The following is a 71,725-nucleotide window of genomic DNA, read 5'->3' as shown; positions in this document are numbered from 1 at the left end:
TTCTTCTGCTGTCGGGAGCTTTACTTGACATACTGGCCAGTAAGTGGTCCACCTGCTTACAGGCCCTGATCATTGTAATATGAGCATTTCTCAATCTAACATATTTATCCACACAATACCTCTGTGAAGTAGGGAAGTAATATCTCTGTTTTACAAATGAGGACTGAGACACAGAGTGACTAAGTGACTTGCTTAAGTTCACACAAAGAATCTGTAGCAGAGAAGGGACTTGAATTCAGATCTTCCAAGATGCAGGCTAGTGCCCTAACCGCTAAGACCATCTTCCTCCCAAATTCCATCAATCTTACCAATTTTAACCTTGAATTCAATTCTGTTACAATGTAAAGCTATTCCAATAGAGCTGTTTCTCTCTCTCAAAAACTGCAGCCCTCATTTCTCTGTTCTCCTTTTCATAGGTGCAACACTATCAAAAAGGGATAATTCAGCATAACTTCTCCCTCCCAAGTAATAGCCGCAAGGGAATACTGCTGACCCTTGTAACATTTGTTCCCCAAATGCACCAATAACAATTGTGTAGCAACTTTCCACTAAATGATTTATAAACTTGTAAAACTACTATTTTTCAGGTGAATTAACCCCCTTTTTTTGTATGTGATCATATGCAAATCTGTTGTGTGGGTCACAATTTTTTTTTTCTTTGCTTAGTGAACAGTTTGTGCGAGGTTTAGCACATGGTCGCTCTGTGAACCACTGACTATTGATTATTCACTCCAGGAAACTGGTTACCTAAGTCACATGGTATCTCAGGTCCTGATTGGATGACTGAGGCTTTATAACAACAGGAGAAGTTCCCTTTTTTCCTACATAAAATTAGCCATGAATATTTTTAACTGTTCAAATAACCACAAGCACTTCTGGCATGAATCTTCTTGTTCACCGAAATGTTTGCAGGTGCCAGTGAAACAAATCAGCTGGTTTGTTTGCAAATGCTTTTGAGAGCTATTTACCTAGCTCTAGAATAACCTAGAATGGGGAGTTTTATGTTGAAAGTTAATGGGTTTTTAGACTGGATGGGAAAGTACAGATATAAGAGCTGCAGAGGTTGCATTTAAAGAAAGCAATAATTTGGGGTACAGATGTAGCTACATCTTATAATGACCTGATTTATCCACACTGCTGCTTGTCTAAACAGAAAACATATCTTCATCTAGAACAACTTGGGCCAAGATTTTATTCCCAACCTGTTTTCTCAAAGCTGAAAGACTATTATACCCGTTTTGTGCATGAAAACTGGTGATGAACTACCAGTTCATCCATGAACACATTAAGGCTTGGGATATGCGCAAGATGGTACATGCTCACATTTGCAAGCACACTCAGTTATCTGCAAACAGAGTCAGACTTTAGGCCCCGTGAAGACTTATCCAACAACCCTAAAAACTAAGGAATTTTAAGGGCTTTGCTACTGAACTGCAAGTACCGTGTAATTTAGAAGACATTTTAAATACATCTATGGATTCAACATGTTTAGAAGGACTAAGGGCCCAATTTTGTCAAGTGCTGAGCACCTACAACTCCCAAAGCCTCCATCTCTCAGGGTCAAATCCTAACTGCTATTTTGTAATGGAAAGGAAGCCTCTCTTAGGGACTGATCCTGCCAACAGTCTCTAGCAGGTATAGCTCCAACATTGATTAAAACAGCACAGCAATATGTGCAGGATCAGGACAGTCAACCTTTAAACCAAATTCTTTATTCAGTTTGAGGAAGCAGCCTGAGACTTTGGTTTATATATTAACTTTTTTTTTTTTTTAAAGGGTACTTACTGCATGTCCCAATACAGCATGAGCTATTTCATGTCCCAAAATGAAATAGAGCTGGTGAATATCTGACACCACATTTAGCAAACCAGTGAAAACAAATACTTGTCCATTCTGTGAACAAAAAGAAAAAACACATATCATAAGATAGCATAGGAACTGTGTAAACAAGTTGCATTCTTCAATATTGCTTACTTTTGCTTTTGGATTTTACTTACTGGAAGTACAAAAGCATTTATGCCTGGTTCTTCCACCACATGGATAGCCCACTTGAACTCCGAGACCTGCGGGATGTCCTGGTTGCTTTCAGATAAATGACCAATAACTTTTTTCACTACCTGATAGCGAGGGTCTGTCTCGGCTAACATCTGATTTTTAAACTGTTCCATCCACTGAAAGAGACAAATTGTTGATGTCTATACAGAATAAATAATGCAGTCTGGAGGCTAGCTGTTACACTTATATGCCATATCAGTGTACCACAGTAAAAGTTTTGTTCCAGACAATGTATTTACAATCCAGTTCTCATATGCTCTTTTCTCTTATATACCTACTCAATCATCCACGGAAAGCAGTAGAGCTCCGTTTTTCACAACTCTGTGCTAATTGTTTTGTACTAGATGTAATAAAATTGAACATTTATATATGCTGCGAAGTAATTTACACCAAATGATTGGATATTAATTAGGCTATATTAGTACAAAAAATCATTGGCCAATGTGAAGAGAGAGCAGAAGGAAGCTGGCTGCAGGACACGGACACTGCCTCACGGACAATTCAGAGAAGCTGTATGCAAGAGTAGGATCATGCATGCCCTAGAGCAGTGGTTCTCAACCAGGGGTCCGGGGCCCCCTGGGGGACCGCAAGCAGGTTTCAGGGCGCCACCAAGCTGGCCAGTATTAGACTCGCTAGGGCCCAGGGCAGAAAGCCGAAGCCGCACTGCATGGGGCTGAAGCCCAGGGCCCTGAGCCCTGCCATCTGGGGCCGAAGCCTGATCAATATAGCTTCGCGGAGGCCCCTGGGGCATGGGGCCATGGGCAATTCCCCAGCTTGCTACCCCCTAATGCCGGCCCTGGCTGTTATATGCGGAAAAAGAGTTGTTGTGACAGGGGTAGTCCATGGAGTTTTTATAGCATGTTGGGGGTGGGGGGCCTCAGAAAAAAGAAGGTTGAGAACCCCTGCCCTAGAGTACTCTGACCAAATCCCCCAAAAGGCTCAAGAGTGGTGAGGAAACTTAGGCAGGGAACAGCACATAGGCATTTTATTTTATTATTACTTAGATTTTTCTCTCTCGTGTGCTATGTTAGAAATCGTTGTAAAGACTGTTTGATATGTTTAAACTATCATGTGATCCTGGAAAAGTAAACTATAAATCAAAGCGCCCAGAAGGTTGAAACTTTGGGAAAGGGTGTGTTTAAACTAGAGGGTGTCTTGGGGGATCTGCACTGACCTGGGGGCTTAGGACAGCCAAAGAATGAGGTCCCACTTCCATGAAGAGGTAACAGACCAAGTCTGTGCCCAGGAAATGTGCCAGTGTAGCTAAAGAAAGAGACAGTGCTGGATCCTACCCAGACAAAGGGAAGTTTAAGAGCAGATGGGCCCAATATGTCAGTACCCAAACAGAAGGCTACTGAGTGGCCAGAAGGGGGAGCCCGACCAGGGTTGTGACACACATCAATGAGCAGAAACATGATTTTTTTTGTGTGTGAAATGAGGAGGGCTTGTTTTCTTTCGGACAACTCACCATATCATACTCCATCTGTGACAATATCCTAAAATGTTCCTTCCCAAATACCAACAGTCGAGCACGCCCAGTGATTGGTGTTTCCTCCAAGTGAGTAAAATAAAATATAATAAATAAAACCGCCAAGCTACACAGACCCACAACTATCTTCCATTTGTTTTTTCTCGCACTTTCTTTAAAAAGTTCCCGCTTGTTAGGAGGCAGTGCCCTCCACCATTTTCTGATGCTCCTGCAAGACACAAACATTGTACATTGTAAAGTGGGTATAGTGCCTCACACAAGTGAGAAGGGGCTGTATACATTAACATTTGTAAAGTGCTAGGATATCCTTGGATGAAAGAGTCAAGAGAATCATTAAGTAGTATGTATTCTGCCAGTTCAGCACAATATTTTCTTCAAGGAACAGGAATGTCTCACAAGGTAGATGCTTCCTTTTTTAATAGGAACCATTCCAACCTTTATCTTTTTGATCTGGTTAAAAATAGCATGTTGGGATTTTTTTTGTTTGAGAACATCTGAATGAAGGATTTTTCACCCTGCTACTCCTTGAATGGATTTGCAAGACACAATCAGCAAGGGCTGATCAAAAATAAGTAGATACAAAAGGATGCACATATTGAATCTTATTACGCATACAGGAGAGAATGAATTTCTATTTCTATGCAGGAGCTGCACAATCAGAATCCAACTTAATCCATGTGGTACATTTGTAAATTCAGCTTAGGCTGCAGCCAGGGAATCTGAGCACCCCCACTTTACCTCCAGCCTGAAGTCAACATGTCAGAATTGTGTCAGCAACAGTAGCTACTCTCACAATCAATAGTGATTGATTGTAACGGTCTGAAACAGGTGCATTTTCTAAAACAAAACCACAGGAGAGAGGTCCTCCCAGTTTATAACCATTTTAGTCTGATTAGTATATGGACCCTGTTGCGGTTTGAAAATTGTGATAAAACAATAAAAACAAAGAAAAATTCCAACCCTAACCCCAAATCCTGCAAAGCTTTACAAAACAAACGTTCAATTTTACACACACTGAGTAGTCCCATTAACATTAATGAGATTACTCACTGTGCGTAACATTACACACATACGTAAGTCTTTGAAGGATAGGGTCTTACTCTGTAAGAGAAAATAAAACAGCATTTTACCTTCCAAGAATGATAGCAAATAACTTCTGAGCCGGTTTAAGAATAATCCACAATAGAGGCACTGGAGCAGCCTGAAATGATGATGATGTGTGAAAAAGCCTGATGATCTGAACATCCCAAGCAGGAATGCGATCTGGGGACTGCACTGGAGCAAGACTTCGGAATAATGCAAACTCTTCCACTAACGGCTGAGAGGCCAGGAAACAAGGACTTCTACGGCTACTGTGTATGTTTGTGCACACTTTTATATTCTTGGCATTCAAAAAACATCTTTGGCTTTTATTAATAAATTTTCTGTAGAAGTTAGAGCTTCCAATCATAAAATAATAGCTGGTGTTGCTGCTTGTATTTAGTCGCTGGCATTTATCCACTATATGATTTATTTGAATCTGGCGATGTCCATTCAAAGCTTCAACTGAAGACTTATAAAGATTATTGCACTTTGCCTGACTGGCCAAAGAAGTTAAGCGAAATAAAATGCAGTTCCTACCAGCTATCTTTAAGCTGCAAATGGCATTCATTTCTCTTTTGTTTATTCACCCTGAAACAAAAGAGGCATTATTGTAGAGATCTGAACAATATAACAAGTAAAGCAATTCCTGAGTTATGAATTCACTTTAGCTGAACAGAAATATCCTACTTCTTGTTTGCCAACAGTCTCAGAATTACAACTGTCTTCTATTATGTACTTATTATAACACTGTTTTAAACTGCACAAAAAGATATTAAACTTTGCAACTGAAAGTGTAGGAAAGAGATTCCTCGTGGTCTCTTTTTCTTAAAGACAAGACATTAAAATGATTGTTTCAAAGGATACCTGCTTGCTGGTGTCCTTTATTCAGAAGGTGTAAAAAACTGGTAACAATATGGCTATGTGGATTTTGCTCTTTATTTTAAATATTTGTATCCTTTACTGTCAGGAGGAGGAATACTTTTATCATCTAATTTTGAATTTATAAAATGCACCTATCATGCTTTTTAGGTGCATGTACTTTCGTGCACAAAACAAAGTTGATGTAATATCAACTGCCAGATACAGAACCTCCCTCAAAGACGTTAATTGCCACTAAACCACCTCTCCACAAGGAAAAACCTTACTGAACAATTAAGCTGTTTGTATATCAATAATCTGGGTGTTATCAGACCTGGTAGAGAAGCCAGGGCTCTTCACTGTTCATTCAAAAAGACGGCAAAAGATCCAATATACTTCATAGACTACTAACTTTTTACACTTCAGTCAAGGAGGCAACTATCACTTCCTCTGTACGTTACCCTTCTGCAAGCTATCCTAATTAACACGGTTCATAACTACAGCTCCATTTGATGTGGACCTTAAAAAGGAAGTTTTCTGCAGTCGTGCAGTCAAAGTGCAAGAATGAGCAAAGACTTCAAAACTACTGAAAACCTGAATCTGCAACATTATAAAGGACGTTTATTTTGCACAAGAAAGGAGCCTGTCCCATCAAGCTTCATTGTTCATATTAAAGCAGTGTAGCACCTAGACACTAGGGCAATAGGCATTTTAGGAATCCTTAGGAGATTCACTTATAAATAGATACTTTGACAAGGCCACCTGACTCTAGGGTGACCAGATGTCCCGATTTTATAGGAACAGACCTGATTTTTGGAGCTTTTTCTTACATAGGGACCTATTAGCCCCCACCCCATCCCGATTTTTCACACTTGCTATCTGGTCACCCTACACCTGAGTAACATAGTACTAGGCTTGGGAGGATTTGATTTTTCCATCAGTAAATGTTGATTTCACCAGACACACATGAACCAACCAAAAACATATTTCCATTGATTAAACACACACACACACACAAACAAATTTACAGAGAAGCAACGTAAGACAACTGCTGCTTGAGAACTTAGTAGCGTTTGATTGACGGCTCTTTACTTTGTTCGTGTGACAAGCCACGGGGACAGTTTGTGTTTCAAAGCGTTCCCTTTTTTGAATCCCAACTGCCACTGCCATGACATAATTCTCGCCTCACACCCCCGCGCCCCAGGAAAATGTAACCGCCCAAATAAAACGCTGACAGAGACACGTCATCCGCCAGTGATGCAGCCTGGAGCCCGGCCTGGCCGGCAGCCCGGCGCAGACACAGGCTCGGATCCCCACCAGGCGCGGGGGCCCCCACCCCAAGGCCCAGCCCCGCGGACACGTCACGGTCTGGCCGGGACGGAGCGGCGGGCACAGGCCGGAGGGTGGAGATCCGGCCCCGCTCCCCGCTGAGGGGGCGGCTCGCTCGGGCCCGGCTGGGCGCCGCAGCCGGGGGCAGCGGAGGAGCGCCCCGTACTCACCGCCTCAGGAAGTGGAGCTGGGGCCTTCGTGGAGACCCCGCCCCACATCCCCCTGGCTCCGCCTTCGACTGGGAAGGCGCCACTACAACGAAGCCGGCTGCTCGCGTAGCCCCGCCTTATCGGCTGTCGTTTTGCTGTTAGCCCCGCCCACTCCGCTGTAGCCCCGCCCCTGGCCTGAAAGCTCCGCCCCACCCCTTGTTCCTCCTGGGGGAGGTTCCATTCGTGTGTCTGCCCCCCCCCATTTTCTACCTAGGTCAAGCGATTCAGAGGGACCCCCCCTCCCCTACAGTCGGGGAGCACCTGCTGCCCTGCCCCCACTGTATTGGAGGGAGGGGCTGGGCAAAGGGAGGGCACACCAGGGGAGTCCAGAGCAGAGAGCTGTGATACCCTCCAACCCCACACCTCCTTCCCTGCAGCCAGGCTCTGTGTCTGCCTGGGCCGTGCACCTGCTCATCCCCAGGGCTGCCATCCACTGGGCCTCCTCATCTCCCTCATTGCAACTCCAGGGGGGGCCTGTGCACTCTGCCCCCGGGCCTAGCCCCTCACCCCCACACCTGGCTACTGCACCCCCAGGCTCTCCCCTGGTGCCTCCTTCATCGTCACTCTCCCTGACTGCACACACACACACCCCCAACGCCCCAAGCAGAGGGATTTGGTGAGCCGGGGAGGGTTTATGGGGAGGGTTGCCAGTTTTGGTTGGACATATTCCTAGAGGTTTCTTCACATGACATAATCTTTAATTAAAGATTAATCTTTAATTCCTGGAGACTCCAGGCCAATCATAGAGGGTTGGCAACCCTATTTGTGGGGGAAGGGGATGGAGGAGAGGAGGGACATGGTGGATGGGAGGGGTCTCATGGGAGCAGGGGGATGAAGGAGAGGAGGGATGTGGCGGGAGAGGGTGGAAGAAGGATGTGGTGGGGGTGTCTCACAGGGGATGGTGGTTAGGAGGGATGCGGCAGATGGGGGTCTCGCAGGGGAGGGGTGTGGAGGAGAGGAGGGATGCGGAGCAGGGGGGGCCTCATGGGGGAGGGGGATTGTGGCAAGAGGGAGGGTGGAGTGGAGGAGAGGAGGGACTCCCCAGGCAGTCGCGGACAGTGGGGACCTTGGGGAAGGGGCAGAGCAGGGACAGGAAGAGGTGGAGCGCAGGCGGGGCCACCACAGCCAAGCATCTCGTGGCAGGTCGGCAGAGGCTGCACGGGGGAGGCTTAGCCTCTCCTGGACTATTATACACGCCGCCCATGCCCAAAGTGCAGTTTCCTGCCACCTAGGAAGCACGTTTTAACATGTAGATACCAACAACACCCAAACCTCCTCTGCCTAAGGAACTGGGGATGTGACCTGAAAGGCAGGTCCTGCAGGTGCCTTGCCATCTAAATGGGTGCAAGTGGAAGGTATGTCATAATGACAGGGTCAGTGCCTACTGCATGGCAGCTCATGTGGACAGACATGAGGCCTTTGTGTGGAAACAAAGGGCTTGTCCCTGGGAAAGGTGTGAAAGCCCTGCTCTTGGTCCCACTACCTCCCTGACAGAGCTGCAAGTACTTTGCAATCACCCTGCTCACTACATGCCATAAATTTCATTTTAGGATGTTTTTTTTTCTTCAAGCATCTACTGAGACTTTTTTGATTCCCTGAGCTGCCCCCTCATCCCTGACCCTCCCCTCTTCACTACCAACCTCAAGGCCATGTTGCTGTGACAATTCTCCCTCCCAGCAAGACCAGAAGCATGTAGCTTCTGGGGGGTTGCTGTAGTCAGCAGTCTCCTCATGTCTGTCCAGGCCAGGACTTCCTGTAGTGACACTAGTCAGCCTGGTTGCTAGAAAGCCAGGAAGAATGAAATGGTCTTCTCTGTGTCCAACAGATTCAATAAAGAATTTCCTTTATAATCAATACTATCAAATTCTGTCTACTCTACCACAGGGGACACAAGGGTATGAAATTGCCACTCATCAGGCAGGGCTTGGTTGTTGGGCTGTTTTGTTTTGTTTTTTGTTTTTTGATTGTCAGCTCCATTCCTGAAACCAACCTGGGGAATTGTTGCCGATTGACACAAGTCTTTACCTGCACCCAAAGGCTGAGCATGCCCCAGTTAGTCAAGGAGCAAAAAAACTGAGCCTCAAACTTGCATATCAGTGTGCAATATCTTCTGGAACTATTTATCTGCTTTATATTTCCTAGACTCATTCTATTTCCCTGCCTTTCTTGCTCTCCTCATCTAGCTCAGGCCTCCTCTCTGTCCCGCAACACACATAAAAGAGTTTTTTACTTTACATCACCTAGCCTCTCAAACAAATTTTCTCCATCTTTTCATGTCACTGACTTTCCACCTTATTTCAAATCTCAACTGATATCATATATTTTCTCCTTTCCATATTTCTTACCCTCTCCTCTGCTATTTGTCTCTCTGACTGTATCATTGAACTGTGTCTGGCATATGGGGTGTAGGAATGGCACAAATAAGGGTCTGATCCTGCATGTTTGGCTCATCTAAAGCTGTTAAAGTAGGTGTTTGGAGTGTACAAAAAATACTAGATTGGGCCTTAAAGTCCTATTATGCTCTCTGCGTTTCTAAAAATGTCCATGAATGGCATTCCTACTCATTAAAATTCCAAAGCAGACAAGCAGCGAATATAGCACAGATAATTACAGGATATCTCTATCATATACCAATACTAAATGTCTCCTTATGTGAAAATCTGGCATATATAGTTGCACAATTGGATATGTATTAAGTGCTGGTTTTCTCTAAATAGACAGCTAGATCAACAGCCATTATAGTCATTTATACAGTAGTTGCTCTTGAATTTTAATGAACATACATGCAACTTTTATCTGAGGACCTCAAAGAGTTTTAAAAGGTTGGGTAAATATTATCCCCATTTTACAGGTGGAGGAACTGAGGTTAAGACCCAAATTCTGGCCCCAGCACGTACAATTCACCCCTGTGAAGAAGGACAGCATGAAGGCTACGCACCAGATGACTCCCAATTAAGCCCTGTTTTTTTGTAATAACTGGCATATAGGCTTTATGCTGGCTCTCTGCACAGGAGTGAAATTCACCTAGCCTAGGAAGCTGGGTTGTATGTCAGGAGTGCCCCAGCTCATGGAGCTGCTCCCCATCTGTTGTTTTTTCAGGGATGGAATCTTTTCTGAAGCACCTATTATCCCTGTACATGGTGGAGTGGAAATTCCCAACCGATCCTCATAAAAAGCAGTTCCCATACCCTTTTCTTGTCCCCAAATCCTTTTTGCAGGTCAGTGCGGAGGAGGGGGTGGAGGGAGGTCTTGGAGCAAAACTTCATGATTTACACAGGATATCCACTTCCCACTGCTTATGATCTCCAAATCCTGCCCCTATGCACCAGAATCACAGGCTCCATTCTAAGCAGGATAGGGCAAGTGACTTGTCCTCAGGCAAAATTGGGACTAGACCTGATTCCAATTCATTAGCTCAAACCACTAGAAACCTGCCTCCCTTGTGCGATTTACTGTGTTACCCTGTTGCCAGGCAGTAGCTGAATAGGGTCATTGCAGATCAGTTTCCTGTTTGAAGCAGAAATTGGCAATGTGGAGTCAGGTATTTTTCTAGTATGATTTATTTACAAAATGTACACACATTCTATTTTCTTGAACAGAAGTGGTAACAGACCACAAAAATCCCTTTTGCAGAAACCTCACACAAGGCACCACTTCCCTGTCCCTAAAAATGTTTTGGACCTCTGTCTCTCTGGGCTCTCACAAAACAAACATTCTCACTTCCTGACCCAAACCCTGAGTTTTACACCTGGGAAACATAACTCAAAGCTTCTCCTCTGTGGCCACAGGCTTTCAAAGGTGAGCCTGAGGTTCTACACAAAGGAATCTCACAGCATTAAAAGCCAGACAAAAGAGAATGCTTTAATTAACCCACACAATCATCTTAATATGGATTCAGGTGCTTGGCAAGCCATTAGCACCTTTTGATATAAATATTAAAATCTGAAAACAGATTTGTGGGTTCCAGGCCTGCAAACACTTAGGACTTGTCTATATAGATTATACTGGAATAACTTTCCTAAGGTGTGTGAATTTAAACCACTATACCAATATAACTCCACATGTGGACTCTCTTATTCCAGAATAAGAGCACCTTTTTTCAGTTTAATTTATGCTGCTTTGGAAGGGGTTTATTGGTTTCATTATACCAGTATAGTCATACCGGTAGAACTGGTTACATTTTCCATTGTAGACAAGCCCTTATTTACATGAGTAACTTTGTTCATGTGAGTAGTCACATTGAATTCAATGGCACTGCTCACGTGCATAAAATGACTCATATCATATTTGCAAATTGGGGCTCCTTTGATGCACTGAGTCTCTGTTTCATCACGTCTTGTTGTCTTTTTGCATGGAAGGAAAATTGGGTGGGAGAATGAGGAACAGCATTACAACATTTGCACTTATTTTTCTTACCAATCCCTTCATTGTGTGCAATTTATTTTATTTTCTATCCTATCTATAAAATATCAAATGCAATAAAAAAACAACCTACCTGAAAACAGACTTTAAAAAACAGATAATTTTCTGCATTTCCAGCAGGAGGGATTCTCTAACGTTTATATCAAAACTTTTCCCTTCCCCATATTTTTCACCTTCACAAGTCAAGGGGTGTCATTTATAATGTACAATGATCAGGTTCATATAAATTACTTAACTGTAGAAATTTTTTCTGTTTTTATCATAATCAGTAAAATACTTAGCATTTATAAAGAAATTTTCATTTCTCACAGGACATCATAAAAATAAGTAACATATTAGTCAGAGGGGATGGTTTAGTGATCCAAGTATTGGAGTGATCCACTCCCCATTCCCTGGCACCAGGGTTCAAATTCTAGCAGGTTCAGTGAAGCCCTACATCCTTCTGAAAGTGAGTTTCATACCACTTAGGGTATGTCTTCACTGCACAGCTAACCCAGGTGTTTCGCGCCCAGGTCTGAACACATGGGTTAGCCTAGCCTAGGTGAGAGCATCCCCATAGCAAAGCCCTGCCTGGGTTACTGCGTCATCATTGTTTCTGCACTAACTCCTGTGTGTCTGGAGGCATATCTCATGGTTCTTTGTGCTGAAACACTCTAAGATTATTTCCCAGTCAGTTGTGTCAACTGCAGAAGAACTTGCCTTTTCTTTGGAGGAAATTTGTGGGAAGGGTAGCTGAGGATTATAAATGCTTAAGTGATTTTGTCTGCATCCTCATTGCTGCAAAGTGGATGGGTTCCAGCATGAGTTAAAATGGAGCCTGGTCTGTAACCTGTGCCCCCATGCCAAGTAAACTAGTCCAAGCTTAAAGCACTTCCCAACCCAGGTCAGAGGGTTTTTCTGTGTGGCTAGTAGGTGGGGTTGGGCTAAAACTCGAGTAATAACCCGGTTTTACTGTGCAGTGAAGACATAACCTTCCAGTCATTTGGTCAAGACTTTAGAAATGGAAGTCCTGTGTATTTCTTGTGGACATTAAAGCTCCCATGGCACTTTTCATAGGTGTAAAGATTTCCCAACATATCCTCTCCTGACACACTTGTGCAATTTATTGTACACCAGCTGCCATCCTGGCTGTTATCCTCTAATGAAGAGATGGGTGTATTTCAGTGGTGTTGTTAGATATTTAGTTGGTTTATTATTTATTATTCTATATTAGTTATTAATAATTCATTATTAGCTGAGTCTTCTATTTGGGAAAGAAGAAAGTAAAATCAAAATCCCTGGAGTTAATATAAAGATGAATTTTGTTACAGAGCTCCATCCACCCAAAATAGCTGGATTCCAAAAAGTATTCCTTGTAAAAGGTGTCATATAATTTAATATCATACTTTTGTTTCCATCATATCTGTAGGGAGATACTTTGAGAGATCCATGACTTATGGGTAAGGCTACAATTTAGTCATGGAATCCGTGCATTCCAGTGACCTCCGTGACTTCAGCCTGCAGTGATCGGGAACTGCAGGGTCCCCTGCCACCTGCAGGGGTACGGAGCTGCGGGCTACCTCCGCCACCTCTGGTGGCCCCCAGAGCTCCAAACCGCCGTGGGCGGCAGGGTACCCCGCAGCTCCCGGACGCTGTGGGCGGTGGGGGAACCCCTGAGCTGCCAGTGGTGGGGGAACCACACAGCTCCCGGCCACTGCGGGGGAACCCCTGAGCTCCCAGTGGCCATGGGCCCCCGGAGCTGCGGGTGTCATGGGTACCCCACAGCTCATGCCCCCGGGGGGTGGCAAGGACACTCCCCGCCACCATGGCCACAGGAGAATCCCTGAGCTCCTGGCTGCCTTGGGCCCCTGGAACTGCGAGCTGGGTGTACCCCACAGCTCCCCGCTGACACGGGAGGCGGGGGCACCCCACAGCTTCTGGCCCCCATGGGTAGTGGGGGACCCCCAAGCTGCAGGTGTGGGGACCTGCAGATCCTCATTTTGTCACGGATAGTTTTAGTAAAAGTCACGGACAGGTCACGAGCAAAAGCTCATGATCTGTCCGTGACTTTTACTAAAACTATCCGTGACAAAATCTTAGCCTTATATATGAAGTGAGGTGAGGTAAAGTAAGTATGATGAAGTCCAGCATTGAATGTTGCTTACAGGCAACTTAGCACAAATCATCAGACAGCTGAATATCCAGATCTGATGATCACTGTATATTAAGAGCCAAATCCTCAGATGGTGTAAATCGATGTATCTCTAATGACATCAAAATGGTGTTATGCCAATTTATACCAGCTGAAGATCTGGAATGTTTTTATTCTCCAGTTTCTGATTCTTGCTTGTAGTGTATAGATCGTTTTCAAAATAACTGAGTTGGTTATTAAGAATTTTTCAGTGGAACTAGTAACCATCTTAACATCCCTTATACACTAAGGTCCATAAAATGCATAATATATTTGCAAGCATTGAAAGGAAGGAGAGATGGGTAATTTCAAATCCCGGGTGCACTGGAGTCTTCATTCAAATAAGTCTTCTATCAGAACTGATCCAATTACCTTCCAGTAGTTCTACATCGCTCCTCTGGGGGCAACTAGATCAGCAAAAATGTGGAGATTTCTCATTTCAAGTCTTGTGGGGACAGACATTTATTTCAAATAAAATGTGTCTAAGAAATAATGGGTGCAAATGTCACCAGTTCTGTAGGGTCCCTATATAAAATGTCTGTGGTAGATTACAAATTCATTCTTGTTCAATCTTTCATTTAGATAATAGCGATACATCTCTCCACAATTGTTTCTGTGGTACTGAAGTGTGCTGGAGTAAGACTGCATGATTGCTAGCTCCCCAGGGAGAGAGAGGACCTTCATGAAAATGAGATGTGGATCTTGTCAAACTATTCAGCGTGTGCAAAATTTTATCTAGATAAACCATGGTATGAGAAATTCTGCTTGGGCTGGCAAATAATAACTGTAAAAATTGGGGAAGTTGAGTTTTCCTGCTCTGATAGGCATTTGTAATGACTCAAGATTAATTTTTGCATAAAAAAAAGGTAATTGCAATAGTTAAAGATTTATAAAAACCCTGAGGCAGATCAGTGGGAATGCTTTGAAAAGGATAATTATACCTGCATGAGGATTATCAGTTTAATAGCATTAACCAGGAGACAAGGAGTAAGGGCCAATTTTGTTAGTTTTTTACTTATCCTATGAAGAAGTGGTTTAAATACCTAAGTGATGTAAATTATTTTGTTTTAATCAGTATAAATTCCTGAGTATTAAATACTTTATGGAGGGCACATACCTCTTTATTTACTACTATTATAAAATACATCGAGGTGTATTAGTGCTATATCTCACATGTAATGAGATAAGGGGGAAGATTCTCAAAGGGTGTCCTGTCTGTATATTGCATCACATTGTAGGCTTAATTTGGCCATAAACCCAGTTTAAATAGCTCAGAGGAGATCACCTCAGGGCCAGTCTTCAGTGCCTCACAGTTTAGACTACAGAGGTGTGAATAGCCGCTCACAACAAAGTGCTGCGCTGTAACGCCCCCGTGTAAATAGGGTGACCAGACGCTGTCCTGATATTTGCTTCTTTGTCCCGCGTCGCGACTAGGGTGACCAGACAGCACATGTGAAAAATCAGGACGGGGGTGGGGGGTAATAGGAGCCTATATAAGAAAAAGACCCAAAAATGGGGACTGTCCCTATAAAATTGGGACATCTGGTCACCCTAGTCGCAACCAATGTTTGGTCGGGACACTGGACAAACAAGAAATTTTGCCCTCCCGGAGGGACTCTCGCCCCATCCCCGCCCCGGCTCCACCTTCTCCTTCCCCCATTGGCTCCCTCCCCAAATCCCCACCCTGGCCCCGCTTCTTGCCCAACCACACCACAGGTGCATGGCAGTGCAAGCCTGGGTGGGGGTGGCGGCGCCTGGGTCCTGGATCCAGTGAGTCAGCTCTGGCACCCCGGCACCGGGCGGCGCGTCGCGCCAGGAAGGAGCCGCAGCCCCGAGGGAGAGGCGCGGGGCTCCCAGGCAGCAGCGGGGATTTGGCCCATGCCCACGCGCCGCCCACCCGGCCCCTGCCCGCTCCGCGCTGCCCCGGCCCGGACCCACCGCTTGCCGCATGGGCCGGGGGCGGGAGGCTCCGCGGGAAGGGCAGCGCCCCCGGCCGGGGCCTGCTAATGCCCCCGGCCCCTTTGAAACTTTTTTTTTTTTTTTGGTAACAATTAGGCAAGTTTAATATTGCTATGTTACTTTAGTATATGCACAAATAGTACATAAAATGAAACTTTTTTGTATGGTTACTAAGGTAATGACAACCTTGTGACACTGCTTGTCTGGTCTTTTTGCACAATTCTTCTGAGCCATTATCAGATAAGCTTTTGTGCCTTATGTCAGGTCAGACTAACCAGGACAAAGTTATCACAAACATTACAGCACCAGAAACTTCCTTAAAATAAGGATCATCAACAATTTTCCTTATGAACTAAATATTTTGTTTTAAAATGATCCTTTTTAAAAAAAAGCCCTGTTTTGAAAGTTATTTTCAAAAGGTATAAATGGCTTGGGTGGAACGATCAGAGTGGGAATATGCCAACGATACCTTCAGTTCAGAATAAAAAGTCAACAGCATCAGAAAAAAAATGTTTGAGTAACTTGATAAAAAGTTGATAACTCAACAAAATTCACCCCAGCAGTGCCCACCAGTTAATAATTCTTCTTCTATAAAAGCTGCATGTTCCCCTGAGAGCTTCTTTCACCTTCATCATGAGGAGAATCATACTGGCACTGGTGTTCACTTTTGTGGGTAAGTTCCTTTCTTCCAATAATACTTGGCTGGGATGTTCAGAGGGGGCCTGAAGAGATTAGGCACCCAAATCTCGTTGACTTTCACGTGAGATGGAGCTGAACTCCCCTAGGCAATTTTTAAAGCACTAGTCACAAGCTTTACTGGAGTTTTATGGATACATCAGTATATTAAATGTGAAGCCAAAATAGTTGTTTTCAGTGTCTCACATATCCATTTGATTTTTTTCCCCACAGGGAGTCAGAAATATGACATTGGTAAGTCTACTGCTCATTTTTAATTAATGAACCTAACTCTGCCATCATATATACTGGTACATCTCCCACTGATGTCTCCTGTTTTTCTGGTGGCAGAATCAGGCATGTGACTTTTTGTTGTGATGATGATGATGAACTATAATGTCACAAAAATGTTAGCACAAGTAGATATTTCAACTACTTTTTTTTTATTAGAACCTAGTTTTAGCAACAGCTTGTACAGCTATGAAGGCTTCATTCTGCATGGTCTGCAAGACAGAGAATTGGCAAGAGCTGGGCTGAGGCTGACAAGCAAAGTAGAGATCAGTGGATTGTCACACAACTATCACAATGCTGCAGGTAAATGAAGGAAAGCAAGCAAGCAAAGGAAGATGCATTAAATAGTAATGGAAGTTATAGTAATACATCCAGGCCTATGTAATGAACTGGCAGCAGAGAACAACTAGAATCCTAGGACCCTGTTCTTGGCTCTGATATGACCACATACAAAGGGCCTGTAAAGCTGGTGTAACCAGTCAGTTAAGGATTCTCCCCCCCGGCCCCACTGCATGGAGGAATCCCCAGGTAGTGCAGAGTCAGTGTGTTCAGCTGTATACTCCCCCCCTCCCAGTTCCAAGTGCAGGTGCTCAGCTAAGGAGGTGGCTGGGGAAAGAGGGCATGACTGAGTGTTGTAGTGCTGCTGCTGTCTTTGGCTGCCACAATGCAGAGCTATTGCAGACTGTTTCAAATTAGAGCAGCACTAAGGCCTGGTCTACACTATGAGTTTAATTCGAATTTAGCAGCGTTAAATCGAATTAACCCTGCACCCGTCCACACAACGAAGCCATTTATTTCGAAATAAAGAGCTCTTAAAATCGATTTCTGTACTCCTTCCCGACGAGCGGAGCAGCGCCAAAATCAATATTGTCATTTCGAATTAGGGTTAGTGTGGCCGCAATTCGATGGTATTGGCCTCCGGGAGCTATCCCACAGTGCACCATTGTGACCGCTCTGGACAGCAATCTGAACTCGGATGCACTGGCCGGGTAGACAGGAAAAGCCCCGCGAACATTTGAATTTTATTTCCTGTTTGCCCAGTGTGGAGAGCACAGGTGACCACAGAGAGCTCATCAGCACAGGTAACCATGCAGGCCAATAATCGAAAAAGAGCACCAGCATGGACCGTACGGGAGGTACTGGATCTGATTGCTATATGGGGAGAGGATTCAGTGCTAGCAGAACTTCGTTCGAAAAGACGAAATGCCAAAACTTTTGAAAAAATCTCCAAGGGCATGATGGAGAGAGGCCACAATAGGGACTCAGATCAGTGCCGCGTGAAAGTCAAGGAGCTCAGACAAGCCTATCAAAAAACAAAGGAGGCAAACGGTCGCTCCGGGTCAGAGCCGCAGACATGCCACTTCTACGCCGAGCTGCATGCAATTCTAGGGGGGGCCGCCACCACTAACCCACCTCTGACCGTGGATTCCGAGGCGGGGGTAATCTCATCAGCCACACCTGAGGATTCTGCGGACGGGGAAGAGGAGGAGGAGGAGGACGAGCTTGCGGAGAGCACATAGCACTCCGTTCTCCCCAACAGCCAGGAGCTTTTTCTCAGCCTGACTGAAGTGCCCTCCCAAGCCAGTTAGGGTGACCAGATGTCCCGATTTTGACGGGACAGTCCCGATTTTAGGGGACTTGTCCCACGTCCCGACCTTACATTGGTCGGGACGCACTTTGTCCCGATATCCGGGGGACCGCGGCAAGCCGGCGCCACCGGCGCCACTCACTTGTTCTTCCGGGGCCCCTGGGGCAGCGCTGCACAGCTGAGCTCCCAGCTGGCGTCCGCCTGCCAGCCAGCAGGAACCTACCGAATGCAGCAGCAGCCCGAGGCACACACAGAGTGAGGCAGGCAGTGAGGAATTCTCCGCAGGTCGGCTGCATGCTGGGGGGGCGTGGCTTGTAGACGCCGGCAGTGGGCAGAGAGACTGAGTCCCCCCTGCCCCCTGCCCCCCTCGACGTGACCTGACCCACCAGCGATGCGACCCCCCTAGGCTAGGAGCCAGAGCGGGACCTGCCTGCTGGATGCTTCCTGGGAGCCGCTCCAGGTAAGCACTGCTGGGCTCACCTGGCCCCCTGGCAGGTCCCTCTGCGGGGGGCTCCCCTCAGACCCACTGCCCTCAGCCCCCACCCTGACCCTGTTCCCTCAGCCTCCCCCGCAGTCCCCTCTGTGCCCCCCACCCTCAATCCACTGCCCTCAGCCCCCACCCTGACCCTGTTCCCTCTGCCTCCCCCACAGTCCCTCCCCTCCCCCCATCATCTTACCCGACCCACTGCCCTCAGGCCCCACCCTGACCCTGTTCCCTCAGCCTCTCCCGCAGTCCCCCCTGTGCCTCCCACCCTCAATCCACTGCCCTCAGCCCCCCGACCCTGTTCCCTCTGCCTCCCCCACAGCCCCTCCCCTCCCCCCGATCATCTCACCCGACCCACTGCCCTCAGCCTGAATAAGCCTAGTTTTGCCTGAATAAGCCTAGTAACATCCTCAGGATTTGACCCAGTATTTGTTAATACAGTCCTATATATTAAGCAACATTTTTTTTCTCTAGCTTGTGGGATGGAAGGAACTGCCTCCTGAAAACCCACTCATATCAGCCTATGTAAACGTATTTGGCCATGAGCTCGCCTTTGCTGACGTCAACAAGGAGCTCATTCAACAGACAGTGAAGGCATTGATTGCTCCTATTTTTCTGTTTTGTCTGAGGGGCTTCACAGTTTCCTCCCTGCCCCTCTGCTCCCTCCACTTAACCTTCTGGATCTTTGTCCCTTTGTAGGCTCTGACTGAAACATCAGATAAGGCACATGTTAGTGAAGAATGTGATCAATCAAATCCAAAGAGGCATTGCAGGACAATGGACACAGGCAATATTGGCAGGAGAAGTTTGGCACATTGTCCCTACCTGTGTTGGCCTGCCACTAGAACTCAGTTTATATAGTACTGGTCTGATACATGCTGCAGTCAACGGTGAGTTTAATGGTTTCACCTCAACACATAGGAATTTCAGAGTTCTAATCCCTGGTCTAACATTAAATCCTGCTGTAGTCTTGGCACGTCACCTACCTTCTTTGTCTCAGGTTCCTGATTTCTAATATGGAGGTAGTAATACATCATTACGTCATATGTGGTGTGAGAATTAATTAGCTGGGATATAAATGCTGCCCTTAGGCCTTGGCTACATTTTGGGGGTTACAGCGCTGTAAAGCCTCCCCCAGCACTGTAACTCACTCCCCGTCCACACTGGCAAGGCATTTGCAGCGCTGTATCTCCGTGGTTGCAGTGCTGCATGTACTCCACCTCTCTGAGAGGAATAGAGAGTATTGCGCTGCCGCTGCAGCGCTGCGGCGCCAGTGTGGCTGCCCAATGCGCTGTGAATGGCCTCCAGAATTATTCGGCAGTATCCCACAATGCCTGTTCTAGCCACTCTGGTCATCAGTTCAAACTCTACTGCCCTGGCCTCAGGTAACCAACCATGTGACCCACCCTTTACATTCCCCGGGAATTTTAAAAATCTCCTTCCTGTTTGCTCAGCCCAGCGTGGTGTGGAGTGCTATCAGCGAATCTTTCCAGGTGACCATGCCTCCACGCGCCAAGCGAGCCCCAGCATGGAGCAATGGCGAGTTGCTGGACCTCATCAGTGTTTGGGGGGAGGAAGCTGTACAGTCCCAGCTGCGCTCCAGCCGTAGGAATTACAATACCTTTGGGAAGGTATCAAAGGACATGATGGAAAGGGGCCATGACCGGGACGCCCTGCAGTGCAGGATTAAAGTGAAGGAGCTGCGGAGTGCCTAGCGCAAAGCCCGTGACGCAAACGGCCACTAGGGTGCTCCCCCCGCGACCTGCCGATTCTACAAAGAGCTGGATGCAATACTTGGGGTTAACCCCACCTCCACTCTGAGCACCACCATGGACACTTCAGAGCCGGTGGGCGGGGGGAGGAGGAGGAGGAGGAGGAAAACGGGAGTAATAGTGGTGGGCCAGATGGAGACACCCCGTAATCCCTGGAGCCATGCAGCCAGGAGCTCTTCTCGAGCCAGGAGGAAGGTAGCCAGTCGCAGCGGCCGGTACTTGGTGGAGGACAAACAGAAGAGCAGGTTCCCGGTAAGGGTTTTCTTTTTTCGGGAAGGAATTTTTTCGGTGCGGGCTCTTTGGAAGAGGAGAGTTAGGCATGCATGCCTAGATGCGGAATAGTGCATTGATGTGGTTTATCACATCGCGGTAATCGGCCTCGGTAATCTCCTCGAATGTCTCATCCAGAACGTGTGCAATGCGCTTGCGCAGGTTTATCGGGAGAGCCACCGTGGTCCTTGTCCCAGCCAGGCTAACGTGTCCGTGCCACTGTGCTGCGAGGGGCGGGGGGACCATTGCTGCACACAGGCAAATTGCATATGGGCCAGGGCGGAAGCCGCATTGCAGTAGAAGACCCTCCCTTGCTTCCCAGGTCACCCTCAGCAGCAAGATATCATCCAGGACGAACTCCTGTGGAAAATGTTTGGACAGTGTTCAGTGTAGGTGCCCCCTGAAGCTGTTGGCTCTCCACAAGGCACAGAAACCCAGAGGACAGTGCAGCCCTGAAACAATCAGTCCCCCTTACTCACCATTTTGAGGCTCCCGTGGGATATGTGTGCTCTGTTTCGGACGGGAAAATTATGCTATTGTGTAGACCCTGTGTGTTTTCTACTCCTTAAGTGCGGGGGGAATCATTACTCTGTCTGGTATAAACAATGCTGCCTCTGTTAAATGTTGCATTTTGCCTATACAGCTGCATCAACCTTGAGACCTCAGCCGTCCCTCTTATCACCTGCTCAGAGACTGCAAAGACTCAGGAAGAGACCGCGAAAAAGCAAAGAAGACATGCTGCAAGAAGTGATGCGGCAATCTATTAAAGAGAATGAGAAAGCACAGAACTGGAGGGAGAGAGAAAGCAGGATCCGGCTGGAAAATGCAGCGCACCGGCGGCAAAGCACCGCGCACCGGCAGCAAAGCACTGATAGGCTCATAAGCATCCTGGAGCGCCAAGCAGACGCTATCCAGGAGCTGGTAGCCATGCAGAAAGAGGAGCAGTACCGCAAACGCCACCCCCCGCACAGCCCTTGTCCCAAAACTCTTTCCGTTGTGCCCCACTGTCACCTCCAACCCACTTTCCCCAACTTCCGTGTTCTTCACGCCACCCGCTGCCTCCAACACCAGTATCTTCACCACCCAGCCTTGAAAACCACGACCCTTACCCTCTGCACTCAACCCCCATCACCATGCAGTATAGCTGTCCTGAAGTGCAGCACTCACTGCACAGCACACCAGACAGGACATATGCGAATCTGTGATTGTACCGTTCCCCACTCCACCCCCTTGTTTCTTTTCAATAAATAATTTTTTGTTCTTTTCAATAAATGGATTTTTTGGCTTTGAAAACATTCTTTATTATTGCATAAAGTAAAAGACTCCTTAGCCCAGGAAATAAACAGGCATTGCAAGTCTGCTTGTCTGCTTAGCAAACACTGATTACTAAAGATTGGAACTACTGCACTTCACTCCCATGCAGGGCACCAGATATCACTGCTGGTTTTCAGCCTCAAATTGCTCCCTTAAGGCATCCCTAATCCTTGCAGCCCCGCGCTGTGCCCCTGTAATCGCCCTGCTCTCTGGCTGTGCAAATTCAGCCTCCAGGTGTTGAACCTCAGAGGTCCATGCCTGAGTGAAGCTTTCACCCTTCCCTTCACAAATATTATGGAGGGCACAGCACGCGGATATAACCGCGGGGATGCTGTTTTCGGCCAAGTCCAGCTTCCCATACAGAGATCGCCAGCGGGCCTTTAAACGGCCAAAGGCACACTCCACAGTCATTCGGCACCGGCTCAGCCTGTAGTTGAACCGTTCCTTGCTGCTGTCAAGGCTCCCTATGTAGGGTTTCATGAGCCACGGCACTAACGGGTAAGCGGGATCTCTAAGGATCACAATGGGCATTTCAACTTCCCCTACCGTGATCTTCCGCTCTGGGGAAAAAAGTCCCGGCCTGCATCTTCCTGAACAGCCAAGTGTTCCGAAAGATGCGTGCGTCATGCACCTTTCCAGGCCAGCCTGTGTTAATGTCAATGAAACGCCCACGGTGATCCACAAGTGCCTGGAGAACCATAGAGAAATACCCCTTCCGATTAACGTACTCGGATCCTAGGTGGGGTGGTGCCAGAATAGGAATGTGCGTCCCATCTATCGCCCCTCCATAGTTAGGGAACCCCATTTGTGCAAAGCCATCCACTATTTCCTGCACGTTACCCAGAGTCACGGTTCTTCTGAGTAGGATGCGATTAATGGCCTTGCAAACTTGCATCAACACGATTCCAACGGTCAACTTTCCCACTCCAAACTGGTTTGCGACCGACCCGGTAGCTGTCTGGAGTTGCCAGCTTCCAGATTGCAATAGCCACCTGCTTCTCCACTGGCAGGGCAGCTCTCAATCTCGTGTCCTTGCGCCGCAGGGTGGGGGCAAGCTCCTCATACAGTCCCATGAAAGTGGCTTTTCTCATCCGAAAGTTCTGCAGCCACTGCTTGTCATCCTAGACTTCCATGACGATGTGATCCCACCACTCGGTGCTTGTTTCCCGAGCCCAAAAGCGGCGTTTACGGTGCTGAGCATGTCCGTGAATGCCACAAGCAATTTCGTGTCGTACGCATTATGCGGCTCAATAGCATCGTCGGACTCCTCACTCTCACTGTCACTTTGGATCTTAAGGAATAGTTTGACAGCCAAATGTGACGTGCTGGCGAGACTCATCAGCATACACCTCAGCAGTTCGGGCTCCATTTCCCACAGACAGATCGCGCTGCTCAGAAACTGTTGAAAGATGGCGCCAAAGGTGGATGGAAACAAAGGGATTTCTGGGATGCGAAGCGATGCATCACGGGGCATTGGGACAGGACCCAAAATCCCCCACACCCACGCCCCCTTCCCACAACCCACGGCGCCAGAATGGGAAGAGGTGCTCTGTGGGATAGCTGCCCATAATGCACCGCTCCCAATAGCGCTGCAATTGCCGCAAATGTGACCACGACAGTGCGCTGGGCAGCTGTCAGTGTGGACAGACTGCAGCGCTTTCCCTACTCAGCTGCATGAAGTCAGGTTTAACTCACAGCGCTGTACATCTGCAAGTGTAGCCAAGGCCTTGGATAGCGGTGTGTCACTCCTGATTCATTTTAGTGGGCACTACAAGGGTAAAACTGGGCCCTTCTTAATTCTGTAAAGTGTTTTGAAGATGAAATGGTGTACCTAAGTGCTAATTACTATTATTGTAACAAAACTGTCGATTTGGAACCCTTAATTTATTGTTTTGCCATTGCTATAATTCTTTTCTATCTCTTACAGTTGGTGTAAATATGTCCCCCTCTTTATCTGGTAGTTTTAAACCTTTGCAGTTCTTTGATGCCAATGTGCAACTTCATGCTGATATCAACCCAAGGTGAGGAAAAGTAGGATATATATGTATATAAATATGATGGTATGCTCTAATTTTATTGGCAGGGATTTGGGATAGCTGAATTATTCACGAGGGTGAAGACATGTGTAAGTTATATAGGTCAATCCAAATAGGTGCTGTTAAACCTTTTATTCCATACTACATCATGTTCTATACTTGCCACATACATTACAGAGCATTTAAAAAAATATCCTGGAATTACGGTGTTTTGTGCCTACACTGCTGGGTGACTTAGTCATCATTAATCCAGCTGTACAGGCCTCAAAGCGAACCATATAAATATCTCTAAACAACACACAAAATAGCTTTTCTATGCCTAAAAAATGTCATGTTATCCCAGACCTTGCAGTGCTATCAGTGTGTGCTGGATCCAAATTGGGATTCTACCACTTCCCATAAAGCTTCTATTTCTGCCCCTTCAGGGATGAGTGATATCAGATGTAAAGTCATGACATTTTACATAGAAAAAAGCTGCTACTGGTGCAACACTAAATATGGTCATCCTGGGCCTCAGGCTAGTGTAATTTTGGGGGGTGGGGAGGAGAAGAAATATTTGTGGAGCTAGTTGATTTTTTAAAAATAGCAGCTGTTTGAAAGAGCTCAGGGTGTTCTAATATTAGAATAAGAACTGGGGTGATGGATTAGAAATGAAGAGGGCAGGTGAGGAGGTCTAACAGTCCATGTTAAATTAGCACATGACTCTGCAATTTGTCACACGGATCTCACCTCCACATATGTGGTATATCTCTTTGTCTGTCAATAGATTGATGGCCATTTTTCCTCTTATAGTCGCAAACTCTGATTTCCAAAAAAGATATTTATATACAGGGAATTCTACATTTCAAAGTGTGCTTTCTAAGTATATATTTATCAACGTATATGGTTATGCATGTTTGTATTTTCCCTCTCTTTCAGCATATACACGCATACAGTGGCAATGATGGGAATCAATACACAGTACTTTAAGAGTGGTCTTGAATTTCATGCCAAGTTCCGTGCCAACATCCCAATGAAATTTTATGCCAAAATAAACATGAAAGATAAAAGTTTGAAACAACTCCGTGCCACCAGGAAACTGAGCTAGTGACTGCAAGGTACAGCAGTGATATTTACTTTGTTTAGTTTTAACTAGGGTGAACAGATGTCCCGATTTTATAGGAACAGTCCTAATTCTTTGGGGCTTTTTTTTTTATATGGGCTCCTATTACGCCCTACCCCCTGTCCCGATTTTTCACACTTGCTGTCTGGTCACCTTAAGCCTGGTGTACGTTGGAGCAGCCTGCCTGAACACAATGTAGGCTCAAGGGCCATGACAGAGCTTTCTCAGGGGCCAATCCAAGACAGGGGAATAAAATTCCCCAGGAACTAAAGACCATCACAAACCTCAGCGTCTTCTGCTCCAAGTGCAAGTTACCTTTCTTTGACCTTGTCAGGAAGCAGGGGCTGCAGCAGAGTCGGTCTCCAGGAAAACTAACAAGCACAGCTGGCCTGTAGTATGCTGTCTGATTGGCTACTCCACCTGCTTGGTTGGAAGAGTCAACAAACCAGCTCTTAAGCCTGGTGGCTGCTCAAAGCAGTTGCTCATGGTGGTGATAGCTCTGCCTCACTCTAGCACCAGGTGCGAACAACAGCTTACCTTGGTATAAGTTATGTTGCTCAGGGGTGTGAATAAGCCACCCCTTGAGCGATGTAAATTACACCAACCTAAGCGCTAGTGTAGACAGTGCTATGTCAGCAGGAAAGCGTCTCCTGCTGACATAGCTACCACCACTCACGGGGGCTGGAGTAATTAAGTTAACGGGAGAGCTCTGTCCTATTGGCTTAGAGCGTCTGCACTAACAGTGTTACAGCAGCCACTGTAAGCTCTGTAGTATAGCCATAGCCTAGGTAATTCAACTCTGACCCTTGGCTCTGATTCCTGACCTCTGACTCTGGGCTCTGACCCTGTGCTCCTTCCTGGCTCCTAATCACAAAGCATGACTCCTGTTCCTACCACTAGGCACAACTGCCCATGTCCCAGTCTCTGACAGGCTTTGCCTTCTCTGACCTCTGACCTAAACATATAACAACATGTGTACATATACATTATAAAAAATAAATAAAAATCCAAAACAAGACAGCCCACTGCATGCACTTCTCCCCTTGGGGAGAAGATGAGAGAACAAATGGGCCAGATTTTAGCTGCATCACTTAATGCACTACTGGAAAGCGCGAAGATACTACAGTGAAATCTAAGAGCCTGAATAGAATAGAGTGTACAGAGCATCACAAGGGTCGGGGCAGAGCTAAGGAGAACTTTAAGTTAGTGGTTCTTAACCAGAAGTACGCTACCCCTGGGAGTATGCAGAGGTCTTCCAGGGGGGTACATCAACTCATCTAGATATTTGCCTACTTTTACAACAGACTACATAAAACTAGCAAAGTCAGTAAAAACTAAAATTTCATACAGACAATGACTTGTTTATACTGCTCTGTATACTATACACTGAAATGTAAGTACAATATTTATATTCCAGTTGATTTATTTTATAATTATATGGTCACAATTAGAAAGTCAGCAATTTTTCAGAAATAGTGTGCTGTGACATTTTGTATTTTTATGTCCGATTTTGTAACAAGTAGTTTTTAAGTGATGTGAAACTTGGGGGTATGCAAAACAAATCAGACTCCTGAAAGGGGTGCAGTACTCTGGAAATGTTGAGAGCCCGCTGCTTTAAGTCACCTTTGCAGTGACCCCGGTTTTGCCCTCTGTGCACTTTGGCTGCACCCAAGCGTCTGACCTGAGATCCCTCCCCAGAAAAGCTTACAGCCTAACCATGCAAGTACAATAAGGAGCAGTAGCATAGCTAGCAGGGTGCAGGGGAAGCAGCCGCTTCCCCTGCCTTTCCAAAAGCGGCCGGAGGAGCAGGGGGAGGGGGCGCGGCATGCGGCCCGCAGCGCAGCCCGGCAGCTGCGGCCAGAGGAGCGATGGGGGACGCAGGCTGGCGGCCTGCAGCGCGGCCGGCAGCCATGGGGGGGCAGCGGGCACAGCCGGAGGAGCGGGGGGGGCGCGGCATGCGGCCTGCAGCGCAGCCCGACAGCCGCGGCCGGAGGAGCGAGGGGGGCACAGCATGGCTGGAGGAGCCCCACGGGGGTGGCACAGCAGGGCTGGAGGAGCCATGGGGGGGAGGGGCGGTGCGGCCGGAGGAGGAGCCGGGGGGGGGGCGCGGAGCGGCCAGAGGAGGAGCCAAGGGGGCGTGGCCAGAGGAGGAGCCAAGGGGGAGTGCCTTTTTTGTGTTTGCTCCCCCTCCTCTTAGAAGCTGGCTACGCCACTGGGGAGAGCAGTCTAAAAAACAAGAAGACATGGACACATAGTCAGTGAGAGAGTGCTGTAGCAAGGTAATGGAAAAGTGAGTTTGAAGGAAGACAGAGAATGTGGCTGGTGCACAGGAAAACAGAGACTACGCCCAGTGTAGGAGGCAGCCTAAAAGAAGGTGAAAACCAAAGATGGAAGGGTGCATTAAGAAGAAAAGGATGCAAAAGTCTAGAAGGCTGTGCAGGCTGAAGTAAAAGCAGAGGTGTAAACAGTCATGTAGTTGGGCACAACCTTGAATTTGATGCAGAAGGAAAGAGGAAGCCAGTCTAGTGAATTGGAGTAGGGGTGGCATAGTCAACTACTGAGAGGAAAATAGAGGATAAATGTTGATCCAATTATATTTAGACCTTCCCTGCCACTGAAAATAATGCATATTCTTTTTATTCACACAGGGTCTTTATTCTGCAAGATCTGAAACTTATCAAGAGTTTATCTTGAGGCATCTGAAGAAGTGGGTTTATTACCCATGAAAGCTTATCCCCAAATAAATCTGTTAAGTCTTTAAGGTGCCACCGGACTCCTTCTTGATCAAGAGTTTATATTATCCTTAGAAAGAATTTCAGGCAGGAACATCAGCAGTAGGCAGAAGGTCAAACAATGTGAACATCATGGACCATTACAGTGAAATATTCAGTCTGCCATATGTGGAAAAGAAAATATTCAGCCTGAGAGGCAATGTGACTGGAGCAGCAGGAGAGGAATGAGAACTTAGCAAAGATATTTGGGAAGTACGGAAGTCCTCTTCCTCTGGTAGCTTTACATGGCTTTACTCCAATTAGAATGACATAATTCACAGAGGTGTTCTCTGTGCTCTGCACTACAATTAATCTCTCTGTTCTTTTGAATAGTTGGTGACATATATGGCATCACCCCCACTTGACTACCTTAGGGCTTTTCCTGTCATGGAGCACCACACAGAGACCACTGGTTCACGATGACGTACAAAGAAATAACTGACCACAACCCATCTGTTTTAGTCAGTGGTTCTTTGCTGATTTATAATAGCATGGATGATACCATGTGACTGTCTTGTCTCTACCCTATCCCCTAAAAAAGACGAAAGCTCCCAAAATACCACTACAGCTGCTCAGAATATTTTGTTTATCTGCTTGGATCTTTCATGTGATACAACTTGACCAGCTGTATGCTTCTCCTACTCAGCCATTGCCATGGCTAATTGTTGTTCATACTGTTTTTATTACTGATACTAACCATTCATCAGGGGAAATCAGATCACTAAGGAAACGTGGTTTAGTATTATCACTCCCGTGCTACATATGAGGACTCAGAACACAAAGGTTAAAAACTGAATCTCCAAAAATTACTCTGCAAGCCAGTTACAGGGATAGGAGGAGAATCCAAAACTCCTAATTCTCAGCCCCAAACAACAGTGAAAACTGCCTCATTTTTTAGAAATTCTGTTCCCAACTATACCCATGCAACTGTATTGAAAAAAACTGGGTATAATTACATGGATAAAATTGAGAGCAGAATTTGGCCCCTCATATTTAGCTGATCATTGGTCTAATTTATTCCTCTCCCTCATTCTGAAAACTGCCCCCAATTCCTTTGTAATAAGCCAAACTCCAGTAATGCAAAATGTCACTGGCATAACATGAAGCAGAGTCCAGAAAACCCTGGGACAGGTGCATTTCAGTATTTGATCCCTTTGAAGAAATGCAGCTCCTCTTGTAGTAAGGGAGTACACATGTTCTGAGTGCTACAAAGCTTCAAGTAAGGCCCAGTCCTGAGAATTTTGATATTATTAGGAGCTGGGTGAAACCTTGTTGTGCATTGAGTTAAAATTTGTGTGAACACACCCAACACTTAAGATAGTTGTAAGAGACAGTTAAAGGGCCACACCTAAAACAAGATCTAATAGCGTCTGCCCAGAAACTAGCACTAGCTAGTGGGTGGAGGGTTGCACTGGGTATTGGTATGAGCCGGTGTGTGAGAGAGAAGGCAGACTAGACAAAAACTGGGAGACGGAGGAACAGCCAAACAGCCAGAAGGAGCAGCTGAAAACACGGTGTCTGACCCAGGAAGGAACCTAAAGAGAGGTTTTTGGATCAGTGGTGCCGGTCGAATACAGTGTTCTTGGTGCTGTGAGCAAAAGAAGCCTCTTCCTGCTACTTGATTCCTTCTGTGTTCAGAGACAAAGCACTTTGTACATTCTTTGTAAATACACAAAACTGTATCAAAAGAAATACCTGACTGTCACCAATTTCTACTCCCAACTGGAACATCCCTAGGCTCCTAAGCATTGACTTAAGCCCCTAATGCATCCTTAGGCCCCTAATGCCATTCAGGTAGAAAAAAAAGAGCAGGATTGAGCCCTAACAGTCTCAGATTTCCACTGGGTCACTGGTGAAATTCTGGTGGTTGGCATAAACTGTTGGAATCCAGTTGATAAAACTGTACCAAATTCCCACAGTAAGTTAAACAATTTGATATGAATCAAATCATTTCCCCAGGTCTTTTAATAGTGTTGCAACTTCCTTTGTTATAATCTTGTGGAAGAAATAATCCAAGGCCAGATTTTCAAGTGCTCAGCATTCACAATGGGGGCCAGATTTTTTCATAAAAACTCAGCCCTGATGCTGATGGCCACATTTTTAAAAAAATTCAACATTCAGCCCAGATCGGTGGGTTTAAAGGGGTTGCACTAGTTGGAATTCCACCCTTTTTAAGCCATCTGGCCTGCCAGTCTGGCTGACGTTCTTAGGCATACAGTATGTGTATAGACACAAGAAAAATAAAAGCCAAACTCCAGTAAACTGGAGTTGTAATGTAAATAATGCCACTAAATTCACCCACCCTGAAATTTACCCAGCTGCTTTGGGGCCACCAAAGGTCCCTAATGCAACAGAACCACTGTGGCTCCATTGGAGTGAACCTGCAAGGAGACTCTGAAAGCCTTGCATGTGGCAGCGATGGAATCCACACAAACCAGTGCGGATGTGCCTATGGAGAGTTGGGGGTGTAACCACTGGGTCCACAATCACATGCAGTGGCCACAAATCCTCATGCAAGGGATGCTTGGGGTTTGTAACCCCTATTTTTCAGCTCAGGGGCTGAAGAAGTGGCTGTTATTGCCCTCCCAATTCCTGCATTACTAAGGCTCTGTGGGCATAAGAGAGAGAATTTAATCATATGAACAGCCCAGATATAATGTTATAGTAGTAACAGATGTGGTTCAGGCGACTAGTAATAGAATATAGGTCTTTTATCTCTCATTTTCTAGGTCAAATCCATTCTAGTAGTGATTGGTGGTGGTAGCATCTAGTGGCTATGCTTTGGCCTGTACTAAAAATGGGTTTGGTGACTGCAATCCAGTTCCCAGTGAACTGGTCTCTCTGCCATAAAAAACTAAAACACTGCTACAACTGGCACCCTTGGGGGAAATGTCAAAAAAGAAGTCAAAGATCAAACAGGCATGGAGACTGTCCAACTCGCCATTCTGGAAGCCGGTCCTCCTGGTTAGCGACCCCTTGGTGAGGCAATGTCAGGACTGCTTTGCCATTGCCAGTGTTGCACCTTTTCTGTGGCAGAAAGGACTCCAAGAGCTATCAAGGAGACACCTTTTCATCAGCTCCACACATACACTATATAAGAAACAAAACCGTGTAGCAACCGAGCCTGAGCCACTTAGTTCGGGTTCAGATTTCTCCAAAGTTAAGGGATGCTCAGGTTCAGATTTTTAGTTCAGCTCATTATACAGAGCAAGACCAATCACAAAGTTTGGGTATGGAGCGAGGCTAGTCTCAGAACTTACCTGCAGTTTGGGGGAATTCTTATCTGGGGATTTGGTTCAGGCCCATCTCTCATTATTATTTAACTTTTATACTGCAGTGGTACTTAAAGGCCACAAGCAGGTTGGACTCTGCTGTGCGAGGCAGTGCACGAGGATATTAATAAATGATAGTCCCAGCCCCCAAATTCTTAATATTTGAATTGTGTGTTGATGTTTCTGGCAGGATGATGCAAAAATCTAATGTCATATTGGTGGGAAAATGTGAAATAAATAATATGCATCTGCTTTCAAGCTTTACTGTATTACAACAATTGCAGTCAGTTGGTCGTCCTGTAATAAAGCCCAATTGGTTCTTACAGATAAGTGAATAATAACAGCATTTAGCTCCTATATAGCAATTTTTATCCACGTATCTCAAAGCAGTTTCAAAGTAGGGAAGGGTCAGTATCATCTCCATCACAGATGTGGAAACTGAGGAACAGAAAGGTGTAGTAACTTGTCCTATGTCACACAGCACGTCACTGGCAACGCTGGAAATAGAACCCAGTCCCTGATGCCCATTCGAGTATCCAATCCCATGGCCACACTAAGTCCCATCATTTTTTCCTGGACATTGGAATTTTTCATGTGTGTTTAGTAAACAGTTATCCATAGGAGCCACACAACAATGGATGCTTATTAGGTTTGCAAAACAGTGAAATTAAGGGCAGATTATGTGAATTAGATGGCTGACTCTGTTGGAACGCCTGCTTGAAGTAATCATGTTTTGAAAGAAATCTAATCAGGCTGATAGAACTTTAGATGTCCATCAGCAGCCCAGGGAATGTACCAATTCTGCCAGTATTCCAACATTTAACAACTACCATTATTCCCTCCTTGCCCCCCCTCACCTTTTTTTCCTTCTTTCCATTTGTCCTTTAAGGTGATGATGCTACATAGAAAAGATTTTGTATAGTGGTAGGTGACTAGTGTCTAATTCTGAGGTCTTGGCCAAATTCCGGGTTGGGTAATTACATTCTGCCTACCTTAATTTCCCCTGCAGCTCTAATGAGGTAAAGGTCTCTTCACAACTTGTCCTAAAACATTGTGTGGTATTGCTGTGGGCTGTTAAACAGTGAAGAATACCTTTTCCTATTGAAACTGCAAGGGACGTTTGGGTAGAGAGAAACCAATGACCAGAGCTGGAATTTGACCAAGACAGCAAGAATAGCTCTCCCACTCTTAGAAAAAGTGCCAATGAATCTGTAATGACTACACGTGGCCAGACCCCCATTGGAAAGCATGTGCGGGATCAGAGCACAAGGTTGTCTGACCAACTTTGAATTTCAGAATATTTGCACCTTCGACAAATGACAAAGAGTCCTCTGGCACCTTATAGACTAACAGACATATTGGAGCATAAGCTTTCGTGGGTGAATACCCACTTCATCAGACGCATGAGTCAGCACAGAAGGCTGTGATACTGTAAATCTGGAAGAGATTATCACAATTTTTTGTTTGTTTTGTTTTTGATGGAATTTATTAAGTTTAAAGTTGGTGAAAACAAAAAAGTTCCAGCAACTTCGTCAAAGTAGTATCTTTAAAAACGTCATTGAAAACAGAAAGCCAACCCTAGTTATACAAGTGAGTCAGACAGCGCATATTCAAGCTTCAGCACCTGGTTGTGCAAAAAAAAGTCCTCATAAAATGTTTAAACAAGTTTAACAGGCTCTTTAGTAATACAAATGTAGGTATTATAAATTATGCTAAATAGCTATGTTAGGAAGTACAAATAAGTTTCTTGTCCCCTTAAAAATACAACTATACAATTGGAAAATTTTGGGCTACGGTGCTCATCTTTTCTTTCCACGTGATTTTGATAATCAACTCTCAAATTAATTTATACTAGTTAATACCACTTTACGCATCTAAGCTCATTTAGGATTTTAGAAAATCATTGTTTTAAAACTAGAAATAAAAAATACCCCAGCCTCCCCACACAAACATTGAATAATCTTGCCATTTCTGCTTCCTTCTCATCAAAGTCTTAATTTCTGTCTTCAGATTAAGGCAGCTATGAGTCCTGTCCTCGTCTCATTTCACCCATCTCCTTGATCTCGACCTTCTCATACTTCCCGGTCCTCCTCCTGGTAATAACCAGTACAGTAATCCCAGTAATAATAGTCAATATCACCACTGCCAACACAGCAATAACGCCAGCAGTCAGACGTTTCATAGAAAACTCTGGTGGCTTTTCATCCACATAGTAAATTAAAATTCCTTCCACATCCAGAGGCTCTCCGTTAACGGAGAGGTTGAATGCATTACTACGATGAAATATGGAGTCAAGTTTAACATCTTTTTCAAAGTAATAAGCCACATCAGCTATATCAACATCTCTGTTGGATTTCTGGGAAGCATTTTGCTTCAGGTCAATATGGATGAATGGGTATTCATACTCAATGGCAGTGACGTACTTTGGATGCAGCTTGTATCTGTTCTGAATGATCTGTCTCAGACCATTTGCCACTTCAGAAGCATGGAAGGTTTTAGACCTCTCCTTGTGTTTCAGTTCGATGAAGATCCAGTTAGTTCTGACTAGTTCACTGCATCTTAGGGTTGTGTCACCTTTATCAGTTCTCCTCACCCCAGCAGAGTTCACACACCAGCAGGTGTTGGTCTGATTGCACTGCCTGGCTTTGAAGATACCACTGTCCTCACAATCTGGATTGTAAATTCCATCATTGTCTAAAAAGCCATGCTCAGGTTTGAAGAAGTTCCTGCCCTTTGGGGAGCTCATTTCTGCCTTCATCAGTAGGCATTTTGAAGTCAACACTGAACAATTTACTCTTTGATTTGAACCCACCAATGTGCAGAGGCAGTTCCCGAGTCTGTCTTCAGTGCATAGAGCCCGTCTGTTGGTTGCACAGGTACAGTTCTTCTGGGCAGATGATGATGCAGCTGCCAAGATCAAAACCAGCACAACTCCAAATCTAGATTCCATGTTCAAGGGAGAAAGAGAGGAAGAAGCCTGTGGGAAGAAATGGCAAGGGCTGTCTGAAAACTAAGCCCACTGACAGCCAGTCTCCTGGTTTTTGTGTATTGGTGAGCCACTCCCTATTACTCAACCCAAATCAGACCTGCAAGACAGGTTCTGCTCACAAACAATTGGTCTCCAGCAACACAGAAAACCCACAGAGAAGTCAGTGAGCTGCACCTTCTTCAATTATACCTTCAGGGAGTGGCAATAACTCCCCACCATCCCAACCTGTCTCCCTCCCTCCTGCTGAATGAGGAAATACAACAGGCAAGCAACTCACACACCAATATAAAACGTGACTCCTCCTGGCCCTGCCTTGTGGATCAGAACATAAACACAGTTTTTTAAGATAATGTGAGCCTGCCTGAGCCCCTTCCTTCTGTCTCTGTTTCCATCTCCTGCATATATAAACGCAGTTAGGGCCCCATGCAGATGGGAACTGGAGCAAGGAAACACACAGAAGGAAGGACAGCAGCCTACACCGGTGTTTGTGGAAGCCTTGCTGCCCTGATATTATGGGGGAGAAGTACCGCAATTAGAGGTGGGATGAGGTATGTCACAGTTCAGGGCAACAGCTCATGTATTTCCCTTCTGTGCAAGGGTGGCAGGTTTGTAGAAATTTTGGTGGTTCCCAGAACCCGCCCCCCCCCCAAACTCCACCCCCCACCTGCCTAAGGCTCTGGGAGGGAGTTTGAGTGGGGGGAGGAGGTCTGGGGTGCAGGCCCTGGGCTGGGGATTAGGGTACAGGAGGGGTGCAGGGTGCAGGCTCTGGGATGGAGTTGGGGGAGGCTCTGGAGTGCAGGCTCTGGGATGGAGTTTGGGTGCTGGGTGCAGGCTCTGGCCTGGGGCAGGGGGTGGGGGTGAAGGAAGGGGTGAGGGGTGCAGGCTCTGGGACGGAGTTTGGGTGTAGGTTCTGTGCTGGGGCAAGGGGTGGGGGTGCAGGAGGGGGTGAGGGGTGCAGGCTCTGGGAAGGAGTTTGGAGTGGGAGGGGTGCAGAGGGAGGGGGTGCACGCTCTGGGAGGGATTTTGGGGATAGGAGGGGTGCAGGGGTGAGGGCTGTGGGGCTGGTGATGAGGGGTTTGGGTTGTGGGAGGGGCTCAGGGCTGGGGCAGAGGATTAGGGTGCGGGGGGATGAGGGCTCTGGCTGGGGTTGAGGGGTTTGGGGCGTTGGAGAGGCTCAGGGCTAGGGCAGAAGGGCAGGGTAAGGGCAGCCTGCCCTGCCATTAGGGGACGGGGGCACTAGGACCCTGCGACATCAGTTGATGCCGGGAGCCAGCAGAGCAGAGTCAGCATGAACTGCAGGCTCCCGGGCCCGGGGGAGGTGAGCGGGGGCAGCAAGTGGGGGCCGGGGGGACACTCGGGGGAGGTGCATGGGGGCGGCAGGTGGGGCCGAGGGAGAGACCCAGCCCCAAACATTGGTGGAGCTGGGCCCCCGGGCCCTGAATATTGCTGGAGCCCAGGCACCACGAGTGTATATAACTTGCCGCCCCTTCTTCTGTGGTCCAGCAAAGGCACCCACTCATAGGTTTCTGGATCCCCAGCCGTTGCCTCTCTTGGGCTGAGACATGCATCTCTCACACTCCTGACTGAGATATCTTCAGGCTCTACAGTTCCCTGCCTATACTGTGAATTTCCCAGCAAAGTCAGACAGCCTAAGCAGGCCTGCTTTACTTTTCTCCTCAGAGACAGTAAACAGTGTAATTGCCACAGTTAAGTTACCAGACAGCTCTTCCTAAGCAAGCATATTGGCTCTTAAGGAAAAAGCAGTATAGAGAAAACATATTAAAAACAATAAAAGAACCTACATGCATGCTAAGCTTACCAGAGATCACCCCCTGACTCCAAGGACTCTGGCAGGTGAGCAGTCCTTCAACCCACACCAAGGGGCATTCTTGTGGTTACAAGTTCATAACCCCTACTGCTTAGAACAAGAACACTGAATAGGCAAGTCTTTCCAGCTCTTCTCAGGAAGGATTGGGGGCTCCCCTTAGACCGAAGGTCTTGTCCATTTGCCGGATCAGAAAGAAGGCCCTGAGTCAGTCTTAACTCCGCAATTTTACTCAAAAGTCCTTTCTTTGTTGGTCCCTGGAGAATCCAGTGTGAATTAGTATATGCGAGCCTCCCTCCAGGTGGTGGTTCCTCTCTGGAGGTGTTACAACCTGAATGAATTTGTCTACCCACCCCCACTCTTCTTAGTTTTTGGAGGGCTGTGATCTCCCTCCCCCATGGAATTACATACAATCCTTGGCCCACAAAGATGCACAAACTTAATTCAATACGGTTTGTCCAGGAAATTGCCTTAGCTGTCACATCTCCCCCTAAAGAAGTGGGTATAACTAGGGTGCTGTCCAGCAGCCTAGGGGAGCGCACTTATTTCCTGGACAGGCTGATCCGTAAATGGCATTTTTTCCTCTTACCTTTTATAATTTCATATACACCTCTACTTCGATATAACGCTGTCCTCGGGAGCCAAAAAATCTTACCGCGTTATAGGTGAAACCGCGTTATATCGAACTTGCTTTGATCCGCCGGAGTGCGCAGCTGCGCCCCGCGGAGCACTGCTTTACCGCGTTATATCCTAATTCATGTTATATCGGGTCGCCTTATATCGGGATAGAGGTGTAGTAAATATTTTGCAAGCAAGCCAGCATGCCTCCTTCAAAATTCCATAGTGTCACTTGTCCACCAGCCTGTATAATTTCTCTCTTTAGAGCCTCTGGGGCTGAGCTCTCACATGGCCCTTCTTACCCCTCAACCTGTGGGTGTTAGCTTGAGATGGGGTTCTCTCACTCCCATCTGGTTTCTAGGGAGTGTGTGTGGCGTCTCCTGGCAGTCAGGCGGCTTTCAGCGGCATGCCTGCAGGAGATCCACCCGTCCCGCGCCTTCGGAGTACCTGCCGCGGAATTGCCGCCGAAGCCGTGGGACTGGCGGACCTCCCACAGGCACACCGCCGAAGGCAGCCTGACTGCCGCCCTCACGGCGACCGGCAGGCTGCCCCCCGCAGCTTGCCGCCCCAGTCACGCGCTTGGTGTACTGGTGCCTGGAGCCGCCCCTAGGTGTCTCTTTGTCTCCCAAAGGATTTGCTGCCCCAACTATGGGTTGAGGTTCCCCACCCTGACAAACAAGGAAGAGCCTGACGGAGGCAGCACCACATTCCATCCAGACTGAGTACACCACAGCAACAGGAGTTGTGGACAGCTCAACAGAAGCTGCAGCTGGAGAAGAAACACAGCAGCTAGAAGACTGGAATCAAGAAATAGCAGACCAGGAGCTAGTATAAGAGAGAGGAGAAAGAGAGCCATTTTGCACTAGTTTAAGATGAGGGAGGCTGCTGCTGCAAGGTAGGCAAGGGGCCAGAGGACGCTGCCTGCCTGACGAAACACACCTGATCCCTCAAGAACCTGCACAGGACGGGTGAGCTGGTGAGACATTGCATGTAGGATGTGTCATTGTTTCGTATGAGAGGTACTCTCCTGTGCTTTATCTGTTAAGTAAAGAGCATAAAGTCGAGTAACTGAACAAAGTGTGTGTTGACCGTTTACAACTGCTGGGGGCCCCTGAGGGAGTTAAACAGTAAACCAGAAGCTGAAGGGTTTGCGCTGCACCCAGAGGGGCTAGGCAGTTGGATGGTGGGTTAAAACAATCAAAGGGGATGCCAGATAGGTCTATGGCCTGAGAGTGTGATTAGGGACCACAAGATTGGGGCAGCGGCTGGACTCCGTTGGGGTTCCAGGAGCTTAACACACCCCAGGGCATTCAGAGCACAGAGGCTTGGATTCCCCGCAGAGCAGTCCTAATAGGCAACTAGGAAGGGGCGCTTATTAGGATCTGTGCCAGGGGGAAATGATACTGCAGGTAGGAGAAGCGGATGGGTGGAACAGCCCTCAGTCTCCTTGGCATGGCAAATAGCATTTGGTTAATACTGCTCCTAGGAACATTAGCCCCCATGTTTACACTGTCTTTGGTGAGGGGGTACTAGCCCCAGGCATGGACAATGGAGTTAGGAGCTGTATGGCTCCAAAAGGAGCTGTGCTGCCAAGGCCAGGGCTAGGCTGGCAGAACCACAGAGAGGTAGCTATGGTTAATGCTTCCTTTTCTCCTGGATCCCTGGACTCCATTGTCTCCTCCACGATCACACACTCCGCTCCTCCTCTGACCTCTGAAGGGAGCACAAATCAGTAATACAGCCAGTTTCCCAATCCTCTGTCCTGCAGCTCCCCTGCTGTTGTATTGTCTGGTTTCTTATTGCTTGGGGATTTTAGTTTTGTATATCAAAAATTCCTTTTAATCTGCTCTAATAAAATCCCAGAGCAGCTGCAATGTCAAACCAATGATGGGTTGACAGTCTGTCCAGTGACAGATTATACTTTCATTTATAAAACAGTTGGGGCATTCCTTCCTTCTAGCGAGGATGGTTTCTGCCCCTCCTACTTCCCTTTGATATACTATTTAGCCCAAGCCAGTAAAACATACAAAAACTTTCACACTTGTTCTGTTACCTTATAGAGTGGTTGATATTGTCATGGCAGTTTCTGGAGATACTAAAATTTCAGATGGTGGGGTAATTGCTCTGTGGACAACATTCCAAGTTTCTTAACAAGCCACACTCCATGAGTCACTGTTTCCCCATCTTCCCACTGCTGCCAGTAGGTGTCAGACGTTCTCCTTGCTCATTGCCTGCAGACTTGGGTAAGCACAAACTCCTGAAACTCAGATGTGCTGAGCAGCTTGTGCAAGACGTTGAGCACCCTCAGGCACTCTGTAACTCACAGGAATGGGTCCTGAAAAAAACCCATATTCAAACTCTACTTCCACAGGGGTTTTCCCAGAGCCTGCCCTTTATTTAAGGCAGGTCTCATTGTAAATAGTGGACGAATTATTAGGAAGCTACAGTGGCTGCCAATTCATATTTACAACCAAATATGGGCCTAAACCAAACCAGCAGATCCAAATACCCTCAAACTTCAAGGAAGCTCAGACCTGGAACTGAAATTGGTGGCTTAGCCCCCTCTCTATTTGGAATAAGAGAAATTGTTATAAAATACAGTGTAGGGAATAATCCTTCATTGCCAAGAAGAGGAAGTAGGTAAATTCCTAGATTTACTCGTGGTTCTTGTACGGTCTCATTTTGTGACCTTGAGCAAGTCACTGCACTGCTCTGTGTCTCAGTTTTTCCGTCTGTAAAATGAAAATAGTATCTACCCTCCTTTGGAAAAAACTTTGAGACCTACATGTGAAATTGCTAAGCAGTATTATTTCCAACTCTAATTTCTTTTATTTTTTTATAATATATGGGGTGTGGTTTGTTCCAGTTCTTCTCGCCTGGTCTCTTGTTAAGCCATGTTGCTTCTTCCTCTTTAATATCTACCTTCTTTTCTCTCTCTCTCTCTCACACACACACACCCCCACCCTAAAGCTGTTGCCCAGGATTTGGTCATATGTCCCTGGTTACTGTAACCTCCTTTACAGCCTTCCATCTTCAAGCCATTCAAAATACTGCTGATAAAAGTAATCCTCTCCAGCCACTCCAAACTTATCACCCACCTCCTCAAATCCATCCCTTAGCTAGCTTCCTGTCTCTTACTACAGCACCTCCACTCTCCCTGCCTGCATCTCTGCTCTCATTTCTTCAAACTCTCTACTTGCTCTCTACACTCCTCCCCCAACTTCTCACCTTTCACTCTTTTACACTGTCACCTTGGAAAAGTCTCCCAAGTCAAGCCAGCCCACTACCTCCAAAACCAGTTCTTCTAGGTGCATTGCCTTCCCCTTTTGCCTCACGGAGCCTCTCTCCTCACCCTTCCTTTCTTAGCCACGTCTTGTCTTCCACTTGTCTTGTCTCTTTTGTTATAAACTCTGTGGTTTTTTGTTTTCATTCTGGAGACGTTTTTTCACTCAGAGATCCTCAACTAGCGTAAACTGTCATAGCCACTGACTTCAATGGAGCTATAATGTACATGAGCTGAGAATGTGCCCACGAGTGTAAAAATAGAATTAGGAAGGCCAAAAAAGAATGTGAAGAACAGCTAGCCAAATAAAAAAAAAATTGCTATTAGTTTTTGAGTAAGTACATCAGAAGCAGGAAGCCTGCTAAACAACCAATGGACTCACTGGACAATCGAGACACAGGCGCCAACTTTCCCTGGCGCCGGTGGGTGCTCGCACCCTCCCCCGCCCCAACTCCACCCTTTCCAAAGAAGACAGTCAAAAGAATGAAAAGACTAAATGAAAGAAGCACACCTACCCCAATCTACAGCCGATAAAATCTAATAACCAGTTAATAATTTCTTATACACATTGGATAGAATGATTTCTTGATGTCGTCTCACCCTGCTCGGGACCACACTCTTATTTCAGATCAGCTCAATTTCATTTAATGAATTACCACACAGGACTGGGAGTCTTGAGAACAGGGTTCAGTTCCTGCCTCTATTACAGGCTTGAGGAAGGATGGGTCAGTGGTTTGGGCATTAGCCTAGGACTGGGGAGATTGGAGTTCAATCACTTGCTTTACCACAGACTTCTTATGTGACCTTGAGTAAGTCACTTAGCCTCTCTGTTCCTCAGTTCCCATCTGTTAAATGAGGATAATAGCACTTTCTTATCTCACAGGGGTATTAGGAGGATAAATCCATTAAAAAGTTTCAGAGTAGCAGCCGTGTTAGTCTGTATCCGCAAAAAGAACAGGAGTACTTGTACTAAAAAAGACTGTGAGGTGCTCAGATACTATGGTGATAGGGGTCATATAAGTACCAAAGAACGACTTTAGACCTAGGCAAGTCCCCATTATCTCTGTGCCATCTATAAAATGGGAACACTCCCATCATTACTGGAATTATTTACATTGCAGTAGCATCCATAATAGGCCCCGATCAGAATCAGGATCCCACTGGGCTAAGCACTATACCAGGGGTAGGCAACCTATGGCACGTGTGCCAAAGGCGGCACGCGAGCTGATTTTCAGTGGCACTCACACTGCCCGGGTCCTGGCCACCGGTCCGGGGGGCTCTGCATTTTAATTTTAAATGAAGCTTCTTAAACATTTTAAAAACCTTATTTACTTTACATACAACAATAGTTTAGTTATATATTACAGACTTATAGAAAGAGACCTTCTAAAAACGTTAAAATGTATGACTGGCACGCGAAACCTTAAATTAGAGTGAATAAATGAAGACTCGGCACCCCACATCTGAAAGGTTGCCGACCCCTACGCTATACAAAAGACAGCCCATGCCCCAATTACCTTATATTCTAAAAAGACAAAGTAAATAGAAGGTGGGGGAAATTGATACACTATCAAAACAAAGCAATCAGGGTGAAACCAAGTGTGTTTCTGATTCCACTTCTCTCTCTCTCTCTCTCACACACACACGGTTTTTAATGTAATACAAAAACACTTTAAAGATTTTATGGGAAGGGATTGATGGAAAGAAGGAACAATCAGGCCTAACTAACACTCCAAAACACTAATATCTTCAGCTGGGAGATGCTATATTAAAGCATTATATTTTTAGTTAAATATATCAGTGTAACAGAGCTCCATCTACTGGTGCTTATCACACTTGTTTGAACCACATAATTTTTAGTGTTAATTTGTGCTTAATATCCAATTCTTACGTTATTTCAAAAGACAGAGAACTATTACAAACACATAATACAGCCGTAGGGTTACTTGATACACAATCTTTCAGTGAAAGAACATTCTAAAAATAGCTACCAGGAATACTGACCATGTCTGAGCAACATGTAAACGTGTATAACTTATCATGGGCAATGACAGTACTGTGTATGAATTCCTACAACTTAAACAGTTTTCCTAGGAAATTAACTTTATTTATTTGGGTTTGTTTAAGGTATTGATGTACAAGTCAAGCACATGGTATAAATCCCTGTGAATAAATACTGCAAACAATTGGGTCTTTAAAACTTAAAACAACAGCCAACAAATACACATGTAAGTATATATGCACTCAGTGCACACACACAGCATTCATGGGAGTTACAACATATACAATGGATGAAGAGAACGTATCATTTTCATTTCTCAAAGGAGAGGTGTTTCGTAATATTGCAGTGAGCTCAGTTGATCACAGCATCAAGACAGATTCAATTTAAAGTACTTTGGTCAACTTGGCTTTAGTTGTTGAGTATTTCAATTTAAATTGGGTCTTCTAAGATGCTGCTTACCATTTTCTTCTCTCTTCTGAGCAAGTTATCTTGGCAAAATATGATGTGTTATAAAAGATTAAATCGCACACTCTAGCACAGTCATACTAAAAACATGGTCCTCGTCAGAAAAGAGTCTGGGTAAAAAATAGAGATTTCTTAGTAAAAAGAAATTATTCCCTGTGTGTGTTTAAAGTCATATTTGCTACTATAGTGAGAAAGGTAAGTTTTTACTATTTTTTTAAGTCATATTAGCACTGCATAGCTGACAACACTAAGGGAGAGTGAGCTGGGTTCTTTTCTGGCTCATATACTGTCAATAGAACTGTTAACTATTATCACAAATGCTTCATTTATTACTTGTTTGCAGTGTTGCTGTAGCCTTGTGGTCCCAGGATATGATAGAGAGAAGATGGGCAAAATAATATCTTTTACTGGACCAATTACTGCTGGTGAAACAAAATACATTTATTACTGGCTATGACGCATGAACCAGAAAGAACACAGCTTGGATTTTAGATCCAGGATTAAGTTTGCAGCAATAGCAGTTACAACCATTTTTTCTACAAGTACACTGAGCAAATTTGGACCCTAATTCTACTTGTAAACTGAGTGAACAGGTCTCTGGGCAGGCACAAGAATCCACTCATGAGAATGGGATTGCAGGATCAGAGTGTTGATGTGCAAGTCAGAGCGACTCAGATTCCACAATTTAAAACATCCTGTACCCGAAACTTCTTAGTTGATATTGTATATATGACTCTTTAAAATCAATTGCACATCATTATTAATGTTTTTGCTCACTTTAATCATTAAAAAGGGGACAGAACAGCCAGCAAATTTAGTTTCCATTATTTTAGCAATACTGCCTCACTGTATTATTATTTTGTTTTAAATGACTCAAACATAACACCCAGAACAAAGACACTACATCTACCACATACTGCAGTTATACTTGAGGTTCAAGTCTTTTGACAAATGATTTTGTTTCTACAAATAACTATTTACAACATATTTTAGTACAGATATATACAATGTGACTTTTTTATAGAGTAACGTATAAAACCACTGAAAACTGCGACAATACTTGATAAAGGAATACTCCAAAATTTAAACTGAGGGAGATGGGAAATCTGTTTTGTGAGCAAGATGTGTAGTCTACAGCTAGAAATACTGAGAGCCATGCAATACTTTCATTTAGGAAAGAGGAGAGAGATGGCATTTCACATTACATGCAATCTAGGGGAAATAAAAGGTCCAAAGATTGGATCAATATGTGCGTGTGTATATATATGGACTGCACTTCTTTTAAATTGATGGACTATACACATCACACTAGAATCCAAAGCCTCTTATCTGCAGATTTACACAGTGCAGAAGGTTCTCTAATATTATTAAGACAATAGGTCTTGAATACAGCCTGGAAAAAGTCTCTAGTTATGTATGTCCATGTTTTTTCTAAAATTAGGTTCTGCATCATCCACTTTGAAATGAAAAGGGACTAAACTCCATTTTAGAAAGCACAATAACAGCTGATTTTACCTTCTTGGAAACAGGTATCTACTTGGGATGTGATCCCACAATATTAAAGTTTTGCAATCCTCACTTTTAATTGTTAACATAGCTTTTTTTCCTAAGTGCACAGAGCAAGATGAAGTTAAGATGTAAATCTGAAATATTTTAAATTGCATTTTTATTATACAGGGCCAGATATAAAATTAAAATGTACATTTTATAGTATGACTAGATCCCAAAAACACAGGGATAATCTAAGTTCTTGGTTACCTCTGTTTTCAAATACCTCAGACATTTTGGCCAAGATACTCGTCACATACAGTAGTAAGTGTACACTCATCAACAGTTTGCCCATGATTCAGGAAGAAATCCACCACTGATATTCTTCTACAAAAATTTACACACCGTGATACAGCTGATAAAATGTTTGGAAGTTATGATTTCTGATAACAGTATTTCTCTTGAGATTCAGCTACAAATCAATCTGCTTACCTGGCACTAATTTATCTGAATATATAATTGTATGAATGTATAATTGTATCAGAAGCTGATATGAACAGTGTAGTTACTTGTTAAACTGCTATTGTAAAGAGCAGGGAAGTGAATATAACACATGTGCACTTCATTTTCTTTTCTGCTATGCAGCTGAGACAAACATTTTTTTGGCTGCCACAATACAGCGCTAGATTTTGCCATATGGCATTAACCTGTGATAACCAGGAAATGACAAATGATGATGATCTGATAGAACAAGATAGCATTGTGTCTCTGTAATATGGAAGATAGGAAAGAGTGCAACATGTAATAACCAGAACGTATTGTTTCCATTGGAAACTGTGGCAACAAGAAGTGACAAATAATTATGTCCTGCTAGCCTTATTTCCATGTATTATGGAAGATGGGGAAGGGTATGCCAGAAAAAAATTGTCGGTAGTGGCTCAGAAAGGAACAACAGAGTGGATTAAATTGAGCAGAGTAAAAGTTTACAGTAGATACCAGGAAAATTAGTATCAGATATACTATAATCTTTGCAGTGATAGAGTGGTATCAATCTCATCTGCAGAATTATGCAAATTTAGATGACACAATGCACTACGGGACAAATTCTTCCCTCTGGTGTACACATCTAACTCTCAATACAATGTGCATCTGAGGACAGAAAGGCGGCCAAAATTCCATTTTCAAATACTTAGAGGATCCCTCTCCTTTAGGCACAGAATCAGTGTTCTCTATTTCAGCTTGTCCTTCCCAATGGTAGGTTGCTGGCCAAATGATAAACCAAAGCTTGTGATACTATTCGATAAATTTTCAGAATGTAAAAAATAAAAATTTCACATGTAATCAGAAAACATTTGTTAGAGGTTTTCTAAATGTCTTTTAGAACCATTACACTATCTGAGATACTGGATTATCTCCCTATTATTGTCAACTGAGATGATAACTTTGAAAGAGGAACAATGGATAGTAGTCCATACAACTGAAATTTCATCACTGAAAAAGCCATCACATTGGCAATTCATTTGGACACGTGTTCTTATTTTCTTCAGCTGTATTATTCTGCTTCTCACTTTTGTAGCTAGAAAGGAATAAGTTTTCTATCTGAGTCAAGAATTCTTCAGCAATGAAGCAGTTCGTTACCTTGCCCAGAGTCTTCCTCATACACTCCAAAAGCTAGTTTAAAAGAAAATTATTATTAAGTTCAGAAACACATAATAACTGCTCAACTTAGAAGTTTCAGTAGAAAAAACGAAAGAAACGGTTTTGTCTTTCTAGCTGATAAATGCTGTAAGAGTAAACCTTGATTTATTTGGCAGGTTTGCAGAAACCGTTCAATATAAAAAGTGTATACAGGGATTACCATAAAGAAACAGATCAGTGATCTCTTTTAGTCTGGGGCCCTGACTCTGATAGTTCCCTATACCAACTGCTTTAGAGGAAAGCTGGATCAATTGTGCTTAAGGGAACAATTATTTTTGACTTTAGCTGGTGATCAGTTTGTGTTCAATAATTGGTTATGAAATATAGGCTTGAAATAATAATCTTTGCAACACAGAACTTACATTATTCTATAGACAATTATGCACAGGATTCTTTACCATAAATCATACAATAGTTAAATTCAAAAGATCTTTCTGCCAGTTCAATTTTAGATTTAAGTTGTTTATGAACAGTCATGTTGAAAGAAAAAAAATAAATGAGAGTAATTATTGCATGTCTTCTGTTTATATGACTTTTGCTTTGAGCAAATTTTCTGTCTTGTTTATACAATTAATGTTACAGATTCAATTATTCAGAACTTCATAAAATTCTCACTTATGCATGACAAATATGGAGCAACATCATTTTAAGAATAGGATAAAGGACTTAGGAGACTAATTCTCTCAATGTGCAACAACTCTTGTTGATGTAATAGCAGTCAAACATGCAGAGAAGAGGCAATAATTTGCTTTTTTCCCTTTTAACTAAGGTTAAAACTTCAAATATTGCTTTAATCATTGGCCTCAACTCCAAAAATGAAGTCAACAGCAAGTATGGAAACATAACCCAACCTTATTTTCACAGTTATGGTAAATAAAATTATGAGCTGCAATATAATAGGTATGTATTGCAACTGGCCTAAAATTGTGATTTTCATGGCTGAGATTATAGATGTTTCAGATTACTCCCAAAAAAGTGACATTTAAAAAATTTAAATGCTTACTTTTTGCAAACAGGTCAGGTCAGAATCCCTGTGAAAGATTTTATCCATGGGGACACTGCTATTGAAAGAAATATAAAAAGTCTTGATTGGATGAAATGGACGAATCTGTTTTCTATTGAAATACTAATAATAAATACACAAAAACTGTGAAGTGGCTTATCTTAAAAACAAGTATATTGCAAGCAAACACACACACACACCTATGAGAAAGCCTGTATTTTTCGATTATCCATCTTGTTTTTTCAAACACTAATTCCCACTGAGGTTCTTCCAACATCTGATGTACTTCAAACTTGTAGGGCAGGCCTGTAAATCATTAAAACAGGATTACTCCCTGGTTCCCTTATACCTGCCACTCCTCTTCAAAACTGGAAGCAATCTCCCTCCTTCCTTGCAACTGTTCATACTTTACTTATGCCTGTTGCAGCAAAAATAACTTGCAAACCTATTACTTACCAAAACTAAGCAGGTTGAAGTGACACTGTCAGCTAGTTTAAGGCTCCAAATTTAAGTTTGGTAGAAAAACAAAGTTTTTTTAATTAAATTATACCACATTTTTGTTTGGGGTTAAACTTTCAAAACAAAATAGCTCTGCAAAAGAATAGTAAAACAGCAAAACTAAACATTTTATAATTTATCACCACTTTCTTTTATTTTTAAAGTCACATTTCTCATCTCTTGGCTGGTGTCCCAGTGTTCCCTGTGGATTAAACCATATGGGTAATATGTATTCTTTTTTATTCACAAGTGAGGTGTGGTGGCTGATACTGTGGTGACTGATTGTTACCCTAAGTTTGGGGGGAGGGTAAGAGAGAGTAAGGAAAGTTAAGTTTCTAAGCAAGAACTTCAGTCTTAAAACTTCTAGTTACATTACTGAGAATGGGCATAGATGAACAAACCTAAAAAGTAATATACATAGAATGCAAGAGGATGACTACTAGCCCACAAATCAGTTACCAGATAACCTGGGTGAAGACAGTAAATTCTAGTAAACATTAAAAATAAGTCTTTTCAGGATCACAAGAATATAATGAGCTGATTCGCATGCTTTCATTCAAAACCTCAGAGGAAAGAAAAAGAAGGCAATAGCTACAATTTACTATGTGAAAACATCTCAGATTTGAAAAAAATGTTCAGTCAGTGCAAAATGGACTTTCAAGAGCAACAATGTTCATCCACTCAAATAGTTATCACTGATGTGAAACTCCAATTTCTGTCCATTTCCCATAAACTCACATATTTTTGCCACAATAGAACATAGCTGCACCAGAGTTAAATATGAAAAATACAATGGATAATGCAATTGTTAGAGTGCTTTGCAAACCTTTAAGGAATCACTGAAGGACCATGAAAAAGACTGAAAAATATACTATGTATCTAATATTGTAATTTATTTAATTAACAAGAACAATTGTATAGAAAGAAACAGATTTGTTTTTAAGACACGTGTATGAATTATGTTTCTATCTGCACTGACTGGGAAGGTGGCCACATGGTTAATATTCCACATAAGATACCAGAGTTTGGTTTCCAAAAGTCTAGAAGGTTATATTTAAGAAAAATGTATTTACTCCTTATAGTGTATCTATTTGCCACCTGAAAACAAGTCATCTCCACAATCTACGTAACAAAAAGATGACAATGACTAAGGCCAGGTATCATTCACAAGCACTTTAGCTGTGAGTCATAGAAAAGTCAAGATGGCAGGAACAGGGTTACTCTATGTGATGCTGTCAGTATGGTAATCAAGGAGTACCACAAAAAGGTCATCTACACTCTGCCCACAGCATTGGGAAGCACATTTCCAGGTGGTTGATCTCTCCTCAGTACAGGCCATTATAAAACATAATGAGGGAAGTGTCAGATCTATCTATCTTCCCCAACACCGCAAGATTCAAGTCCCTGATGTTTGGAGGCAAAGGCTGAGTTAGGGGACAGCATTTATGAACTGTGGAACACAAAAAATTAATTCTACTAATGGACTGTTATCCTGTGACTTTTCCTCAGATCAGCAAGGGAGTAAACACAGGAAACAGATCAATTCTTATAGTCCTTGTAATTTTTATACAAAGTGTCTCTAGGAATTTTTTTAAAAAGGGGAGGGGGAAAATACATCATATAACACATGAGATGAGGCTAAATGAAAGGTGTGTCTACATGGAATGGGATTCAGAGCCTTCTGTGAGGTGTCAGGGTTTTTTCCCCATCAACATTGTGCCCCCCACATGCTATTTATTAGTTATCAAAATATCCAAGGGCTGGTCTACACTGGGGGGGGGGGAAATCGATCTAAGATACGCAACTTCAGCTACGCGAACAGCGTAGCTGAAGTCGAAGTATTTTAGATCGAATTACCTGGGGTCCACACGGCGCGGGATCGACAGCCGCGGCTCCCCCGTCGACTGTGCTACTGCCGCTCGCTCTGGTGGAGTTCCGGAGTCGACGGTGAGCGTGTTCGGGGATCAATATATCGCGTCTTAATGAGACGCGATATATCGATCCCAGATAAATCGATTGCTACCCGCCAATACGGCGGGTAGTAAAGACGTACCCCAAGTCAAGAATTGATAAATTTAACAGATGCTTACTAGCCAAAAGAATAAACCTACCAGCCAGAGTTGATATGTGAAACTGGGTGAAATGGAGCAAACCTGGAAGGTCTATGGGCAACATCCTTATAAGTAGCCCATTTTGTACTGCTGGAAAGGGGAAGAGAGCTGGGATTCCTGCCAAGTTATCAATCCCAGAATCTCTGGCTGATAGGTATGATTAGTGTGAACTCCCTCTGCACACCAAATTCCCAACTACTGAAAAGTAGCCTCCAGTTATAGTACCCCTTCATCAATCTCTCTTCTTTGCTTCTCCACCCCTCTTTCTAGGTCTCTGTGATAGCGTGGTCCTCCTCTCCTCCATGCCTGTGTCTGCTCATAGTTTTCTGAAGGAGCAGAGTGAAAGTGACATAATCCTTAAGGGTTTCACTGGTGTCCACAGAGTTCTGAATACCAACAGTGAAACTGACCAGTCTTGATAACTTCACTTGGCTGTGATCTGGGAAAGCCATGAGCAGCAGCAGAGACAATACATGTCTGTATGCAGCCATGAAGACAACACTAAATCTCTGTATAGTTGGAAGTATTCCTTTTCACTCATGAGGTCACAAAATACTAATGGTTTTTTAAAGTAAAAGTTAGATTATGCAGGAACTGATGGTTTAAGCCCCTCCATTTCAGGGAAAGCTGCCCAACTTCAGAGATGAGAGAATCCTTCAAGCCCTTGTTCAAATGTTAAGAATATAAATTTTCCATCTAAAATCCTGAAGGCTCAAGAGGAGTGGGGTAAAAGTAATTAGTTCAGATACTTACGGTATGAGCCATCAGAACTAATCTCATCACTAATAACCAGACAAGTAATCTGGGAATATGGAAGAGGATTATTTCGGTTATAAGGACTTATGATCATTCCAATGAACATTGCCCCGCCTCTGGAGAAATAACTCTAAATGAAGGAAAAAATAAAATTGGTAATATATTTTCTAAGTGCAATACAAACTCCTCTTCCAACTATCTTTTATATTAAAAAATTAGAAGGTAGAGAGAGACATTAGTAAATCCTTACAAATCTGAGGTTAACCCACTCTAATGTAAATATAGAATATTATATTTATTATCCTTTCTTCCCTCAATTTCAATTAAACAATCTCTAAATTAATCACTGTAAGACTCTGTAAAGCTAAAAATCAATTTACAACCAAAATGATTTTCAATTGTGCAAACCAGAACCATTATTGCATTAAGCATATTAAATTATAAATACTAGAAATGAAAGGGTTTTTTTAAAATACACACAAAGAGTACCTGGTATTTAGCCTGAGTGTCAATATCTCGTATCGAAGGGTTGGGGTCAAATGCAGGGTGAGAGTGGTACCACCCAATAACACTGTACCCTCTAACAGCCAAGGTTTCTGAGGCCTGAGTTTGAGACACTGGATCCATCTCACACTGTAGTCCTGTACTGAGACTATTGCATGGTTCTGCTGCACAAATCTGTAAATAACATCCGCATATGGATAAATGGAAACATTGAGTGAACGCATTTAAATCAATGTTAAATACTAGATTCTCTTATGCAAGTGTAGAAGAGATGACAGCCAGATATTTTTATGAGATCTTAAATTTTGTAATATCAAGATTACAATAATTAACTTTTCAAATTTCAACTTTTTAAGACTAAAGAACAACTAATTCAATAATCTGTAGGACACTAACTTTTGCATCAATTTTTTTCAATATAAGGCATTTAACCCATACTTTCAGTGAAATGCAGAATGAACATTGAAACCCACCCCCACCCCCCACCAAAAAAACCCACCAAGAACAAAAACAACTTACTTCAACAATTCTATCAGCTTCAGAGTATCTTCCGCCTAACAGGCCTATTACTTCTGCCATGGAAACATGAGCATGCTAAAGATATATAATATATACACATTACTTAAAATATTTGTTAAAAATATCCATTTTCATAACTACTGCTAATCTTGGATTTACATTATAAAACACTATCTTCACAGGTTCTTTCACAGTAAGGTTTAGAAGGAAAACTGAGAATAATAAAGACTCTGAAATACTGTGTGTTTCAATTTAAAGTAACTGAATAAAGATGATCTTTGCCACCCATCTAAGTATTAAGTATGTATGAGGTGCTGTTAGTTGGAGAAACTGTCACCATTTAACACCAGGAACCCTGTGTCACAACTGAGAAGACTTTGGCCTGGCATGGCATACTTTGTTATTATAAAGAGAATACGCAAATACTGAATCATCTTCTGGATTGCTGGGCAAATAGAGTAATGATCCCAATGGATTCCTAAGTGGCAACATGCACAATGAAGAGATGTTTCTTTTGGAGCAACTCCTATCACAGAAGATGGATATCCTGGGAGAAATGGAACTGAGTACGGATCTGTTACTGCTCTTATTTAAGTCAGTGACAACTCTCTAGTGACTTCATCTGGAACAAGAATAGGCATTAACAGCCATTCATGCTGGTAGACAGCTTGCATAAACTATGGTTATTATTACAGTAAAATATATAAACACAACCCTAAGGACATGCAGCAGTTTGGGATTTCTCCTGTAGTAGACTCTTGCTTTTAGCTCTAAATGGGAAGGAAACTAATTGAGGAAAATGGGGATATACCAAAATATATACTTCAGTTCATTATAAAACAATGCTTAATCCTTACCAAGTCCATTATTAAAAGTGCTTCTGAAGCCACTTTCACCTGAAATGGTTCCTGAAATGACAAGCCATAATGAGTACAAGAGACATCCTATAAGTAAATAAATGAATGTTCTTGATTATTCATGAATATGTACCTACTCGTTTTTCTTCAGTGAAGAAACAGCAAGGTATCAGCTGAAAGGGATCAAAGGAACTACAAAATGAAAGAAAATTTCTCTAAAGATAAGGACAATCAATGAAAAAAAAGTCTTTAAATAAATCACATTTTCTCCCAACAGCTCCTTTGTTGGAGTTGCTCATTCCCCCGCTCCAGTGACTGGTCCCCAATTACTGGAATTTTGCAATTTACACCCATGAATTTAAACGGTAACGTTTTGTAATTTACAATTGTGATGTCAGACTTTTTAAAAATCTAGATTGCAAAGCACATATGTCTACATAGTAATGATGCATAATATTTAGGTTTGAATCTATGCAAGCCAATTATTATCTCTATTTCCAAAAGAGATATTGCAGAGCAAACAGCACACAAGAAGAAGACCTTTTTATCTGTCTTGATCCTTTAGAAGGTTTTGCAGGTTTAAGTTTCTCCTCTTCTCTCCTTCTTGCTAGTTCCTCAGCCGAGAGATGCTAAAAAAACAAATTTTATCAGTAATGATTGCCAGGTACTTAGATTCTGGACACTAATTTGCACCCCGCCATGCTAGCAGCTTTTGTCACTGAATCACTCATGCACTGAAACAGCCAGAATATACCACGCAGTGTGAAAATAGTGACAGAGCCATTAGCACATAGATCTGTTTTTGCAGGAAGATGGAAGAGACTCTTCCTATCATCCCCGAGGCTTGATCTAATCAGAGTTCAAGTACTGGCATCCACATCTCACATAAGCCTTCACTGTCAAATATATGCATAAGTACAACTTCCATTATAATCAGCTGGTCAAAACTTTCTCAAAGCAGTTCCTCTTTGGTGCTGAAATTTTCCACATTGTCTCAACCTAAAGATCATTCTTTGCAGGAAATGGTAGATGCGGCAGCCAAGCCATTCAAACATTTTAGTTATTAGATCCCATGCTTGCCTCAATCATGAAGCATGGCGGTCTTGTGAGTGACATTTTGTACATACATAACTCAATGGCAGAAAAGTGGATTTTGTTTAAACTGCATGTGTTCTCTAGATTTCAATGAGATCTAATAAACAAACTGAGTTTGAAAGAAAGTAGTTCAGCAATTTTGATGTAATTAATGTCACACATTTTCCCCCACACAGGAAGAGCAGGATTATCTGTTAAGTTTCTCTGCTCATTCTAAGGTTTAGAATACTAGGAGTGTGGATGCACAGTAGCCATCTGTCTGTTTAGTCTATATTGATTTTGAATGTTGATGGCACTGCGAAATACTTTAGTGTCATCTAAACTTGTAAACACTCCAAAACTCTGGAAAAATCTTAGCGTGTTGGATATCAGACAATTTTGGGGAGGGGAATGGCACTGTTCACTTTCCTAAACTCTATCCCTAGAGGAATAAGTGCAGGGCTGGAAATCTAAAAGGCCTAAATTTTCTTTCCACCTCAGCTAGTCTTAATAAGGTTACAGTAAAGAGTGTAAGAATCAGGACTGAAACCCAGGTCTCCTGACTGCTAGGTCTAGGTTTAGTCTACTAAAATAGTGCTTCCTAGGTACATCACAAATGCTCTATTTTTTCCCCATGATAACCACTCACTGAACCTGCTATAAAGTCCCCACTGTCTTACACCTAAAAACCCAAGGTAAAGGTGGGAACTGGTCAGTCACACATCTATCACCGCTCTCTTTCTTGTGCAACATATAAAACTCAGTACGTGATGTAAGGAAACTGTAACGTAATACGTAGTCTTCAAGTAGAGTTTTGGTTGTTTTTTTTTGAAGTCACTATAAAAGATCTACAAAGCAAGATCTACAAAGCAAGGCAAGCATCAAATCAGTTTTATTTGTTATGAAGAATGTTTAAAATAAGCAAGCTGAAACTTTTTTTTTTTTTTTTTTTAAAGATAAACTCATACTCTTATTGTTGACAATTTGGAATAAAGAGCAACCAAATTCCAGATTTATGAATGCTTGATATTTCAACCTTGTGTTGAATTAAAGCTACATTTTTTAGACACAAAAGGTTTATATGATGTGAAGAGCAACTTTTCACTGAATGAGAATAAGACTGATGAAATCTGCAAATTAAAATAAGAAACATGGCCACGCGATGACAGTGTATGCTTTATAGTATGACTGGACATGTTTGGGACATGCATACTCAAAGCACATTCACCATATTAGCACAATTGCCTAACAGTTGCTCCAATATTGTTTTCAAATCATGGTTTCAAAAAGAACAAATGTAATTTTAATGCTTATTATGCAATCATTTTTTCTAATGCCTTTGATGAGATATCATCTGATAAATGGTTAGCAAGAATCATATCTACCAGAATAGTTTAAAAATAGAAGAGTTACCTCAAATGTCTGTCCTTCCAAATCCTTGGCATCACACCAGTTTCCCCAGGGGTCTCGCACACGCCGTCTTCTTGTACGCTGTAGGAAGCAAATAAAATACTAGTCAAACATCATCAATCCATGCACATCAAAGCACTGACATTTGCTGAATTTAATCAGCCATAAAATGATATCCAAATGGTCAGTGGCTCATAAGCATTAGGACTCCCAGAACAGTCCCACTGTATAACAGAGAACTCTTTACTTTCCTTTATATTCAACAGCTGGCAACCTTTCTAGAAATAAATCAGGAAAGGTTTTCCTTAAGCGGTACAGTAAATACCTGAGTAAAATCCATGGATCCATCCATCTAGTACAGACAGCATGGTTTAGTATATATGGGCTTGGCAGATTTCTCTCTCTCTTTTTTTCTTTTTAATTCGATTTCAACAATTAATATTTATTTTTATTTTTTCAATTTTTAACAGTTTTTATTTTTACAGTTGTGGGAAATTGGGCGGTGGGAGGGTAGAGTTGGAGTTAGGCCAGCACTGACACTACGGGGCTCCCGGTGTGGCTGAGGGGCCCAAGACACTGAGGCGCTAGATGCCAGGGAGGCCTGGCGAAACAAAGACCCTTAGCCAAGGCTCCAAGGACAATGACGAGCCCCTGGCTACAGGGAAGGCCATCCTGCTGCCACACAATTCCTGCCAGGACAGCCCCCACACTCCTGACTGGTGAGTGAATGAGTGAGCAGGGCCGTGACAACAGAGCTGCAGAGGGCTCCCTGTGCTGCCGCAGTACGGATGACACCCGTTCCCTGCAGGCGCATGGTGTGGGGAAGGCTGTGGTCATGGCAGGGCAGAGCAGAGACACCCAGCCAGGACCGCAAGGGAAGGTGGAAGATGAGCTGCCAGCTACAGGGAAATTATCCTGTTGCCAAATGGCTCTGTCCCCAAGCAGGACTTCAGCCTTCCCTGCACCTGCAGGGATCCAGCATCATCAGCCTTGCAGCCATACAAGGAGCTCTCTGCAGCTTCGTCGTCAAGACCCACTCACTCACTTCCATAATAGCATGGCTGCAGAAGGCTCAATCTGTGCTGCCACAGAACCAATACCACCCAGTCCCTGCAGGCACAAGGTGCAGGAGGGAGAGGCTGCACTTGCATCAACTGTTACTAGTGGATATTTTTTTCATCAATTTCAGTGTGTCAGCTGAAATCAACATTTACGGACATCGATTTAAATCGAATACTGCCAAGACTAAATATACTGGTAAACAATTGCAAATTGTGATGCAAACAGTATTGAGTACGGCTCATGCTTTCTGCATAACATTTTTTATTTCATAGATGGATTTTCTTTTCTGTCACTTCCTTTGTGGGGTTGATTTAGTTTTCTTGCACCAATAGATTTAAATACATAAGATATCTTTACAGCAAAATAAAAATTTGCTATGACATACACTAGTTACATAATTATCCTGCAAATCTTATTCTTTTAATGAAGCAATAAATTATTTATAACGTCCCATATATGCTTGGTTATAAATGCTGAGCTCTAAATAAGTCACTCCAAAAACTTGGTAAATGTACACATTAAAATGTAGGCAGCCTCACTACATGCTGCCAGAACACTCAAATGCTTTCTCACAGATGCAAATTATGCTGGGTTTTCTAGCTCCAGACAGATAAGACTTAGCAGGTTGGAGTGGAAGCCAACTGTGCAATAGAATAGTAATTAGGACAGGTATGACAAAGAATAACACTGGTGCTAAAGCAGACACTTGAATCAAAGAACACTCAGGAAAGCGATCGAAGTTTGAATAGGTTAAGAAGAAATTCAGAGAGATGCCCTGTATCGAAAGTGAAAGTTGAAGAGGCCCTATTACTGACACACACAACTTTTTATTTTCATCTTACCATAGACTGCAAACGCTGAGCAAGCTGGTATGCTTCTATGGTGTCTTTGCCTTCTTTGGATCGTGTTTTATCAGCTGGTTGTGGTCTGTTATACACAGCCTGTTCTATAGGAATGCAAAGCACACACATTATTGTTCACTAATCCTGGTAAATAAAAAAATCCATATTTAATACAAATCTCAACTAGGAGGTATTACTCTATGATCAGGCAATAGTATAGTCATCTGGTCCTCACTCAGTAGCAACCAACTTTAGGAAAGGAAAACTTCGTTCTTATCTGTGAATTTTCTTTCTAGGACCCTCCATGTCCAGCAGTCTGTACGTGGGGCATTCTCCCTCCCCGAAGGTTGGAGGCAGAACAAAGTTTCACACACAGCTAAGGGCCAAGATCACCACCTGTGGAGAATCCCAGAATGGTGGCTGCCAAAGCTGAAAATTACTAGCTGTGGGGCCAATATGAGTCAATCAAGAGGATGGTGGCCGATTCCTCTAGGATCTTTTTTCTCATCCTTGCCAACAGAGGTACGTGGAGAAAACCGTAAAGTAAGCATAGTCACCTTTGAGACAGAACATTGATTCCTTCCCTTGAGGCAAAGAGATCTGTGATTGGAACCCTGAACTTTTTCTACACCTCCTGAAATAGAGATGGATTCAAGCTCCAGGTCCTTCCTGGAGAGATGATGCTCTAACAAAGTCAACAGATGTATCACTTCCTTGTGGATGGAGGAAGATTTCGTTCCCCCTTGTTGGCTGATGTATGCAACTGGAGTGGTGTCATTGGCTGTGAGATACATGATGCTGGTGGACTGGCTTTTGAAAGCAGAGGAGGGTTAGTCTGATCATCCTGAGCTCTAGCTCGTTTATATGCCTCTTCTTCTTCAAACTGGACAAAGTCCCATTAGTCACTGTCCTGTTGAGGAGTGCTCCCCATGCATGAAAGTTTACAGTGATGGTGATCGTGAATTTCACCAGTTTTGATACTGGACACGCTGTTGGAATCTTAAAGGTGATTCAGTCCACCACTTGAAGTAGGAAGTGATTCACTTTGGAACAGTGATTCTCTGTTCCTGATTGGGTGCAATTTCTTCCTATGATAAGAAAAATATATCTAAGCATCCTTAGATGAAATCTGGTCTGTTGTAGAGTATTTACATATGAAACTAGCATACTGAGGAGTTGTATCAAGGACTTCTAGGGATGTCTGATGACCAGATGACACTTAGTGAATTAAAGAGAGGGTCTTCTGTTGTCTCTCCTCTGAAATGGTGTCTCTGATCACTCCTAAAAGCAAAAGTCACTGAGATGGCTAGAGAAGAGTCTTCTGCATGTTCACCAGAAACCCATTATCCCGGATGCAGGTTACAATCTCCTTTAGATGCTGAAGGGTGATCTGATAGTCTCCTTTTCAGGTACTTGTCCTAAGTAGGGATAAACATGTACCCCCTTTCTCTGAAAATGCAAGACCACCAGGATCTTCGTGAAGACTCGTGGGGCAGACACTAGTACAAATGGGGGAGCCCTGAACTGAAAATGCTTCCCATTATAACAGAAGGGCAGAAATTTCCAGTGACTCTCCTTGACTATCACATGAAGGTAAGCCTCCTTGAGATTTACTGAAGTCATTAAATCCTGGGGTGATAAGAGTCGTAACAATAGACTTTAGTGTTTTCAATCAGAACTTCAGAGACCTGGTGGATTTGCTGAAGGATTGGAGATCTAAGATGGCTCGTGTCCCCATTTTTCTTTAGGATCACTAAAAATATCAAGTACACCCCACAAAATCTGTCTTGTTGATACCAGCTGTACCGCTCTAATGCCAAGATGGCTTTTAGTTTTTGGTTTTTGGTCAAGTTGTTTGATCTGGGAAATACTATGAACTTATCTCTGGGGAACTGCTAAGTTTGATGGCATAACCCTGTAGAACTGCCCGTAGCATCCATTTGTCCAAAGTACACGTTGCCCGTATTTGGGTAAATTTCTGAAGACTCTTGCCAAGTTAAGAGGTCTTCTTGGAAGTGGGGCCCCAGACATAGTCTGAGGCAAACCTTGCTTAGAAACCCACAGTTCTAGGAGTCTCCAATTAGTCAAATTCAAGATGTTTTTGCTAGTCCAATCCTGGAGGCTTTGCTACAACAAGGAGATCCCATGTTTACCCAGGAGTGGAGGCAGAGAACTCAAGTTATCCACAAAGAGGCTGTCCTGGCCCCAGGCTGACTGTCAATCTTTGCTCTGCCATCAACCAACAGAGTGAGAGGGAACATTGCATAGTACAGACTGTAGGACATGAGGAGGGGCTGTGAGAATTATGTACGTTCACTCACAAGACAGCTGTGGTTCCTTCAAACTATATACCAGGTTAGCTACAGAAACAGGTTAAACTGCTAATTTTCAATAAGTTATGCTTCTCCCATCTTAGGAGAAAGTGCAGTCAATAATCAGAATCCATACTTGAAGACACCAAGTATTTTGAAAATTTAAAAGCAAAACAAAAGCACAACTTATTTTCTTTCAGAAGGTCTATAATCTTAGAGCCATATTCTGCAACCTTTATACTTACTAATATCTATTCATACAAGTAGTCCATTAGGATTTATATGATGACAAGGGGTGGGAGGTCAAACAGGTCAGGATGCCATTTGGCGAGGTACCTGCTCCAAACAGCTTACATGAAATAAGGGTGACTGGAGACTTCAGAGAAAAAGGGAGATGGAATGAAGATTACCCACATGGATAGTTTTGATTGGACTGAATGCAGAAGGTTCTCGGGAATGAATTTAACTCAAAAAATTCTTTTGAAAATACAGATTTCTCTCTACCTTGATTTTTATACCTCATATAACATACACAACTTATCAAAATGGTTTCTGACCAATAACAGATACTATTAACATTGTGGTTATAATCTGAATGGATGCAGATTAAAATGTTCTTTTTACCACAGCCAAAGTTAATTGCTCCTATTAACTCCAGGTACGTGTGTATCCGTCCAATACAGTTAACATCACCACAGTTCTTAAGGCCTGGCCGTACTGAAGTCTTATTCAGGTATTTAGGTTTACATCGCTCCCTAAAATAAATCATAGGACATTTTCAAACAAAAATAAAATGGATCAGTAAAAATTAAAAAAAAAAAAAAAAAGAATAGTTTAACTGTTCGGTGAAGCCATTTGGATTTCCTTGTATTTTTTCTACAGGAATTATTGGGAGATTCTATTTAACATGTGTCACACTCAGACCTAGAATGCTAGTGGTAAACAAGCTTATATTCACCCCCAAAAAGCTACTCATGAAGTAGGATTGTACTGTTTGAGTGGCTGTTTTCTAAAGTACACTCTATGCAAAATAACATAAGGAATAGTCTGAGTATCCATACAGATATCCAAGCTTCATAGAAAAGTGCTAATTTATGATGGTACTTGAGACTGTGCAGATTTATTCAAATACATGCATAGGGAAAAAGATATCCACACACAGCATAAAATATAGGCCCTGGAAATGAATGGTGCCAGGGAGCAACAAGTTATTGAAATTAAATGACTTTGTTAAAATAAAATACTTGTTCCCATTCTGTATCACATGTTCTATTGTATTAAACAATTATTTTAAGTAATTGCATAAACAACTTGTATGTTACTGTGTGATAATCCTGTTTTTTATCCTTCATGCACATTTACTGCTTTGAAGTCTGTCAAAATTTCCCTAGAAATATGGGAGCTTACAACTACTCCAGAACTAGTGAATAGTTTATCAATTTATAAGGCAATTAACCTAGAGCTGAGAGAATACTGTAACATTTTTAAAGTGAATACAGTTAAACTCAGAAAACAAAGCTACAGGAGAACAAATTGCATGGCGAATTAGCCTGTCACAGTAAAAACATGGGTTCCTTAAAATGGCTCCATGGAGACGAACTGTACAATATTCAAGTCTCTGAATACTGCTCCCTGTTGAGAAGGTCCCATTTAAAAAATGCTTTTATCACTTTTTGCTCTAACATAGCCACTCTTAATAGCTGACTTTCTATAAATTCAGTCTTTCAGTCTCCTACCTGTCCCAGACTGAAGAAAGGACACATATTACAGACATCACTAGAGAACAACTTGAGTGGGAATTTTATGTAAGGTCTGAAGGACAGGACCCAGAATATAGAAGACATATACCAGACCCATGAATATATTGTAATATGCATCCCATCTACATACCATTACTGTGTGATAAAAATTAAAAGTATTGCACTAACCAGTATTACTCTATTTTCTCTTCCCTGTTTGGTGGAATACACTAAATTGACAAAACTGGAGAAATAATTCTAGAATAAATTGTAGCCATGTGTTCTGAAGATCGACACCCATTTTCATAATGCTCCAAAACTTTTTAATTGTTGAAATGTAAAATGCTCCTTTATATTTAAGAAAAAAGTGAAGAGGGGAGGGATATCCCACCCATAGCCAATGCTGTTACTTTTCAATCTTGTGAAAACAGCTAAAATATCAGAATTTTGGCAGCATTCTGAGCTAGGCCATTAATTCCATGTCTGTTCTAACTGCATCAAAACAGCACATCAGCTGTTGAAATGAATGAAATCACAAAATGAAATCAATTTATCTTACCACTGATCCAAAATGTAATTTCTAATTTTCAGATAGCGCTCTGGTGTTTTGGCCTGACGTCCCTCAAAAAATTCTGGAATCGCTTGCTTTTCTTCTCCCAGAATGACATTTCTATCAATTTCCACTTCTTGATCAGGCGGTTTAAGCTCTTCTGCTTCTTCTTGATTTTCTTCATCCAATTGGCAAGACGGATGGAAAAGCATTTCATTATTAACTAAGTCCTTCTGCTCTTCATTATGTTCTTGATCAACTAATTGCTTGGTGTCATCAAAAGTCCCTTTTTTGTCTTGCTCACTTTTCTCTGTAAATTCATTAAATTGCAGATAAACTGATTTCACAGATTCATCACCATTCACGCTCTGTTTCTCAGAGCATGTGGCTGCAATGTCTGGAAACTCCAGTGCTTCTACCTTGCCTTGCTCAGCCTTTTGAAAGTTGTCTTCTGCAAATTGGGGAATTGCAGAATTGTAGCCAGCAGACCAAAAAGTGTGTTCTCTTCCTCTGGTTTCTTGAATTGGACTCTTCGGAATATCAGTTAATTTAGATTTGCCAGGTTCCGGTGGGGGTGCATGAGAAAGCAGCTCATCCATTTCATCCGTGATGTCTACTTCTTCATCATCCGATAACTTTTCAATTTTCACTGCGTTCAGGTTGGGGTCTGCACGGCCCCTCAGGTTTGCAGGTGCCCATGCCGCCACCTTCTCTCCTTCATCCTCAACAGGAAGACTATTGCTGCTGTACTGACTTTGTTCCTCTTTTTCAGAGTCATCAGTTTTTGCCTTAAGAAAGTATAAATGGATTATAAGAAAAATTAAGCATTCCCCAATAATGAAGTTTAAATGAAAAAGAACACTATTAAAATCAACGGCATAATCAATTTGGTTCAGACGAGAGGGATCATTAAGTTTTATGTATTAATTTACAAAGCTTGTCTTTTTTAAATTGGGTCCAATGTTCAGCTTTCATTATGTTCTCCTTCAAAGGGCAGTCCTATATTTCATTATTTTATACTTTTATATAAGTATAAATAAAATAAAAGTTTTATATACTATATATATATAAGAGAGATTAAGAAAGGACTGGCTGGCAAAGCTTCCAGAATTGTGGATATCGAGCATTAGAGTTAACATTCATCAGCTAATTTATATTATCTCAGCTCATTTTACTTATAAGAAGAAACTATACATTAAGGCAGGGGTAGGCAACCTATGGCACGTGTGCCAAAGGCGGCACGCGAGCTGATTTTCAGTGGCACTCACACCGCCCGGGTCCTGGCCACCGGTCCGGGGGGCTCTGCATTTTAATTTAATTTTAAATGAAGCTTCTTAAACATTTAAAAAACCTTATTTACTTTACATATAACAATAGTTTAGTTATATATTATAGACTTATAGAAAGAGACCTTCTAAAAATGTTAAAATGTATTACTTGCACGCAAAACTTTAAATTAGAGTGAATAAATGAAGACTCGGCACACCACTTCTGAAAGGTTGTCGATCCCTGCATTAAGGAAATCATCTTCAGGTTTTTCTTACTGATTTTTGTTTTAAAAAGTAAAACATCGAAAAAATGCAGACTTTAAGGAACTTATGCAGCATTATGGATGTGCGTGACACTTGATATTCAAAATAAGCCCAGTCCAGAGGATATTATAATGTATGTATTTATTAGTAGCTAAAGTATACACAATTGTCTTTTAAAAAAGGTCCCAGAAGAGTTCAGCTGCCAGTGGGAAATGACATTATATTGGACAGTTGCAACTTCTGAGTAGTCAGAGGCCAATCTGTTTTCAATCTAGTAATGTATCCCAAGTATGTGGGTGTCCTATAAAACACACCATATTGTTTATTGCTTGTTAGAGGATTTAAAATTCCCAACAAGATTAGAATAATTCCAAACCAGGTCAAATTTCAGATTTAAAAATCAGCAGATAAGCAATATTTCAACAATAACGTCCCATAAATGCATGTTTGCATTCAAAATATATGAGAGGAGCATACTTGCGCCCTACTGCCTTTTTTACTAACAGAAAATGGCATTTCATGTTTACCTTGTTCTTAAAGTACTGCCTGGCATAACTCTTTACTTGTAGAACAGTGCGACTTCCAACCAACTTGGCAATTTTTGTCCATCTTCGGCCAAATTTAGCCTAGTGTGACAAAATAAATTAAAATCAACCAATCTTTTCTACATCTAAGTATCATTCTTTATGCAAGGAGAAAAAGTTTTACAGAAGCAATTATTTATTAGAAATAAAAAATACTACTCAATCATTGCAAAAAGTCCTATTAACTAGACACTGGACAGCCAGAAATTATGTTTAAGCAATAAGTATTATGAATTCACTGCCCCTTTATTCGGAGACTCATCAATGGCCTGATCCTGAAAGCACTAAAAACATACTGGTTATTACCTTGAGGAGTCCCATTGAAGGTAATTAAGTGTTTGCAGGACTGGATCATGCATTTGTGTAATACTGTAGCACTCTGCATTCCACTCTTGCACACAAAAGAGCTCAACTTACTCAAAGTCTGAACCACAATCTAAATCTGCATCTAAGTTGCTTAAATTAAAAGTTTACTCAGAGAGGAGCTCACAGCATATAGTATGTTGCTACAAAACGGACTGATCTCTTCCCTTTTAAGAGTTAAATACTGAATTATAGAAGTCTCATTAAATTAAAGCACTACTAAATTTAAATAAGTCTCTTAGAACTCTGGTCCTGCTCTTTCCAAACAGGTCCATAGTTGTACATACCCACTTCATTCCATTTCTTAACTACACCGTATATAAAAAGTAAAAACCCAACAGTTCATATATGTGCACCTTCACTCCAAGTACTCTGAATGAATAAAAGACCAGATTCAGACCCTGATCTCGCAAAGATTTATAAACATGCTTAATTTTATGCACTCGGAGTCCCACCAAAGTCAATGGAACTACTCACAGTATTAACAATATACGTTGAGTTTCTACAGGATTGGGGTCTTTAATTATGCATAAAAGGCAATGCTAACGCAACCTCAAGATTAAGATTTTTTTTAAACTTTAAAATATGGTTCTAACTGAAAGTGATTAAAAGTTTCATTGGAGGAAATCAAAATTTATTGAGGGCCCATATCAAATGTGCTCATTTTAAAGTGAAAAGATTATTTTTCCTAACTGCCAGTCCTACATGCTTACCCTGGGTTCTAAAAGTCAAACTCGGTTCTTTTCTTTACACATATTACCACTTGTAATAGATAGATACATTGGAGGCCAAATTCCACCCATGCCAAATTCTTCCAGAGTGTCTAAATGCAAATTGACACACATGTATCTGTGCTAGACTGAGGGTGTTATATCATCAGATGAGTGAATCTAATCAGGAAGTTTGCATTGGTTCACCTTAAATGTGAATGTTTACTATGAAGCTATGTCCTCAACAATGTTCCCTCTAATTTTTTCCACCCATGTGCAGAATAAATTTTGTTATGTGCACCAAGGTAATGTGCGGATGTGTGCCACCAGTAGAAACAAAATACCTAGATATAATATATATTTTTTAAAAGTTACCAATAGGGATAATTACTCCAGCCAGGCCAAGACAGGCATTTTAGAACTCACTACTCAAAGAATTAAATTTAAGTGTAAGAGAGAAATAAAAATTATGAAATGCATAGACCAGTCAAAAAACTAAAATAACACACTTTGAAAGAATATAATTACAGAGAATATATGTGCATTGCAGGAAGTACCAAGAACTAACAACAACAACAATGTTGGGAGGTGTGTGACACAGACTGTGTGTGCTGACTGCTCGGGAAGTTTCTGAGAGATGCCCATCTGCTGTCTCTTTAAGGCATTCACTGAAAGCTCTCCTCCTCCTGAACCATGTTCCTCCCTCCCCCGCTCTGCAGAGATGGGATACATGGGCGGGGGGGGGGGGGGGGGGGGGGGGCGCAGGAGGAGAGAAAGTGTGAGTGAGTTGGCTGCTGGGGAAGTCTCTGAGAAACCGTGCACTGTCTCTTTAAGGCACTCACTCACCCAAAGACTTGCTCAGACCTCAGAGCTGCTGTGAGTCCTGAGCCCTGTCCCCTCTCCCCTGCTCTGTGGAGATGGGGTAGAGAGGGTGGGGGAGGGGGATAGCCTGACATTAGCACCCTCCTTCCTACTGCTCTGCACAACCAGCAGGAGGGTCCCAGGAGCAGCTGCAGGAGCAACGTGGCTGAAAAGCAGTGGGGGGTGAGAGGGACACCTGAACACATGCTGCCAGCTGGATCTGCCTGGCTCTGCTAATCAACTGCGTGGCATCTGAATCTCTCCTGGGCAGCCGCCCAACCGCACAGCTTACAGGGAACACAGGCCCCCAATCATTCAAGAAGCTCTCTGCCAGAGGACCGATGTACCTTTGCAGGTCTGGGGTCTAAAGTTACCATGTAGGGAGGCACAATACTTTGCATCCTTCTAACTACTGTTTAAGCAGTATTACTTTAAATATTCTATAGCAACATGATTTTCAAAGTCAAAGTAGGCCCATTAAAAAGCAATGTCCACTACAACATTCAAAGGCACTACTTGCAAAGGGCTATTTGCTTGACAAAATACAACTTTCTATACCCGGCTATTTCAGTTGAAGAGATGTCGAAAATAAAGTTACAAGAGTTAGAATTTTTTTAATGGCGAAAATGTATTTTTTACGTTGTCTTCATAATAAAAAAATGGATTAAATATTTTTGCTCAAACTTTCAAGACAATATTAATCTTTTGAAGAAACCAGGGCTGAAAAACTTTTACCTGCCAGGCCGACATTTGCTAAAGTTATGAACAACTCAAACATGGAATTAGAATAGAAATACTACAGCAGCCTTTACTTTAGCTGCTGTTAGTGCACCTTGTATAATATTATATATACACAAGCTTTAAAAAGAAAAGCATGCTTACAAAAATCATTAGACGTAATCATTGCAATGACACTACAAGAACACAACTTGCAATCATCCATCCAAGTAGTAATTAAGACTAATTCTGCTGTGTTTTACAGGTCAGATTAGATATATCGTCCAAAGAACAGCAAAGCCTTCTGTTTTTAAGCAAAGAACTAGCAAAGCCTTGCTAAAATCAATGAGACTGGGAAAGTCCAGGGATTCACCCACCTGGATCTCCTTGCATTGTCAGGGGCCTGTGTCTGTTTATTGTCGTTTTTTCGCAGAGCAATAGGTAAGAGAAAAATATTTTTAGAAAATCTGACTGGATGTCACAAAAGTTAGCAGGACGATTCAGAAATTGGTGTATTTATTACATACGTTACAGTAATGTCTAGAGGCAACAGCCAGGCTGGGGTCCCACTGTGCTGTACTCTATACCAACATATAAAAAAAGCTCCAAAGTGCGTACATTAGTGTCTGGGGAAAATGTTTTTTCCGTTTACTAGATTTCAAGGCACCCCTTCATGTTTGACACTTCCTTTGTAAACTACAACACTGCTATTGTAACACTGCAATAGACAAATCAGTAGACCATGGGACAGTCTAAGGCCCAAATCCTGCAACTGGATCTGGGCAGGCAGACCCTTGTGAACAAACCAAGCTGTGCTGACTTCGATGGAGATTCACAAACACAGATGTGACTGTGTGACCAGGGCCTAAGTGTGCCTGATTTACCATCCCATTGTTAGCAATTGGAAATTATTTTTAACAAGTTAAAAATGAAAAATTAGCAACTTAGTGCACTGCAGTTATTTTTATTTTGCAATGAGAACGCCATTCTTTTTTTAGGAAAAAGGTTAATAGTGCATTTATTTTTTAAAATGAGCTCGTTTTTTTTGTTTTGTTTTTTTTACAGAAAATTGAACACTGAAAAATACAATATTTACCAGTCCTTGTTCAAATAGCTCTTTTTCTTCTATTGTCCACTTTACTGAGCAGCTTGCTGATTTTGTAGGTGAGCGAACCCTAAAAGAATAAGAAAAGGCAAGTGCCTTTTTAATGAATGCACATCTCCAAAAGATTACAACAATTTCTGAAATGTGGATTATTATACTTCTTTAACGGAAACTTAGGGGATTTGTTTTAAACTTTTATACTTTTGATGAGAGAACTAATTCTGGAAGGCTTTTGTATTACAGAAGTTAATTCAAAGTAGCACAACACCCATCCGCAACTTATTTTGCAGAGGGTTGTGTCTGGGGGGTGGACAGGCAACAAGGAAACTGCAAGCAGTAGAAAGCCAACTGTAATTGTTCTTTTTTGTGATGTGGACATGTCCTTCAGAAATCAAGTTAATTTAATACAGGCCATTTAACAGTCAAAAGGCAATGTCCCTTTAACAATCTTACACAACCAAAGAAACAAGACTAAAGGTTAAAGGGGAGGTACAACTGACTTTTTATGCTAGTGTTCTTTTTCATTTATGTTAAGTTAAAGAGCACTTAAAAATACAACTCAATTATTCAAAAAGTACATACATGACTTTTCCTGTTTTCTTATGTGGACTGTAAAACAAAAACAAAAAAATGGTGACTGCTGATCTTAGCAAATATATACATTTCAAAGAAAGTCTCATTCCTGCCCCAAATTTCTACTATTCCATCATTTCTTTCCCCCCCCAACAACAATTTTACCTTTTCACAGACTTTTTGTCACCTTCCTTTTGATCAAGCCATATTTTTTCTGGAAGCGATTTATTAGATAAGTAATACCTGCAACCTTTACTAAGGAATTTTTGGATACAAAGAACAGAACTATATACATGCAAAAATTCTGATAAAATTGCCACTGGTTTAAAATACTATTGAGTTAAACAAAGGAGGAAGTGACTGTTTGACTTTGTAAACCAAATACTCACATTATTTCTAATAAACTAGCCATTCTGTTTCCTCCACAGCCTGTTTTCCCTTATGACTTCGACACAGTAGTAGGACATTTTCTTCTCATCAATATCAAACACTACAGCCTTTTTGCAATTCAAGTCTGAATAATTTATTCCCTTGGTAAAAATATTCTGTACTGACACTTTGTTGTTCCTCTGTAAAGTACTTTATTTCAAAGAAAAAAGGACAGGAAAACAGAGGTAACTCACATTTGTTAATATGGTCACCTAACCAGCTAACTGGGATTAAGTATCTCAGCAATATTAGGAGCTCTCATATTGTCAAGAAGCATGAAGTGTTTCTCAGAAGTGGCATTAAAAGAGCTCTTGCAATGAATGGATATTTTTTTTTACCACCAAAGATATGAGTGAATGTTAAGTGGAAAAAAACCCAGGAGAATCATGAAGTTAGGGGCACCTGAACTTTATGGATGTGTATATAAAAATTCCCTTGAAATAAAATACTTTGCAGTTATATAAACTCTGTCATCTGAGAAATGAAATGTGCTTTATATGCATTAATAATCATCACAACAGCCATATGTGGTATTACTACTAAACCCATTTTAAAGATGGGAAACAGGCACAAAAAGGTTAAGGGTACATCTACGCTGCAAAGAAAAACCCGTGGCACCAACTCTCAGAACCCAATCAATTGACTCAGGCTTGTGGAACTAGGGCTGAGGGGCTAAAAATAGCAGTGTAGAAGATTCCCACCCGGGCTGGAGCCTGGGTGCTGAAACCCATAAGGAGGGAGGGTCTCAGAGTCTAGGCTCCAGCCCGAGTAGAACCATCTACACTGCTATTTTTATCTCTGCAACCTGAGCTCCATGAGCCCGAGTCAATTGACCCAGGCTCTGAAACTTGGTGTAGCGGGTGTTTTATTGCAGTGTAGACATACCCTATGAGACTCGCCAAAGCCTGAGGAAGCTGAGGGTTGCAGAGTGGCTGAGCAGGGTACTGAATTCAGGTGTATTATCTCATACTTCCATGCTCTAACTACTGGAGCACAGTGCTTCAAGGTCAGTAAACACTAATCTCTTTTAAAAGAATCCACTATATAACTGCTTCCTACTAGAACAGAGGATTTTATATTGCCCTAGGAAAGGAACAGACATATAAGCAATTTGATAAAAGGATACTCTTCTTCCAACAACATTTTCTCAATGACGGCCCTGTTCTCTTCACTAATGTTGCTATCCAGTGTCCATGGCTGGAAATGACAGATACATTTTTCAATTATTTTCTTTGACACACAAATATCTAATACTTCCTCTAAAGCAAAACCAATCACAGGGGTTTTTTTTGTTTTTTTTTTAGAAAAAATAAAAACATTAATTTATGTTCTCAAGTGGCTGGAGAAGAAATACAAAGTTTTGAAAATCTCTGTGAAAGATGTACCATTCATTTAAAACAGACAAACAAACCAAAAAGTCTTTATTGCCTATAAATTACTTACAAGGCCGTTATCCGTTCTCCAAGATGAATCAAGGTAGTGATCTTGCAATAAGCCAGAAGCTATAGTTTCATAGTCTCTGTAATAAAATTTTCAATCATTTTAAAGAAGGAAAAAAAAGATCTGAAAGTTCATATCATCAATAATGCAAACACTTTAAAAGAAAAAAGGTAACCTTGTCAGAATTGACATAAAAATTTGGACTTTTATAGTGTTACTTGTATTCATTAACATAAGAATAACACGGAGATTCTAAAATTAAAAGAGGTCATTTATATTTTGTAGAAATATTATGTAGGGCTAGCCTTTCATAAGATTTCCATTGAGCAAAGTGTAAATGACCCCCTCACAGAAAGGGACCTAAGCTTTTCTTTAATATTTTTCAAACTGTTAGGGCTCTTACTAACAGTAGTATCTCTTTCTTCGTGTTGTAGAATCATGCATAAAGTATCAGCAAAATCAATTTCTGTTTTACTGAAAAGTTAAAAATTTTCTTCCAAAAGAGACTGAAAAGAAAGTGGGAGCAAAGCTGTGAAGTATAAATACATAACACAGGCACCAGAGTCTCGTAGTTGTTAGAAGACAGAAGTTTTATTTTCAGTTGTCACTGCCTTCTTGCTTGATCCTCATTTAACCTCTGTCCCTCAATTTCCCCAGGTGTAAAATAGAAACAACAATCCCCTTGGTAAAGGGCCAAGGTCCCTGTAGGAAAGGTACTATTTTAGAAAAATGTAATTCTTAAGGATAATCAAATATCAGTCTTTAATAAAACTGGTAACCAGGGCCGGCGCAACCCATTAGGCGACCTAGGCGGTCGCCTAGGGTGCTACAATTTGGGGGGCGGCGACCGCGGCAGTATTTCGGCGGCAGGACCTTCCGCCGCCTCTGTGGGGGGAGGCATTTCGGGGCGGCGGAAAAGCTGGCGGCGCTCCTGCTGATAACCTTCACGTGTACTAGTATTTAGGGCACAGCTGAACGATGTGATACCTCATGGCATTAATACTTTAAGAAACCCAGAAACAAGTCCTATGGTTATAGAAGCTCTCATTTTAGTATACTGCATATATTGTATATGCTAAATAAGCTAGTGGAAGCTGAGGGAACACTTTGGACTACTAAGCTTTTTTTTTGTTTAGCTGCATTAAGTAGAAATTACTGTAATTGAGAGGAAAATGGACAATTCCTATGAGAACTGTTTTGGAAAATATTATGTATTCTTAAAATCTTTTATATTCCCCTTCAGAAAGGGACAAATATTCTGAAAGTATTCTGAGTTTAAGATGCTGCTGCTGTATGAAGAATAAACACATCAGCATTTGATTCACTTAGAAGCCATCACTTGAGGTTGATGATGAGGGTAAAGTATTGTCACCTTCCGCTAAGCATAAAAAATTGCACTGAGATTACAAGAGGGGAAAGAGACTGAGGACTGTGGGGTCCAACTGCACATGCAAATCCTTTCAATAAAGGGAAAGCAAAATGCTAAAGTGCCTGGACTTCCTTTGTGATCAAAAAAAGTAACAACGAGTAAAGAGTTTTTTAAACTTCACAGAATCATTGAAAGAGATGGAGAAAAACTATTAGCTCATTTACCCCAACATCCTGTCACTGCAGGATTGTTATATTGGTCATTGCTTTGTCCAGTCTAATCTGGTCATTTTCAGGGCAAGTCTACACATAAAAAGCGGCAGCAGTGTAGCTGCACCGATGTAGCATATTTTTGAGAATGCTATTATGTTTCTCCTGTTGGGGTATTTCACCTCCTCGAGAAGCAGTAGCTATGTTGACGGGAGAAACTCTCCTGTCAGCATAGTCCTGTCTACACCAGGGATTAGGTCAGTACAACGGCGTCACTCAGAGGTGTGGATTTTTCACACCCTGAGCGACATAGTTATACTGATATAAGTTTGTCGTCTAGATCCGGCCTAAGTGAGGCAATTACTATCGCCCTGGGGAAATTACCATACAAACTGACATTTTACTGTTGGAAAACGTTCCCTGATAATCAACATAAGATTTCCTTAGTTCAACTTCATCCAATTACTAGGAAACTCACCCTTCCCTGAAAACAGTTATTAGCCATGTGCCCCCCCTGAGGTGGTGCTGAAAACAGTTTAACTGATAAACAAGACTAAACTCTTTTCTCCCACCAGTTCCAGGTACCTCACTGGAGACAATATATCAGTTTCTTAGAGTGGAGAAAGCTCTAATTATAGGCCCCCTTGGTACACACTAAAAAAAAAAAAAAATTTTATCTTCCCACATAAAATACATTTGACCCAGGACACCCTTTTCGGAAATATACAAAAAATGTGATTTTAGGCATCAGAAAATTTGAGAACCACGAAGATGGGCAATGCATGCAATAAACACCCCAGGTTACACACATCCCACAAGGGCTCCTTCTGCAAAACAGTTTTATTTTATAAAGCACCTGTCACACACACTATGGCTTAGTCTACACTGAAGTTATACTGGCATACATATGTCAGTCAGAGGTGTGAAAAAACACACCCGACTGAGGTATCTATGCCAACAAAACCCCAGTGGAGATGCAGCCATGTTGACAGAGGAGGGCTTCTATTGACATAGCTAACTTTGGTCAGGGATCAGAGGGGTAGCTGTGTTAGTCTGAATCTGTAAGAAGCAACAGAGGG

The 71,725-nt window shown here is 42.7% G+C and overlaps 4 protein-coding genes across 4 annotated transcripts in view; 1 reads left to right on the top strand and 3 right to left on the bottom strand.

Moving 5' to 3' along the window:
* Window positions 1-5,210, bottom strand: part of LOC113406525 (metalloendopeptidase OMA1, mitochondrial-like) — a 24,467-nt gene extending 19,257 nt beyond the window's left edge. Inside the window, exons 1-4 of the mRNA XM_026651788.1 lie at window positions 4,675-5,210; window positions 3,524-3,752; window positions 1,998-2,171; window positions 1,786-1,893 (exon numbers count right to left, since the gene is read on the bottom strand). Of these exons, the coding sequence (XP_026507573.1) occupies window positions 1,786-1,893; window positions 1,998-2,171; window positions 3,524-3,752; window positions 4,675-5,195 (1,032 nt within the window). The 5' untranslated portion in view covers window positions 5,196-5,210. The remainder of the gene's footprint in view (window positions 1-1,785; window positions 1,894-1,997; window positions 2,172-3,523; window positions 3,753-4,674) is intronic.
* A 14,118-nt stretch (window positions 5,211-19,328) lies between these two features.
* On the top strand, window positions 19,329-27,840 carry LOC112117811 (vitellogenin-like). Its single transcript, XM_024215890.2, has 4 exons — window positions 19,329-19,502; window positions 23,896-23,989; window positions 24,923-25,101; window positions 27,755-27,840. Exons 1-3 carry the CDS (start codon window positions 19,340-19,342, stop codon window positions 25,089-25,091), a joined length of 426 nt encoding a protein of 141 aa, XP_024071658.2. The 5' UTR covers window positions 19,329-19,339; the 3' UTR covers window positions 25,092-25,101; window positions 27,755-27,840.
* A 5,329-nt stretch (window positions 27,841-33,169) lies between these two features.
* Window positions 33,170-34,099, bottom strand: LOC112117802 (tumor-associated calcium signal transducer 2). Its single transcript, XM_024215877.2, has one exon. The coding sequence runs from the start codon at window positions 34,097-34,099 to the stop codon at window positions 33,170-33,172; it is 930 nt and encodes a 309-aa protein (XP_024071645.2).
* Window positions 34,100-45,063: 10,964 nt separating this feature from the next.
* LOC113406519 (histone H2A deubiquitinase MYSM1-like) lies at window positions 45,064-69,142 on the bottom strand. Its single transcript, XM_026651776.1, has 19 exons — window positions 69,072-69,142; window positions 68,755-68,825; window positions 67,365-67,442; window positions 67,209-67,235; window positions 66,618-66,696; window positions 62,814-62,912; window positions 60,764-61,542; window positions 59,090-59,220; window positions 56,154-56,257; window positions 54,253-54,330; window positions 52,306-52,394; window positions 51,903-51,957; window positions 51,766-51,816; window positions 50,909-50,983; window positions 50,375-50,563; window positions 49,883-50,015; window positions 46,721-46,826; window positions 46,521-46,578; window positions 45,064-45,490 (listed from the first exon to the last, which is right to left on the bottom strand). Exons 2-19 carry the CDS (start codon window positions 68,769-68,771, stop codon window positions 45,323-45,325), a joined length of 2,316 nt encoding a protein of 771 aa, XP_026507561.1. The 5' UTR covers window positions 68,772-68,825; window positions 69,072-69,142; the 3' UTR covers window positions 45,064-45,322.
* Window positions 69,143-71,725: the final 2,583 nt, after the last annotated feature.

Source organism: Terrapene carolina, unplaced genomic scaffold (genome assembly GCF_002925995.2).
Source record: "Terrapene carolina triunguis isolate 2854851 unplaced genomic scaffold, T_m_triunguis-2.0 Scaffold102, whole genome shotgun sequence".
NCBI lineage: Eukaryota > Metazoa > Chordata > Testudines > Emydidae > Terrapene > Terrapene triunguis.
Note: the sequence above shows the minus strand (reverse complement) of the source record. Positions and strands in the feature narration are given on the sequence as shown.

Coding starts and splice junctions, on each gene's coding strand:
- LOC112117802 (XM_024215877.2), bottom strand. CDS start 34,099: ATGGAATCTAGATTTGGAGTTGTGCTGGTTTTGATCTTGGCAGCTGCA.
- LOC113406519 (XM_026651776.1), bottom strand. Junction 67,236..67,364: donor GACAAAAAGTCTGTGAAAAG/GTAAAATTGTTG, acceptor TTTGTTTTACAG/TCCACATAAGAAAACAGGAA. Junction 51,817..51,902: donor TCTTCACTGAAGAAAAACGA/GTAGGTACATAT, acceptor TTGTCATTTCAG/GAACCATTTCAGGTGAAAGT.
- LOC112117811 (XM_024215890.2), top strand. CDS start 19,340: ATGTTAGTGAAGAATGTGATCAATCAAATCCAAAGAGGCATTGCAGGA. Junction 19,503..23,895: donor GATACATGCTGCAGTCAACG/GTGAGTTTAATG, acceptor TATCTCTTACAG/TTGGTGTAAATATGTCCCCC. Junction 23,990..24,922: donor CATGCTGATATCAACCCAAG/GTGAGGAAAAGT, acceptor CCTCTCTTTCAG/CATATACACGCATACAGTGG.